This window comes from Anguilla rostrata, chromosome 14 (genome assembly GCF_018555375.3).
Source record: "Anguilla rostrata isolate EN2019 chromosome 14, ASM1855537v3, whole genome shotgun sequence".
NCBI classification, from domain to species: domain Eukaryota; kingdom Metazoa; phylum Chordata; class Actinopteri; order Anguilliformes; family Anguillidae; genus Anguilla; species Anguilla rostrata.
In genome coordinates, this window is record NC_057946.1 from 22,789,451 (window position 1) to 22,860,383 (window position 70,933).

General features: G+C 48.3%; 3 protein-coding genes across 9 annotated transcripts; 1 reads left to right on the top strand and 2 right to left on the bottom strand.

Annotated features, from left to right (window-relative positions):
- The first annotated feature begins 290 nt into the window (after positions 1-290).
- On the top strand, positions 291-16,150 carry LOC135238949 (ras-related protein Rab-14-like). Of its 5 annotated transcripts, none has more exons than XM_064307152.1 (8): positions 291-450; positions 6,930-6,988; positions 8,461-8,514; positions 9,728-9,905; positions 11,363-11,429; positions 13,572-13,659; positions 14,197-14,227; positions 14,366-16,150. In XM_064307152.1, exons 2-8 carry the CDS (start codon positions 6,937-6,939, stop codon positions 14,541-14,543), a joined length of 648 nt encoding a protein of 215 aa, XP_064163222.1. In that variant the 5' UTR covers positions 291-450; positions 6,930-6,936; the 3' UTR covers positions 14,544-16,150. The 5 variants fall into 5 exon arrangements, with proteins under 5 accessions (XP_064163222.1, XP_064163221.1, XP_064163223.1 ...); XM_064307151.1 differs by lacking the exon at positions 291-450 and adding an exon at positions 505-545; XM_064307153.1 differs by lacking the exon at positions 291-450 and adding an exon at positions 701-873.
- A 5,404-nt stretch (positions 16,151-21,554) lies between these two features.
- Positions 21,555-57,409, bottom strand: abl1 (c-abl oncogene 1, non-receptor tyrosine kinase). Of its 3 annotated transcripts, XM_064307241.1 has the most exons (12): positions 40,431-40,859; positions 39,366-39,485; positions 32,114-32,278; positions 29,782-30,077; positions 28,262-28,534; positions 27,747-27,831; positions 26,824-27,001; positions 25,811-25,995; positions 25,265-25,417; positions 24,668-24,757; positions 24,231-24,359; positions 21,555-23,696 (listed from the first exon to the last, which is right to left on the bottom strand). In XM_064307241.1, exons 1-12 carry the CDS (start codon positions 40,510-40,512, stop codon positions 22,048-22,050), a joined length of 3,405 nt encoding a protein of 1,134 aa, XP_064163311.1. In that variant the 5' UTR covers positions 40,513-40,859; the 3' UTR covers positions 21,555-22,047. The 3 variants fall into 3 exon arrangements, with proteins under 3 accessions (XP_064163311.1, XP_064163312.1, XP_064163313.1); XM_064307242.1 differs by lacking the exons at positions 39,366-39,485; positions 40,431-40,859 and adding an exon at positions 54,975-57,409; XM_064307243.1 differs by lacking the exon at positions 39,366-39,485.
- Positions 57,410-62,612: 5,203 nt separating this feature from the next.
- LOC135240014 (PR domain zinc finger protein 12-like) lies at positions 62,613-68,861 on the bottom strand. Its single transcript, XM_064309108.1, has 5 exons — positions 68,192-68,861; positions 66,047-66,237; positions 65,654-65,809; positions 64,914-65,028; positions 62,613-64,318 (listed from the first exon to the last, which is right to left on the bottom strand). Exons 1-5 carry the CDS (start codon positions 68,406-68,408, stop codon positions 63,834-63,836), a joined length of 1,164 nt encoding a protein of 387 aa, XP_064165178.1. The 5' UTR covers positions 68,409-68,861; the 3' UTR covers positions 62,613-63,833.
- Positions 68,862-70,933: the final 2,072 nt, after the last annotated feature.

Sequence of the window (70,933 nt, forward strand, 5' to 3'; positions counted from 1 at the left end):
TAGCAGTAGGCTAGTAGTATTAGTAATATTATTCTTGCCTGTTATTATGCAAACCAAACAAGTGTAGGCTACAAAACGGATTTACTGCTATTTCACAGCAGGTAGCCCAACGTGTATTTATTGTAAATTGAAATAAATCTCTGCTTTTCATAAGCAGATCAAATGTAGGCTATGTTTTGTAAGAGCGCAGTTTGATCACAGATTAATACATCGATGTGTCCCGGCTCTGCCCATCCTGTGCCCGCATTGTGCCCGAATAGGGCTGAATTTGCGGCATATTCTGCGTGTATTTGCCCTTTGTCCCATAAGCCCATTGCATACGACAGAGGAAACCCTGTGTATTGCCGGCCACCATCTTGGATAGGCAGTCCCTTCAACCCAGGATAACCTGCAGATCTCATCAGAGTCGGGATAGCACGTATAAAATCTACAAATACTCTGAAAACAACGGTAAGCAATGAGAAAATACATATAACCGTGCTGAGCTGTTTACGGTCGAGGATAACTTCCCGCGCAGAGATGGCCAACGGGGCAGTTGACTCTCAGTTATGTGGCTAGTTAGCTCGCTAGCTAGCCAGCTAAAGCTAACTTATTAGCTAACAATATGTGGCTATCGCTACCTTAGACTGCTGTTTCTGAAAATGCGCTAGCTAACGTTAGCTTTCTATCCATTGTCATTGTCAAGAAATTTAGAAATGAGAGGATGACACCACCCAAATCATTGATTGTCTTCATAATCTCAATTGACTGATTGGGTAAAATGTCTAGCAAATTATATGTGGGTGCAACTACTGGGATCAAACGGGAGATTATTCGCTTGCTTGCTAGTTGGTCGTTGGTTGCTTAGACAGCAGAATATCAAGGGGTTCTTCGGTAAGTTAACGTTCACTGCCGGGATGGACGGATAGCCAAACACCCGGAAGAGCTAGCCATTTAGCTAGCTACTTGTGATTTTTTGTTTGTAACACGAGCTAGTGAACGACAGGGCAAGATAACGTTACCTGTGAGTGGTAGTACTACTAGCTAGTTAACGGCTGTTCAACTAGTTGTTTATATCGTTGGCTGTTATTCTTGTGTATACTAGTACGTCGCTAATTAGCATTAGCACGTTGTATCTCCAGTGTCGGCTTGGCAAGTGCCTCTTCGTCGGCATTTGCAGGCGTTCACGCCGGATAGCTAGCCGAGTGTTACTAGCTTGCACTATATTTGTCGGTGTAAAGGCGTTACCTAACTAGCCTGTTTTAGGGCGATGCTGGGGAGCCCTAGGCACCAGGCCATACTGGTAGGTGCTTAAAAGATTATAGCACTAGCCTATGCCGTTTTTCCTGGTGGGTATCGGGGTCGCAGTCCACTGCCTAGCTAATCTGTCACACCTAGGCATAGCTAACTGAACGCCCCTGCTAGGGTGAGTTTTGCTCCGACACACGACCCGCTGAATACACTGCTAGCTGGCCGTTGTGCAATCAGTGTCACTTTGGTCCGCTTGTTAGCAAGCTGAACGTATGTTGTATAAGTAGTGGGTAGTTATTATTCATCGGGCTTAAGCGTTGGCTCTTTATATGTACCTTATTGACCCGATCATTTTGACTTCTCTTTAAATATAGCGAGCATGCTAGTCCTGTTCACTCGCCAAATTAAGTGGGATATGTCTACATCATTGGAAACGGCTAGCCTCGCAAACCGTTGCTGGCTAGCTTGTTGTTTACGTCTCTTTTCATTAGCTTGATGGACCCCCTCCCTTCCAGCCGCTTTCGTACCGGGACGGCCTATCTAGACAGCCAGCTAATACGGTAACGCCGGGTAGCCTTGTTTTAGTTGATCATTATGGCACATGACACAGCAGCCAGACCTCGGCAAGCCCATCTTGGTTTTTTTTTATCAAGAAAGCGGAGCTGTTTATTGGTTTGCTACGTTCTGTAATGTTAGCTAACAAACCTTCAAACCTTGATTACCTCGCTGTGTTACTTGTGTTTTTTGAAGGTTGCACCTAAAAAATAAAATTAAAAAACTAAATTATATCCCGTCCAGCGATAAGCCAAACAAATGTTCAATCAGCTCCGTGACTGCTATATGTATGAGTAGTTTGACATTCATTGAGCTTTTCATATGCACATCGGTTGAGGTTTAAGTTGAACTGATTAAGTGGGTTAAACCACCCAGCCCGAGGCGCAAGTTTATTATTATTTACTGATATCTATGTACACTCGTCTTTGTAAAGAAAATGTCAATGACCGAAATAATCTGTCTATCTGTCTATCTATCTATCTATCTATCTATCAAAAAGTAAATCTGTGCAGAATTGATTTTTGCAAGCAACCCCTTACAGCCCCGTGGTTAACCAAAATAGTATATTCCCTCAAAACATGGTTATCGTTCTTTACAGCTGACTTCGTTGAATTTAGGGTTTGTTCCCAAAGAAAATATCACTTCAGTACAACGGAACTGAGGAACATTGGAGGTTCTCGCTATCAGTATCCCTTACAAAATAGATTTAGGCTGGCTAATGTGTTCTGTGTATAAAGTATGTTATGCAGGACATTGGTTATGGGCGCGGTAAAATTGTAATAGGTATTGTAAAATGCATTATATTTTGAATATGGGAAAATAATGATGCATGGGAAACGGATTGCTCTCTGTGTGCTCTGTTTGTTTCATGAATCAAGCAGCGTAATTTAACGGAAATTGAATTTCAGCTTGGCTAAAAATGGATCTGGATTGCATCTTTTCTTGGACCTGAACCATCAAATGCTAGAGCTGTATGTAGGTACCTTTCCGCTGTGTTTGTTCTGCAGCAGGTATAGTGTTGTGAATCTGAGAGAGAGAGAGGAAGAAGAAGAATCGCGGAAACAGCTGGAAGGTCACATGCTGGCTTTAGCAAGTGTGTAGCCCGGCCCCCCACAAGAAGATGACTCAACCCCCCCCCCCCCCCCTTTTTTTTTTTTTTTTTTTTTTTTGGGGTGTCACAATTAAGATTTTCAGAGGTTGCTTGGCAGGATGGATCGCTCACACTGTACAACTGTATTGCCCATAGTGGACATCGACATGGAGGCAATCGAACAGCCGATGGACTTGTGAAGCAGGTTCCCTCAGGGTCGAGTTTACACAATTTGGTCCTTTAGCAGATGTTCTCAGGCAAAGCAACTCACATTTCGCATTCAGACGCTGAAAGAGCTAGCGGTTGGTTATAAGTGCCGCCGTCAAGGTTAAGACACCGTTGTTCAAGAGTGAAATGGGGTTCAGACAGACTGGCGCGTCACCCCATTTGGTGCTGTAACGTAAATAGCCCGCTCCGTTTATTTTGCGCGGTTTCTTTACTCTTCGCTAGGCGCAGATAAGTGGACGCGTCTCAAGCCGATTTTAGGAACTCAGTGCAAAAATGTGGAAGGGGCCCTCTAACGAACAGATCACGGCTGGCTTCCTGTTCGTGGTGTGACTTCAGAGAGTCCTTGTTTTGAGGAAAGCTGAGGTTGACTGAATGTTTTGCTTGCATGTACGAAAGCTGTCAAGTTTGTTCATTAAAAAAAGACTTTACTGACTGATTTACTACCTAAACGTCTGAAGAGATGTTGGTTGGTGTTGGTGCACAATAGACACCGTTAATTACTGCAGGGACTGAGAGAGGGAGAAGTGGTTATTGGAAGAGATTCAGGAAGCGTTTGACTACAGGACATGTTACAGGAAGTGTTTCATTACAGGGAGAGACCGCAGGGGGTGTTTGGCTACAGGCCATGTTTCAGGAGGTGTTTGATGGCTTTCAAGTGTTTGAAGAACAAAGATGGTTGAGATATAAAGGAAGAATAGTATTTTGTTAAGGGATGCTGTTGTTAGCAGACATCTTGGTTGCATTATTCTGCATTTTTGCATGGAAAGGTTAGCGGTCTGTTGATGGAGCACTAGTTCTTCCGCCCTTGCTCTGAATTATTCCTAGTTGTAAATATTTCAGTTCAGCTCTTGATGTTTATTTAGACTGTGTGTGCATCAGATGGTGCGATAGCCACTGCTTGTTTGACCAGCTCTTCAGTGCACATCTTACTGGCTCTTTCCAGGTGTAGTTGTGGTAATCATCTGCCTGCCAGACCGGTTATACTACACTGTGCCGCTTATGCACAGATACAGCTTTCATGATGCTGCCGTCTTCTGTAATTGTGTGAGTGTGTGCGCGTGTGCGTCTGTGTGTATGAGTGTCTGTGTCTGTGTGTGTGTGCGTGTGTGTTGGGTGTGTGTGCGTGCTTGCGTGTGTGAGTGTGTGCGCGTGCGTCTGTGTGCGTGAGTGTGTGTGCATGCGCGTGTGTGTGTGCGTGAATGAGTGTGTGTGTGGGTGAGAGAGTGTGTGTGTGTGTGTGTGAGAGCGAGTGTGTGTGTGCGTATGTGTTGGATGTGTACTGGTGAAAGGCTTCACTCGAAGTTACAGAGTAGCTTCGCAACTGTCACCAGCACATGTAACTGCCTGAAGTATCGGAGTCAGTTTATCGCCTCCGAATATTCCCTGAAACCGTGTGCATTCTAGTGAATAAAATGTAGCCTGATGCACAAGTAGGAACCCACTAGTGATCCAAAAGTACCGCAATGCCTGTTTTCTTTGGTTGGGCCAAAAATAAAGCCTGCTTTGTTTTTGTGTGGGTGTGCAGTAGGGCTGGGTATGGTCAGATGACTCACGCTGAAATATAACGATATGGGGGTCACAATGCAATACATAAAAAACATTTTGTAAAATGAAATCAGATATTATTGAGGGAAAATGTCACTGAGTGCAACAGTTTGTTGTGAATGGCTAAAGCAACTTAAAGAATCCATATAATGGCAAAAACAATTAAAAATGCACAGAGATTCAGTGAGTGCCCACACAGTAGGGCTACTTTGTAAACAAAGGGAAGGGTTACGCATACTTAGCTTAGTTTTAGCTTTCATACTGAAGTGATTTTACTTGAAACAGCTCCTCGTCTGTAAATCAAATGCGTGGAAGTAAAACCATTGAGCGAAAAGATTTATGACCGATGCAGAATGCTGTCCCATTCGTGCCCAAAATAAACTTGCCAACTGAAGAATCTGAAATGGTCCAGAATATTCTCTGAAAGACTTTCTCAACGTAAAAATAGTTAACGCATCAAAACGCGTGCTTTTGACTGATCATGGATCGAACATGGCCAAAGTCATTTTAGTTTGTTTATTGGTTTATCTCCTTTTTTACCCCCACACATCACTGGCGTGATTCCTTTTGTGTAGATTAATAAATAATATTAATAATATAAAAATAAGCGCAAGCTCACTGTATTGTTCTTTGCATAATATCTTTGTTTTATGTTTGTTCATAAGCACAGCTGTGGTTGTGTTGTTGTCCGTTTGGAGATTTTGTAATCATTCATATTTTCTTTTTCCTGTCTGGAAGTGTGGGTGAATGCAGATTTATCATTTACAGCCATCCATTTGCAAAGAAAAACAAAGAGGATTCACAAAGTGTGTTAGTGGACTGTGCTTCCCTAGCAACCAGCTTTGTCTATAACTCACGCACTGCTGTAGCTGATTTAATTGATAGACTGCGTGCATTAGATTATGTGATCAGGTTTCCACTGAGTTAATTTTCCCCCTGGGCGGTTGTGAGGACACCGGTTGAAATCCTCTCTGTGGCTGTGTGATTGACACCCGAGGCACTGTTCAGCAGAGGGTTCTGGGAGTTGTAGTGTTATGGCCTCGATGGCGGAGCGGTGAGCGGTAATTAGCTGTTTGCTGTCAGGGCTTTCGTATGTCTGTCCTCATCCGATCTCTCTGGCTTCGTGGCTCCTCTCTGCTTCCGTATGGGGGTCTCCATCAGTCTTCATAGAGGCTCCGTCTGTGAAGCTGGGTGTGGTAGTTACATACCCTGTGTTTGGAGTGAAGCTGGGTGTGGCAGTTACATACCCTGTGTTTGGAGTGAAGCTGGGTGTGGCAGTTACATACCCCGTGTTTGGAGTGAAGCTGGGTGTGGTAGTTACGTACCCCGTGTTTGGAGTGAAGCTGGGTGTGGCAGTTACATACCCCGTGTTTGGAGTGAAGCTGGGTGTGGCAGTTACATACCCGTGTTTGGAGTGAAGCTGGTGTGGTAGTACGTACCGTGTTTGGAGTGAAGCTGGGTGTGGCAGTTACATACCCTGTGTTTGGAGTGAAGCTGGGTGTGGCAGTTACATACCCTGTGTTTGGAGTGAAGCTGGGTGTGGTAGTTACATACCCCGTGTTTGGAGTGAAGCTGGGTGTGGCAGTTACATACCATGTGTTTGGAGTGAAGCTGGGTGTGGCAGTTACATACCCGTGTTTGGAGGAAGCTGGTGTGGTATTACGTACCCCGTGTTTGGAGTGAAGCTGGGTGTGGCAGTTACATACCCCGTGTTTGGAGTGAAGCTGGGTGTGGCAGTTACATACCCCGTGTTTGGAGTGAAGCTGGGTGTGGTAGTTACGTACCCGGTTTGGAGTGAAGCTGGTGTGGCAGTTACATACCCTGTGTTTGGAGTGAAGCTGGGTGTGGCAGTTACATACCCTGTGTTTGGAGTGAAGCTGGGTGTGGCAGTTACATACCCTGTGTTTGGAGTGAAGCTGGGTGTGGTAGTTACATACCCCGGGTTTGGAGTGAAGCTGGGTGTGGCAGTTATGTACCCCGTGTTTGGAGTGAAGCTGGGTGTGGCAGTTTCATGCCCCGTGTTCGGAGAGAAATCGAGTAACAGCGGGGTCTGAGTTTGACTAACGATACTGTGAGAGAGATGCTGAGGGAGTCATTTCCAGGGGACCAGTTCGATACGAGCCCCTGACCTAAATTCTCTCTTCCTGCAGGTTTGGCCTGTTTAACTCGTCCAGTGCAAAGCCTGCCTCCAAAATATGGACCCCCTGAAACAAGCAGTCAAGGCTTCAGTTTCACTGCAGATACATTGCATCTAATGACTCTCTTTCTCTCTGTGTTTCAGAGCCACAATGGCCACCGCTCCGTACAACTACTCCTACATCTTCAAATACATCATCATTGGTAAGTGTGATGGAGAGGAGAGTCAGACTGTCAGCCCGCGGCTGTGTCCGTGGTTTTGAGTCCCGTTGAAGCATGTGCAGATGACACTGACATGTTGAAGCACCGTGTCATCCAGCAATGACTGGGCAGAAGGGCCCATCCTGCCTGTGCTTCACTGCTGCAGAGCATTCAGAGCTCCTGTAGATTCTACATTATGCCCTGATGGGCAGTTGGCCGCACTGTATGAATGGGCTCCTCTCTGTCCGGCGCTGGCTCTCTCCTGTAGTTCTGTGTGGCCTGCAGAATGTCAAATTACCACAGGCATACGGGCCAGTATATCTAGAGAGTGCACACGCTAGAATTGGAGTGCGTGTGCTCTGAGGGGAGAGTGCACGCTCTCAGGAAAAGGTGTGAGGGTGCTGGTGACGTTGGCTGAGAAGGTGGGGGTGGGGGTGGGGAGGAGGACAGAACTGCTGATAAAGAAAGAGAGAAACACTCACATGAGTGTCAACTGTAGAGCTTCTCACCAGGAAAACAGTCAGTCTCTTCCCCTGAGGATATCTGAATCATTCTCACAAATGACACTGTGTACACAAGCTCACGAACGCATTAAAAACAGCCTACACGTTGCAACCTACGCCTCAGTTTGCGCACCGTGTAGGTTTTTAATGCATTAAAGTGCCAGTCTAAATAAAGGTTTTTTTTTAAAAATAATAAAACGTGCAAGTTCCTGGGTGAGGATTTTTATAGAAGTTTTTTGAGGATGTGAATTCTCTTCTTTGGGTGTATTATGACTACCCTACTCCCAAAAGCAGTAGTGATTGTTTTGGAGTACCTGAAGTGCTTCCCATGCATGCCTTTCTCATAAATGAATTGTTTAAGGTAAGTGCATTGTGAAGCGTAATTGGAGCAGTGTAGTCAATTCTGATGACATCACAGTTGTAGCTCTTGATGAAGTGTAGATTAGGGCTGTGTTCTAGAACAGAATGCCCTCGTGGCAGTGTTCTGGAGTGACTGTGATGTCACAGCTCTGGCTCACTCTTACCCAGGTGAAGTTCTTTATGCACCCGCTGCAGGAGTGGCACTGTTGCCAGGGTTTGCAGGGTGAATCCAAAGATGCTGAGAATTCCTCCAGAATTGGGGGATGTGTTGGATTCGCGGTGTGAACTCCAGAAAGGCCTACTCCTCCAGGTTTCCGGTTCCGCCTGTGTTTTCTGTGGCGGTGGACAGACCCCTGTGTGCACTGAACACCGAATGTGTCTACATTTCATTTTATTCCCCCTGACAGAAATTCAGAAGCGTCACGTTTACAAAGCTCCTAATGGAGGAGCGTGCTTCCAGAGAACTCCGCCAGAATTAGGGGTTCATTCCAGTTCCTCCTCTCCGGATGAATCCTTTGCATTACCTAATTAAAAAACAATAAGCAAAAAGTCTTGTCTGTTAATTAATTGTTGTTTACTGTGCTAATAAAGGCCATTTTCTTTACTGTGCAGGGGATATGGGTGTAGGAAAATCATGTTTGCTCCATCAGTTCACAGAAAAGAAGTGTAAGTACCTGTTTATTTCCCTAATGACTGAATTCAAGCAACACTGTTATTAATTTGGGGGGAAAAAAAAGTAATGTAAAATACATTTTTTTTAAATGCTTTTCAAATAACTTGGACTCACTCATAGAAGTAAGCTGGTCACTGATTGTATTTCCTGTTTGCTCACAGAAGTAAGGTGGTCTCTGATTGTATTTCCTGTTTGCTCACAGTAGTAAGGTGGTCTCTGATTGTATTTCCTGTTTGTGCACAGAAGTAAGGTGGTCTCTGATTGTATTTCCTGTTTGCTCACAGTGAGGTAGTAAAAGGGAATTTGCTTCACTTGTATGTCCGCTCAGCAGGTTAAGCAAAAAAAATAATACACATTCACAGCTACACCGCAAGCTATGAATAAATGAAAGATAAGCATGGTCCAGAGGTGAATCATGAAATACATTCTAAAAACAAGCTTGTCCAGTATGTGATATATAAACTGTATTAAGGGAAGCTCAAAGAAAGCTTAAAAGATTTATTTGACTGGTTAATGAGCTGAATGAGCCTTGTTTGAGGCATTTGGTTTCAGGTGCTTGGAGACAGGGTTACAGACTCAGTGTGTGGAGAGGGATCAACAGTACTGTGTGAGGGAGACCCTTGATCTAATGTGCGCACAGTCACTGGGGTAGATGAGTCTTTGGTTACTGTGGGCTGCTCAAGCACAGATCCAGGCCCTGAATGTGTGTGTGAGTGCAGTAGTGTAGATGGATGTGTGTGTGTGTGTGTGAGTGCAGTAGTGTAGATGGATGGATGTGTGTGTGTGTGTTTGAGTGCAGTAGTGTAGATGGATGTGTGTGAGTGCAGTAGTGTAGATGGATGTGTGTGTGTGTGTGTGAGTGCAGTAGTGTAGATGGATGTGTGTGTGTGTGCGTGTGCGGTAGTGTAGATGGATGTTTCTGTCTCTCTCAATTCAGTTCAATTCAGTTTGCTTTATTGGCATGGAATACATACAGTAAATGTTGCCAAAGCATTAGATAAAAAACACACACAAATCTCTGTCTTTCTGCTCCATGCTCTTTCCCCAGAGCACACTGCCGAAACCCTGAAACAGACACACGGGGCGCTTTGTGGCTCTGAATTTAAGGTTGAGAGTGTTGTTCCGTTCCGTGTTGCGTTCGCGTTCCCGCACGAGCGGATAAACGGCGGCTGGCCTGTCTCACCTCACCTCCCCCCCCCCCCCCAGTCATGGCGGACTGCCCCCACACGATCGGCGTGGAGTTCGGCACGCGGATCATCGAGGTGAGCGGCCAGAAGATCAAGCTGCAGATCTGGGACACGGCGGGGCAGGAGCGCTTCCGCGCCGTCACGCGCAGCTACTACCGCGGCGCCGCCGGCGCCCTCATGGTCTACGACATCACCAGGTAGGCCCCGCCCCTCGCCTCCCTTCCGCCGGAGCCCATTGGCTGCCCACCGCAGCGTGGAAGTGTGGCCTGAAGGTCTTTAACAAAGGTCCATCAACAACAAAGGTGTTTCAAAGGTCCATCCTGGTGAAGCCATGTTTTTAACTGAAAACATACTTTACAATGCGTATGTGTGTGTGTGGGCACGTGTGTGTGTGTGCGTGTGTGTTTGTGTGTGTATGTGAGTGTGTGTGTGCGTGTGTTCATTTTGGAAGGTCAGCAGAGTACAGGTATGAACTCCAGTGTGAATACGTGCAACCTGGGATTGTCCAGCCAGGCTCTTTTGGGATCTGCATGGGCTGGTTAAAGTCACTGCATCTGACAGAGACCCAATACAAGTGTCACTCATCCATATTCTTCTTTTACAGTCACGTTATAGACTCAGGCTCAGTGCTCATCCTTAGCAGGTTGGCCAGGGCTGACGATGGTTTGTTTGGGGTGGTTGATTAGTTACACAGTGGATTGTCCTCAATATGAATATTAGTAATATATTTGAGAGGAAGTGCTTAAGCTAAAACAGCGGATCTTGTGTGCAGTTTAACAGGGAGTAGTTTCAACCCCTTTCTCTCTCACTCTCTCTCTCTCTCTGTCTGCATGTGGAAAGGGAAGTTACTGTTTGTGAAATGGGTTTCCTGCTGTCTGATTGGTTCTAGCTACAATATTCCCTAAGTGACTGTCTCACTACCGGGGTCTGTATTTAACTGCTGCCTTCCCTCACAGTTCTTCTGCTGAAAGGTGTGATGTGTAAGATGGCTGTATTTTTCCCCTAAGAGAGCAGGCATTCTCTCCTCCGTTTTTACTTTATCCTGAGAGAGGGTTACAGGTGGAGGTGGGAAGTGTCACAGCCGGGAATCGAACCCGCAGCCGCGCTGAGGGGAGCTCGTTCGCAGGGCTGGGAGTCGGCTGCATTACCAACTGCGCCGCGGTCTCGCGTGACGTTTCGACGTTTGTGGCGCAGTTGTGTAACGCTTCTGTTCCAGCGACCGGCGCCGTGGTAGAGAACGGAGACGGATATGACCCCCCCTGTCCCGGCTGATTCCTGGGCCGACTGAGGCTGGCAGGTTTTTGGGGATACCCTTAGTCTCCTGGGTCGCCCCTGTCCCCATCGCTGGAGGTGTCTCACACCGAACAGAAGACGTAGGCCTGGTTGAAGGACCTGCATTTGTCCTGCTGGTCACATAGTCTGCAGTATTGTTCATGAATGAATAAAATTGCACTGTGACTTAAAGGGATCCATTTTGGATGTCTTACAAGCACTTGATTTGCTTTTGTTGGAAATTGGTCAGTGGTGCAGTAGCACTGTTCTCGCTTCTCTATAACACCCGAACCACCTTCAGTGTCGTCCACCATGACCTCAGCGCCGTTTGCCCCACCCCGTTGTCGTGGTAACGAGCGTCCCGCCTCTGTGTGATCCACAGGAGAAGCACATACAACCACCTGAGCAGCTGGCTGACCGACGCCCGGAACCTGACCAACCCCAACACGGTGAGTGCCCCACACACACCTGCACCGCACACCAACCTGCACCGCCCACAGGCCTTTCATTCATTTATTACACCCACCCCAACACTGAGTGCCCCACACCAACCTGCGCCACACACCTCCCACTGTTTGACTTTTCATTTCATATTTTTGTTGTGTGGAATGCCTGAGCACAACCTTCTATGTAGGACATACCCCAGCTGTATTAAACGTATCGTTTTATTATGTTTTTTTTTTTTTTTTGGAAAGCACTTGACCAGTAGCTCAAGATGTACTGTGGAAATAAAGCTTATTATCACGAGAGAGTGCGTGCGTGAGTGAGTGAGAGTGTATGTGTGCATGTGCCTGTTTGCATGTGCACTGGGTTAGCAGCAGTACACTTGTTTTTTTAGTGGCAGTGTGCTGGGTTATTGTTTAAGCAGCAGTGTGCTGGGTTGTTTAGGCAGCTGTGTGCTGGGTTGTTTTGGCAGCTGTGTGCTGGGTTCTTTTGGCAGCAGTGCATTGGGTTGTGTTTTGGCAGCTGTGTGCTGGGTTGTTTTGGCAGCAATGTGCTGGGTTTTTGTTTGAGTAGCAGTGCGCTGGGTTGTTGCTTTAGCAACAGTGTGCTGGGTTGTTTTAGCAACAATATGCTGAGTTGTTGTTTTAGCAAGTGTGCTGGGTTGTCGTTTGAGCAGCAGTGAGCTGGGTTGTTTTAGCAACATTATGCTGGGTTGTTGTTTTAGCAAGTGTGCTGGGTTGTCGTTTGAGCAGCAGTGAGCTGGGTTGTTTTGGCAGCAGTGCACTGGGTTGTTTTGACAGCAGTACGTTGGGTTTTGGCAGCAGCATGCTGTGTTGTTTGTTTTGGCAGCAGTGTGCTGGGTTGGTTTGGCAGCTGTTTGCTTGGTTGTTTTAACAACACTGGGTTGTTTTGGCAGCAGTGTGCTGGGTTGTTTTGGCAGGAGTTTGCTGGGTTGTTTTTGCAGCAGTTTGCTGGGTTGTTTTGGCAGCAGTGCGCTGGGTTGTTTTAGCAGTTTGCTGGGTTGTTTTGGCAGCAGTGCACTGGGTTGTTTTAGCAGTTTGCTGGGTTGTTTTTGCAGCTGTTTGCTGGGTTGTTTTGGCAGCAGTGCACTGGGTTGTTTTAGCAGTTTGCTGGGTTGTTTTGGCAGTTTGCTGGGTTGTTTTGGCAGCAGTGCACTGGGTTGTTTTAGCAGTTTGCTGGGTTGTTTTTGCAGCTGTTTGCTGGGTTGTTTTGACAGCAGTGCACTGGGTTGTTTTTGCAGTTTGCTGGGTTGTTTTTGCAGCAGTTTGCTGGGTTGTTTTGGCAGCAGTGCACTGGGTTGTTTTAGCAGTTTGCTGGGTTGTTTTTGCAGCTGTTTGCTGGGTTGTTTTGGCAGCAGTGCACTGGGTTGTTTTTGCAGTTTGCTGGGTTGTTTTTGCAGCAGTTTGCTGGGTTGTTGTTTTAGCAGCAGTGCACTGGGTTGTTTTAGCAGTTTGCTGGGTTGTTTTTGCAGCTGTTTGCTGGGTTGTTTTGGCAGCAGTGCACTGGGTTGTTTTTGCAGCGGTTTGCTGGGTTGTTGTTTTTGCGGCGGTTTGCTGGGTTGTTGTTTTAGCAGCAGTGCACTGGGTTGTTTTAGCAGTTTGCTGGGTTGTTTTGGCAGCAGTGCACTGGGTTGTTTTTGCAGCGGTTTGCTGGGTTGTTGTTTTTGCAGCGGTTTGCTGGGTTGTTGTTTTAGCAGCAGTGCACTGGGTTGTTTTAGCAGTTTGCTGGGTTGTTTTGGCAGCAGTGCACTGGGTTGTTTTTGCAGCGGTTTGCTGGGTTGTTGTTTTTGCAGCGGTTTGCTGGGTTGTTTTGGCAGTTTGCTGAGTTGTTTTGGCAGCAGTGCACTGGGTTGTTTTAGCAGTTTGCTGGGTTGTTTTGGCAGTTTGCTGAGTTGTTTTGGCAGCAGTGCACTGGGTTGTTTTAGCAGTTTGCTGGGTTGTTGTTTTTGCAGCGGTTTGCTGGGTTGTTGTTTTTGCAGCAGTTTGCTGGGTTGTTGTTTTAGCAGCAGTGCGCTGGGTTGTTGTTTTTGCCGCAGTTTGCTGGGTTGTTGTTTTAGCAGCAGTGCGCTGGGCAGTTGCTTTAGCCCCAGTCCGCTGTACCCTGACGCCGGCTGGCCCTCTCTGCAGGTGATCATCCTCATAGGGAACAAGGCCGACCTGGAGGCCCAGCGAGACGTCACGTACGAGGAGGCCAAGCAGTTCGCCGAAGAGAACGGTGAGAAAGTCCCCCGCCCATTGGGTGAAGCCAGATCTCCCCCACCCGTGGGTGACGCCCAGTCTCCCCCCCCACCGTGGGTGACGCTAGCTTACCTGCTGATCCATCTCCCCAGGCAGAGGCGCTCTCTCCCCTGGTTCTCTATGCTGGCTCATCCCATGTTCTGAATGTGATCACTGCCTTTCATGTGTCAACAGGGAAGTTAAATATTTGTCCGGCTAGCTGAGCATGCTAGCAGCCTGTTTTTCCAGTTATTTCCTCTTAAGATGGTTAATCCTGATCCTTGTGTGCGGTTGTAGCTCCTGTTTGAACGCACTTGGATTCTTTGTGTAAGCATGTCTGTATTAGGTGCTGAGCTAAATGAATGTGTAACGATGATGATGATGATGATGATGGTCAGTGCCCACCAAAAGCTGTTCAGAGGGGGCCCCAGTGACACCCCCCAGAGCACATGTCCACTTGAGTAGAGGTGACGGGGGGGGGGCACTTTACAAACCGCCTGACCGCCATCTTGCGCTTCTTCCTTTTGTTTTCCAGGCCTGTTGTTCCTTGAAGCCAGCGCGAAAACGTAAGTCCTTCTAGAAGGTTCTCTGAACCTCCCGCCCGTCCTGTCCCGTCCTAAGCCTGGTGTCTGAAACGTAGTGGTTTCGTGGCGGTCGCTGACCCCGCCCTGCGCCTCTCTGCTCTGTCCCGTCCTGTCCCGCAGGGGCGAGAACGTGGAGGACGCCTTCCTGGAGGCGGCCAAGAAGATCTACCAGAACATCCAGGACGGGAGCCTGGACCTGAATGCAGCCGAGTCGGGCGTGCAGCACAAGCCCTCCGCCCCGCAGGGGGGCCGGCTAACCAGCGAACCACAGCCCCAGAGGGAAGGCTGCAGCTGCTAATGTCCGCCCGCCCCCCCCTCGCCTCTGACCTTTGACCCCCGCCCCCTCCCCCACCCCCCCCGGCATCCACTACCATCCACTACCATCATCTCCCTCAGCCCAGGAGCTCCGGCCCTGCCGGGCGGAGTTAGGGTGGGGCACGGGGGGTGGGGTGGGGGGGGGCTTGGCATGCTCAACCTCTCTCTCCCCCCCCCCTTCGTCTCTGTTCCTCCATCCTCCCCATCCGTGTGTCGTCCTCTCCTCCTGTCCTACTTCCTCCCCATCCTGCTCGACCCCCCCCCCCCTATCACCCCCTCCCCTGCACTAGTCATCTCTGTAGGGTCTGGGTTCCAAACAAGCGTAACCAAGCAACTGAATAACAGATGACGGTGGCATTTGAGGAAAAAAAAAAATAAACAAAAGGCTTTTTTTTTTTTATTTTTCTTTTATAGCTGTTATATAAACATATATATCTATGTCCATTTCATCCACCGATTTTGAAAAGCAACCCGATGAAGTAGGTTAACGACACTCGGTTCAGTTCCGAACTCTTCTGTATCTTTCTGTCACACTTGCATGGTGTAATTTAGGGTTATTTTAACTTAAATTAAAAATGAAATGTAAATGATTCTACTTTGCTATACTGTATGATCTAGAGGGAATTCGGAGAGAGCAGGAAATAATGTCCTTTAAAATGCCGCCACGCCCCCTCTCCCTGTGTCAGGTGTGTATGTGTGTGTGTATGATTGTGTGTGCGTGTGTGTGTGTACGTGTGTGTGTGCACGTGCATGCTGTCCAGCATTGTGTCGTCCACCTTACATCTGAGACTGATGAACCAAACGCACCTGCTCTGCCCATAATTCAGAGGAACCTTTTTCAATTAAATATCTTTCTGCACTGCAGGATTTGGCCACAGTGTGGCGCCACAGGTGTAGCAGGGGGAGATCAGTAAACCCCCCTTCCCCATGCCCTCCCTGAAAAATCACAGTAGTTTATTTTGACCTCCTACAGATTGGGGGGGGGGGAGCGGGGGTAGGATGTCCTATAATGCATTCACCCATTTCCCTTTGAACGTGTGTGGTCCTGGGGTGGGTGGGGTTGTAGGAGACCCTTGACCCTTGACCTTTGAAGGTTATAAGAAGCTGCATGTCCTCCACAGGCCATCTATAATGCACTGTCCTCCCCCTGCCCACCTAGAAACCAGCCCCCGACCATATCAACATTATTGTCCTTTGCAGCTATTTTTTGGTTGTTTGTTGCCTTACTGTTGTTATTAATATTATTTCTATAATTATTTAATCTTTCTTCACAGCTTGCTCTACTTACTGATGTTGGACAGGTTTCTGTTAAATAAACTTTGTTTTACATTCTTCCTGTACATTTTCTTTGACGGACCTGGCTTGGCTTCCATGTTGAAAAGGGTAGAAAAAAGCGTGTGTGTGTGTGTGTGTGTGGGTAATGTTTAAAAGAGAGTTTGTAAGGCATTTGAAGCTGTAAATCGCCAGTCTGTACTCTTGCAAGCTTGTATATTAATGCCATAAAATGCATCCCACCGAACAATCCACCAATGTGAGGTTTGTTACGGTGATAACTGTACATGTTCCATTAAAAAAATAATAGAGACCTCACTGGCTTGTCAACATGTATGTAGTGACGATGGGTATTTTACACAGTGCTGGACCTTTAGAAGTCTGTGCAGGTGTTGATGTGTTGGGAAATGTATGTGAGCTGGGTTTCAATCAACATTTGCCCTCAAGATTCACTAAATCTAAAGAGTTGTATTTTCCTTCACAAACTCAGTTTTGGCAAGTTACTTTTAACGATTTGCTGAATCAAAGCTGCTTTAAAAAAAAAAAATTATATTAATAAAATTCCTACTTTTTGTTTGTCAGTAAATGCTTAACATTGAAGTTAAGGACTAACTGAATTCCGGCCCTAGTGTCTGAACACGTCCCATCTCTTACCTCTCAGTGGCGACACCCGGTGGCCATTCAGTTGTTTAACAATTCTGGCTTTTAATTGTTTACTTGTAAATCAAAGTTAAGGACAAATGTTGACTGAGTCCCTGCTGTAGCCAATGAACGAATGGGACAGGTCTTGTATCTTTCCCCCCTCAGTCCTGACACCTCGTGGCCATATGGTGTATTGCCCCCCCTTTAATTTTAAGGATGGGGGGGGGGAAGTAGGTAGGTAGGGCTCCACTTTCCCTTTTTACTTGTGAAGACCCCGTGCTCTTATTTTGCAAGGTTTCCCACCAAACTCCTTTGAACGGAGGATAGTGCTTTTGGTTATTATCACTGTATCCATTGGAGGAGGGGGGAGGGGCATGTTTTCCTGTCCTGTCTTAATTTGAGAGGGGTGGGATCAGGGTGCGAGGGGATTGGGGGGGGATGTCAGATGGGGTCTCCACAAAAGCCGTGCTCTTACTTTCTTGCTCCCTGGGTGACCTCTTCTGGCTCCGCGCGTTAAAAGAAAAAGTAAATATGTATAAATTTTGAAGGAACTGTGCTAACATTAATGCGTTCTGCGTGTATATGATTTTAAAATGTCGACATTTGATTTTAATAATGATGATAATAAAATGCTCTAGAAAGAAAAACAGTGGCGTATAAATGTCTTGTGGTGTGGCTTCTTAATGGCATCATGTTTCCCTCTTAAAAGAGTCGATTCCTTGTATGAGGGGGGTGGGAGCCCCGCCTCCACCCCCACGCCATTTGATTTGAGTTTGTAAAAGTTGCTCCGTAGGTCCCTCCCTCCCTCATGGGGAACACATTTTCCTGAAGGACCCATAACTTCCACCATATTGCATTTTCTGCCGATTTAACTTTTCTGAAAAACACTTGTTCTCCTACAAAAAAAAACAGCTTGTTTGCATGAAGTGTGATTTGGTGCATTTGTCTGTGGTTTTGTCAAAGGAGTTGAGCTCCACTGCAAAGCCAGTGACCGTGCATGTGGTTGTGTGCTCATCAGAAAAATCCCTTAAATGTAATCCTGAGCAAGCCTTCCACACTACACATATCCCCTTTGTTTGCCCAAATAAGGTCTGGACAGGAACAGGCCTGTAACACTCCCCCCACCACCAAGAGACCCCCCAACTCCCCCAGGAAGAGAGAAACTGCTTCGTATACTGCCCCATAATCTAGCGATAGTAATAAGACAGCATGTGATCTTGTGATTATACCAACAATTTCTCTGGATCCTGTTCTATGGAGGTTCCTCTGTGATCCAGACACTTACGTAGGCAAGCATATCTATATATAAATATCAGTTACGTTCTCCTCCATACGTAACCTCCTTTTATGGTCATAACCTTTTATCATCTCATAACACCTCAGTGTGCCTGTCTATGCATCACCTATCTCCTGCATTTCAGATATTATTCACAGTCCAGCACATTTATCATACCATCCCCAGTTATTTACATGCACACACGTATAATGCTTTCTCCCGGCCCATAAAGTGGGTGTAGGGTCAGCCGGGTTCCTGTGTGGCTCAGGGGTGCAGTGGGCGTCCTGGTCGTCTGTCGATTCTTGTACCTGCCGGCCGCGAGTGTTGGTGGGTCAAAAAGGTCACAGGACTGCCCCACAGTTGGCAGGAGATTGCTGTGGCTCGGTTATATTGTCTTTCCAGCTGCCGGTTACAACCTGTGATATTTACAACTCAACCGTTGTCTGGGCAACGGAATTATTAAAGTACAGAGTGAAGAGGAGAAAGGTACAATTTGGTTAGAGCAGTCAAAAGTGCACCTTACAGGCGTACGATGTGGATGGTTGTATTGATAAGGACACCATACCTCTGGTGAAATGTGGTGGATGTTGGATCTTACGAGCGTTTCTGGCATCTGTGGATTCTGGAGCTTTTGTTAAGCTCAATGGAATGGAACAAATTCCGGCAAGGGCCAACACATTCCGGCCAAAAACCTCGTGTCCACCCACAGGAAGCTAAAACCTGGCTGGAAATGTAAAATATACGTTCCCTTAAAATACAGCAGAGACCCTTGAGCTTTGACTTGGCTTAGCAGAGTTTAAACAGGATTCAAACCAGGAAAGCAAGCTGGGGTATTTAATGTAGATAGATATGAAACACATCCTATTAGTTATCCGTTTCAGTTCCTCAGAAAACTGAAATCTCTGACAAAAGGTCTCTAACCCCAGAAAAGAAAATGTGTGTGAATACACATGGGGTGAAGTTTCAGGGACGTGCTGCAACGCACAGCGTAGCTAAACGGTTAGTGAGAAGTCAATGTCACGATGAGGCTGCAGGTTCTTTTCCCCGGTAGTACACTGCCGTCATACTGCTGAGCTAGATACAGAACTCCTTGTGACCCCAACGGCCATTTTCAGATGTTGGTGCCTTAACAAATAACATCAGTCTTAAATTACTGCTTTTATCTGTCACTGATTCAAGTTGCAGCGCTATAACCCCACATACTGTTGTAAAGCTTAGACTCTTTGCACTTTCGATTCAAAAAACCTTGATTGGTAAAACCACAAGAGAAAACAAATGAAATAAGGCAGGCGCCTCCCCCAAACGAGGAGTGAAACTGCCAGCCTAGGTTGACAATTATGATATTTTATGATCCAATAACTGTCCACAAGACAAACAGCTGCTAATAATAATTGTAAGGGCTTTGACGTGACCAAATTCCCCTCTTAGCCATAAGGTATTAATCCACTCTTTGGACATAATGCTTTGACTTTTCAGAGCCTATTTCCATTGAGCTGCAAGTGTTTTCAGGAGCTCTTGAAATTGAGCATTTCTGTGTACGTAAATAGAATTTCAAATATGAAGTGTCCCACTTTTCAGCAAGGTAAAACCAGGTGGTTTGATTGCTTCTAAGTGAATTTGGTGTGAGATAAGTAACACTTATGTACACATTTTGTACACAGAAGCTATGCAAAAGGATACCTTTTGACTGAAAAACAAGGCTTAGCCAAGAAGAGAGAATGGGTAAATAAAGAATATTTATTTTGTAGGGGCTCCTGAGGGCACCACCACGAATAGAATTAGCTTTTGGAAGAGGAATATAGCTGGAAAACAAAAATAATAAATACGCACAATGAGGTTTGGTGCCATTCGGTTTTGGGGACACTCGGGCCCACCTTAGGAAAAACGCATCAAATTTTACTGCTTTTTTTCGATCAATTTGTTTCTTGTGTTGTAGACACCCCAAAGTACATGTGACCATGACTGCACTGTATATAGTTTTGGAGATAATTGGGTTTATTTAAGACAGGGGGGATTCTTAGAAAAAGCCCTGAGTTTTAATGTGTTTTAACCTGAACAACTTCAGCCAATGTTCTGTCATATGAATGTGGTAAATCTATAAAAACGCGTGTGGTGTAAATCAGTCTGGATAAGAGAGCTGCTAAATGCTTACAATGTAAAATGTCTATTGCTGTTTTTGTTTACACCTGAAAATCAGCTATTCACACTTAGGACACCCATGAGAGTGGAACTGTTCAACTGATCAATTTAGTGCTGTGAGAGAACTATGTGGCTGTTTGGGACCCCTGCCATTCACCGGTCTAGCCAATAAACACAACTCTGGTGAATCCGGTGGACCGCCACGTCCCTGGTATGGAAGCACTATACCAGCACCAGAACCTGCACCAGCACCAGGATTGGTACCAGGACCAGCACCAGGACCGGCACCGACCAGGATCTCACGGACAGCACCAGACGGCACGGAACCAGACCAGACGACCAGACTGGCACCGGAACCGGTACCAGCATCATAAAAGCAATAAGGCACGAGGCACCGCTTTTTTTCAAGTAACACGTTTGCTTGTATTTTACCAAACAAAAAAAAACAAAAAAAAAAAGAATTGCACCAGAGGAACATGTGAAATGAAGAAAAATAATATTTACAAAGAGAAAAGAACAAATTAACTGCTCATTAGTGTACAAAATGGGGAGGCTGCTCAGATACAAGGAAAATAGTGGCATAATTTTACAGTTAAAAAAAAAACATAAAAAGAGGGAAAAGAATGTTAACAGTACCGTGTTCGGATACAAAGGCAGCGTGTGGTCAGAAGGTCCTCGATAATCGCAGTCAGACAGGGCAAATTTAGCAGGAAAAAAAAACAGCACAACTAATACTGAAAACATCAAAATACACTGTTTACGCAGAGTAAAACAGGAAAAGGAACGTCGAAACATCTTAATATGATAAACTCTGACTCCGTCGGTCTGTTAGGTATGTACACAATTGTCCCCGCCTTTCGGCCTCACTCACAGCGACGGTTAGGATTCACGGTGCGAACGCAGGAGCGAGTGTGTGTTTCAGGCACAGATTGCTTTAGAGGCTGTACAACGGCTACGCTGCCCAAACTTTTGGCAAAATTACTTAAGGTCAAAGGTCAAAGCAGCCACATTAGAGTTTCTGTCAGTATTGTGAATCAATCTGAGGACGTTAAAAAAATAAAATAAAAACTTTCCAATACAATAGTTTGAGTTTATTCCTGGTCGTTCCCCAGACCTCCTGGAGACAGTAGTGTGTTGTGTTGCGTGATAAGGCGTCAGTCAGGCTTCCACACTGTCGGTGAACGTGAGAGACGTACTGAATTCTTAAACGCATAACCATTGGTTGAACGGACACGTCCCAGTTGTCTCAGGCACAGCCATGGGGCTATTCTGGACTCGGCTTGCAGACTTAAAACGTATTGATCAAGCCAAGAGCGCGTCCTTCACCCAAGTCTCTCTGGCGTAATATTGAGCGTTGCTATGAATGACAGACGTCCCAACGCTTTAAGCAGCTACGGCCCAGGAAGGAACGAAAGGTCACGACCTTTGGGGAACGTTCTCAAAGGCAGTTTCAGTCTCACACAGACTCCGGTGCTGCGTACCCCGTGAGTGACACGGCTAAAACACCTCTCTTTCCTTCGCCCTCGCCCTGTCCCAGAAGGCAACTGTCCAAAGGCATAAACGTCCACTGTGCTCTGGAAATGAAGAAACCTCCCCCACACGCATCAGGCAAGAACTCGACAAATGAGACTCAAACGAGGAATGTAGGCCATCCTCCTCACAGCAGACCGTTAAAAAAGCATGATGGCTTTATTCGCAGTAATATTCATTTGAAATATTCATAAGGAAAATATGGACCGGTAAACCAATTAAAAACAATTCAAGTGAATGCAGACTCAAGCACAAGCCTTTTAGCCAAGGCTTTAAAACGCAGTGTTGCATTTGTTTCTGTAAGATATTTTGTTTTTGTGTTTCAAAAAACCCAGACAAAACGGAAAAGGTTGAAAGGTTCTGTTGATTCTGTGCACAGAACCCTGCCCTGTTTTTTGCTTTCATTTTTTTTTTTTCCTTGTTTTTCTTTTTTTTTTCTTAAAATACCATCTATCAGCCAACGAGGGAAGGAATGTCAGTGAGCTTCACGCTACGAGCTGGCCTTCCCGGCCCGCACCCACCCCGCTCACGCTCTGGACCGACACAGTCCGGGCCGCCGGACCGCCGTAGACAGTTTGGAGGCACACCCCCCCCGCCAGCCCCACCCTCCAGCGCCTCCCCCACAGCGCTACCTCTGCACGATGTCGCTGATCTCCTTGACGGAGGACATCAGCTTGGCGAAGTCCTGCTGCTGCGCGCTGCCCCCGGTGGTGGCGGGGCAGATCTGCAGGTCCCGCAGGCTCTGCTCCAGCTTGTTGATGGCCTCGCGGAAGGCGAACTTGTTCCTCATCTGCTGGATGGACTCCACGTAGCTGACGCAGTACTTGGACAGGTTCTTGCCCGCCTCCAGGACGGCGCCGTGGCTGCCCGTCTGCTCCGAGTTGCGCTCGATGGCGGCCCGCAGCCGCTCGGTGCCCTCCAGCACCATCTCCCGGGTGACGGCGGGGCTGGGCTGCTTCTCGGCGGGCTGGCGGGTCTTGCGCAGCGAGCGGCGGGTGGTGATGAGGGGGATGAAGGACGTGGGGTTCGCCTGCTCCCCGCCGAGGGGCGGCGGCTGGGCGGGGGCGGAGGTGGGGGACCCGGTTTTGGGAGGCGGGAGTTTGGGGGCGGAGGTCAGGCTGGGTTTTTTGCTGGCCTCCGGCGGCGGTGGTGGGGCTCGCCCCTGTTCAGCCGGGCTGGAGCCACCGGGGTACGGGTCGAGGTGCGGGGCGGCTTTGCTTTTGGCGTCTGTCGGGGGGAGTTCGTGGGTGGGGCTCCAGGAGGCCTTCCCGGACTTGGAAGAGGACGGCGGGGGTGGCGGGGCCGGTTTGGGCTTCTGGAACTTTCCGCGGTCCCTGTGCTGGGACTGGTCGGGGCCGTGCTTGTTACGGCGGGCGCGGCACTCCTGCCCGGCGGCGCCCATGGCGGGGAACACGTTGGGCTTGAGCAGCTCGGCCTGCAGGGCGCTGGTGCGGGACGCCTCGCCCGGGTCGCTCGCCCCCTGGGGCCGGCGGCCCAGCTTGGGGGTCAGGCTGGGCGGGCTGGACCCCGGGCTGGACTCGCCGTCCCGGAACACGTCGTCCGCCGGCTCCTCCGCCTTCTTGGGCAGCCGCGGGGGCGGGGTGAGCGCTCCTGAGCGGGGCGGGGCGCCGTCGGCCCTCTGCTCGCCCACCCGCTTGCGGGGCAGGGCCGGCTTGTCGCGGCGCCTGTCGAAGGTCCCCGAGTCGAAGTGGTGGCGGGACTGCGGGTCGCGGGGCAGCGTCACGGACTTCCACTCGGTGCGGTCCGGCCCGGGGGGCATGCTGGAGGTCGAGGACGAGCGGAGGAACCGTTTGGAGTTGGACACGGGGTCCTCCTCCCCCGGCGGGGCAGCCGCCCCCTTACCCGCCCCGACACCGGACGGCGCGGGGCCGCCCTTCCTGCGAGCCTGCGGCGGGAAGGGCCCCGGGTACAGGGGGGCCCCGTTGGTGATGCCGCCGCCGCCGTTGTTGTTGGTGCTCAGGAACTTGCTGGGGTCGACGGGATGGGCGTCCCCGACCAGGGAGCCGTTGTTGAAGTCGTCCCGGCCGTCGATCGCCACCATCCCGGCGCGGCGGTCCAGGTGGCCGTCCACATCGCGGAAGGAGCTGCTGCGTTTGGGCGGCGTGGGCGCCGCCGTCTTCTTCTTCTTCCTGATGAGGCTGAAGATGCTGGTCTTGGACTTGTCCTTGTCCTTGTCCTCGTTCAGGTTGCTGTCCAGGAACACCCTCTCCTTCCGGGGTAGCATGGGCGAGACCGCCACCTCGGGCTCTGCTACATCTGCCGCGACAAAACCAGAGCAAAAAGCTCAGCTAATGTTGCAGCTAAAGCTCGGCTAACGTTCAGCTAATGTTCAGCTAAAGCTCGGCTAACGTTCAGCTAATGTTGCAGCTAAAGCTCGGCTAACGTTCAGCTAATGTTCAGCTAAAGCCCGACTAAAGCTCAGCTAACGTTCAGCTAATGTTCAGCTAAAGCCCGACTAAAGCTCAGCTAACGTTCAGCTGACGTTCAGCTACCGCTCAGCGAAAGCTTGGCTAACGTTTAGCTAACATTCAGCTAAAGCTCAGCCAATGTTCAGGTAATGTTTAGCTAACGTTCAGGTACCACTCAGCCAAAGCTCAGCTAACATTCAGCTATAGTAAAGCTGAAGCTCAGGTAACACTCAGCTAACGTTCAGCTAATTCTCAGTTCATGATACACAACTAGCCCTGCAGGGCTTGACAGCCTACTTTCATGACAGCCTACTTTATATTTTATTTATGTATTCATTTATTTATTGATTGATTGCCTGATTGAAAAGTGGAGCATACAGACCTAGCCCGTCTCCATCCTTGTTGTCCACGTTCCTCCGCAGGGTTCTGGTCTTGGTGGGCAGCTCAGGGGCCTGTTGGGCGGGGCCCAGAGTCACCTTCCGCCCCTTCTTCCCCAGCTCCTTCTCCACCTCTGACCCCCAACAAGCAAACCCAGGGTAAGTGTTCAGTAGGACCAACCGCAGTCACGTCATTATTAATGCAGCAATTCTTTAATATCAGCACATGCAAGGAATGACAGATGAGAAACTATGTGTGTGTGTGTGTGTGTGAGTGAGTGTGAGTATGTGTGTGTGTGTGTGTGTGTGTGGGGAAGAGAGTACTACAGAAAGAGAGAGTGAGACACAACACGATTGAGAGTGAGAGAGAAAGAGAGCAAGTGAGACAGAGTGCGAGAGAGAGAGAGAGAGAGATGAGAGTGAGAGAGCAACAAGAGCATACCGTCTGAGATGCTGGACTCCTGGAACATGGTCTCGAAGGCCTGGTGCGTTTCGGCGAAGGACGGCCTCTCGGCCGGGTTCCACTTCCAGCCTGGATCGAAGCAGAGAAACACCCCGCCTCAGCGAGAGCTCGTTTCCACCAGGAATCAGGGGAGTAACTGCAGACATCTATGCTCCATTATCCCCAATCTGGAATACCCAGCCGTGTACATCAGTACTCATTCACAGTACCTCCGCTATCGATGCGCGACAGCAGGCCCGTATAACTAAGGATTAAAATAAGGCTGTTTACAGAAAACTCATGGAGCACCATGGGGTTCTATACCTGCTAAAACAGCTGCTTATCTCCCCTCATTTAAACAAAACTACCACCCACTTAACAGTGTCAAAGAACAACACATCCTTCAGACATCGCTTAGAAGCCCCGTTGAGTTAAACTGACTGTTGAGATTCTGTTGAGACGGCAGGTAGTCTAGCCATTTTGAGTAAGGGTAAGGACTCCACGTTAGTGGAGGATGAAAGGAAGGGTCAGAGCAGAGAGAGAGAGGGAAAGGGGGATGGCTGCGGAGGGAAAGCGGGACCGGACGGGGGAACTCACAGGCTTTCATGAGCTGGTAGACCTTCTCGGGGCAGCCCTCGGGCCGGTCCATGCGGTAGTCCTTCTCCAGGAGCTCGTACACCTGGGACAGGTCGATGCCGGGGTACGGGGACATCCCGTAGGTGGCGATCTCCCACAGCAGGACCCCGAACGCTGCGGGAATGAGGCGGAGCATCACCCAGGTTTCAGTCTCAAGGCTACCGCCATCGGCTCAACACAGACACCTCACAACCCCAACACAGACACCTCATAACAACCCTTGGAGATGTTTTCGCCTGCACCTTTCAGATTCTGAACAACAAGTTTACTCTATCCTACATTTGCCAACTTTCGACATTTTTTTTGATGTCTGATTACTTCCAAACCCCTCAGCTGCCTTAAAAACACCTGAGAAGATACTCATGAGAACACAAAGATACCCTGTCAAACAGTACCATGTACAGCTTGAGTGACACGTCCTCAGCAATCCTGTCAATCAGTCAAACTCATTCCATTTAAACTCCATTGTAATCCCCGCCCCCCTCATGTGACCCCACCCATACTGACCCCACACGTCGGACTTGATGGAGAACTTGTTGTAGGCCAGGCTCTCCGGAGCGGTCCATTTGATGGGGAACTTGGCACCCGCGTGCGCCGTGTAGGTGTCCCCGGTCATGAGCCGGCTCAGCCCAAAGTCCGCCACCTTCACCAGGTGGTTCTCCCCGACCAGACAGTTCCGCGCGGCCAGGTCCCTGGAGGAGAGAGGGGAAGGGGGGTCACTCATGAGCCGGAACCAGACTGGCTCATTATAGCCCTTTCCCACTGTAGAGCTGAACCAGACTGGCTCATTATAGCCCTTTCCCACTGTAGAGCTGAACCAGGCTGGCTCATTATAGCCCTTTCCCACTGTAGAGCTGGACCAGGCTGGCTCATTATAGCCCTTTCCCACTGTAGAGCTGAACCAGGCTGGCTCATTATAGCCCTTTCCCACTGTAGAGCTGAACCAGGCTGGCTCATTATAGCCCTTTCCCACTGTAGAGCTGAACCAGGCTGGCTCATTATAACCCTTTCCCCACTGTAGAGCTGAACCAGGCTGGCTCATTATAGCCCTTTCCCACTGTAGAGCTGAACCAGGCTGGCTCATTATACCCTTTACCACTGTAGAGCTGAACCAGGCTGGCTCATTATAGCCCTTTCCCACTGTAGAGCTGAACCAGGCTGGCTCATTATACCCCTTTACCACTGTAGAGCTGAACCAGGCTGGCTCATTATAGCCCTTTCCCACTGTAGAGCTGAACCAGGCTGGCTCATTATACCCCTTTCCCACTGTAGAGCTGAACCAGGCTGGCTCATTATACCCCTTTCCCACTGTAGAGCTGAACCAGGCTGGCTCATTATACCCCTTTCCCACTGTAGAGCTGAACCAGGCTGGCTCATTATACCCCTTTCCCATTTTAGAGCTGAACCAGGCTGGCTCATTATACCCCTTTCCCATTGTAGAGCTGAACCAGGCTGGCTGTTGCACACCAGTGGCTGCAGACTGCTCGGGTGCGAGAGGTGCAGTGCACAGGTGAGCTCACCTGTGGATGAAGTTCTTCCTCTCCAGGTACTCCATGGCGGAGGAGATCTGCGTGGCCATGTAGAGCAGCACCACGGCGTTCACCTCCTCGCGGTTGCACTCGCGCAGGTAGTCCAGCAGGTTGCCGTGGGTCATGAACTCCGTGATGATGTAGAAGGGCGGCTCCCGCGTGCACACGCCTGCCGGAACACGAGGGGGTGGAGTCAGAACCACACAGCATGACCTCTGCTACTGGCTTTAGGGGTCCCTCAGGGGTCCCCCTGGGGTTCCTCTGCATTCTGGCTAAATCCCCAGACTGCCTCTACAAAGCTGGCCATCTAATCAGGCCCCTCTTACACCTGACTTAATCGTTCCTTACCCCTTATGAAGCAGGGTTCACACAGACATCATGAAATTAATTTCAAGGACTTTCAAGAACTTAATTCAAGCACTGTTTCCTCTTTCTTCTATTTTCTATGGCCTAGCGCAAAACAAGCAACTGAAATGTGTGCTGGTTCTCTGAAAGCATAACATTACATCATATAACATACAACAGTACAAATATTAAAATTGTTCTAATAGTATACTAATATTTAATAGTATATTTGTAGTATTCTTTTTTCTATTGAAACAATAATATAAAATTTTAATTAACAAATTGTTGGGAAATCATCTCACACAACATTCTTTGAAAAATGTCATTTTAGTTTTAAGGACCTTTTCAAGCACTAGATGGAAAAAGAAACTCTTTTTCAGGGTATTCCAAGACTTAAAATTTCTGGCCATCAATTTCAAGCACTTTAAGCACTGGAAGAACCCTGATGAAAGATGCATGCTGTGTGCTGACTGAGTGGATGAACCAGCCACTGCTTCTGATTGGTCGGCCCTTTGCGCATCACGGTTACGGTCACGGTCACAGTCACGGTCGCGGTCACGGTCACTCACCGAGCAGCTGGACCAGGTTGGGATGTTTGATCTCCTTCATCACCGCCGCCTCCTTCAGAAACTCCTCCACCTCCATGGTGTCCTCCTGCAGGACCAGAGAGAGGAGGAGCGTCAGGGTATGGGGCTCGGTAGATTTGTACCGAGGGCCACACAAACTGGTCTGCAATTTCACTTACTGGCCACTAGGTGGGAATATAGTGATCTGTCTACAGTGCAGCACCTCAAACTATGATTGAACTCATGCTTTCCTTCAAGTGACAGCACCGCTCGCCTTCGTTCCCAATTTGAACTCTCTGGAGACCAGAGCTAACTTATTTAAACAACTGTAATTACTCCACATGCTTAGGAGAAGCCCTTCTGGCTGGCAGAGTTTACTGTTTTTCATATTACCCACTGATAGGACTGGATATTTACAGAACCGACTGGGTTAATCATGCTGGCTTGAGAATACAACAAACAGTGCCCCACAGTGGACTTGACCCTGCAACCCCCTGAGACAAGGCCTGCTCTCAGACCTTCAGCGTCTTGACAGCCACGGTGAGGTTGTACTTCTTCCAGACGCCCTCGTAGACCTCGCCGTACTGGCCGCCGCCCAGCTTGTGCTTCATGGTGATGTCGGTGCGCTCCATCTCCCACTTGTCGTAGTTGGGCGAGACGCCGTAGATGGTGGGCTTGTTGCGCTTGGGCGCCGGGTAGTGCAGCGTGGTGATGAGGCCGTCCGCCACCGTGGAGTGGTGGTGCACCAGCTCGGCCAGCGTGTTGAAGCGGCTCTCCGAGGACACGTAGAGCTGCGGGGGGGGGAGGGCGTTAAACATGCAGGTGGAACACGTTCCGTTTACAGCCAGACTGAGAGGGAATACATGTGAGGACTACCACTGCACATCTCTTCAGACTGGACCATGACTATCTCTGCATTACTCTTCAGACTGGACCATGTCTATCTCTGCACTACTCTTCAGACTGGACCATGACTATCTCTGCACTACTCTTCAGACTGGACCATGACTATCTCTGCACTACTCTTCAGACTGGACCATGACTATCTCTGCACTACTCTTCAGACTGGACCATGACTATCTCTGCACTACTCTTCAGACTGGAACATGACTATCTCTGCATTACTCTTCAGACTGGAACATGACATCTATGCACTACTCTTCAAACTGGACCATGACTATCTCTGCACTACTCTTCAGACTGGACCATGACTATCTCTGCACTACTCTTCAGACTGGACCATGACTATCTCTGCACTACTCTTCAGACTGGACCATGACTATCTCTGCACTACTCTTCAAACTGGACCATGACTATCTCTGCACTACTCTTCAGACTGGAACATGACATCTATGCACTACTCTTCAAACTGGACCATGACTATCTCTGCACTACTCTTCAGACTGGACCATGACTATCTCTGCACTACTCTTCCGCAGGGTTACCCCCCAATCCAGTATCACTCATCTAACACTAGTATCTTGATCATATAGCGCTTCCATGTTGCACTCTTATCTTCATCTGGTACTTTCGTGTTGGACTTCATGTATGTCATCTTTATGTGTAGTCATGCCTCACTTCTAGTTTGACTTGCCGTAACTTCACTGACTTTACTGTGTGAACTAGACCTGATATTTATGGCTATGGATACATGATACTTTATGAGAACTGTACCTTATCTGGCTCGTGTTTTGTAGTTGTTCCAATAACCTTCGGTATGCACTTACTGTACATCGCTTTGGATAAAAGCGTTTGCCAAATAAAATGTAATGTAGCTATATTTCAACGGCAGGTAGAAAAATGTTCTTTGGTAAGGGAGGGGGACATCAGAACAATTCTGTGGTTGGATGCATTAATCGGTTTCTGCAGGGAGAGTTTAAACTCTCTAGTTCTCCCACAGAACTGAAAAGCTTGACAACATGTGACAACTGATCCATTTTGTCTCTACGCACCGCGGGGACAAAGCAAACGAACATCCTGAATGGCTGCAGCGAGCCAATCACACGCGAGCCAGCCATGAGGTAGACGCAGTACTGACCTTGGCGTCGGACGCGGTGTTGATGCGGTAGTGGTAGACGCGGCCCTCGTAGCGCAGGGAGATGGACCTCTGGCCCGGGCTGCTCTCGCTCTCGCGCACCAGGAAGCTGCCGTTGATGCCGCTGCTCAGCAGGTACTCAGCCGCATTGCGGGACACCGGCCCGTGGTACCAGCTGTGCTTCTCCAGGCTGTTGACGGGGGTGATGTAGTTGCTAGGCACCCAGCCCTGGCCGTTCTTGGTCTGGGCCTCGCACCACTCGCCATTGTGGTTGTAGCCCAGGACCCGCAGCTTTTCCCCTGGGCAGGAAGTGACATCACAATGAACATTACACACATCACAGCAAGGAACCCCTTCTGTTATCTGGTGTATGATGCTTAAAGCTCAAACCTAGTCATCCAGTTTTAAAATATTAATGTTATCAAATGAAAGTCATCCAGATTTAACATACTAATGTTATTTTTGCTTTTGCCTGTTGACACAACATGGACTTTTAGAAAAAATATTTTACAGCACTGCAAATTTTACAGCACATTTTAAATTAGAAATGCATTTCAAATTCTGGTGACTGTCATTTAAGTTGCTCCGTCCGCCTATGTTACTACCTTGGCGATCTGACCCTAGGGGCTAATGGGATTGAGGCTGCATCCTGGTGTAATCAGGTGTGTCAGTTTCCCTTATTCTGTGGCTGAATGGCTAAGTGGTAGCAAACCAGCGCTCTACTGGCAATTACATACAAGGGAAAGCCACAAAAAAAGTTAAAAGTTAAAGCTGCCTGCCACAAACTGAAAGACTGGACCCCAATCTTCTGTGCAAACTAATATTTGGGAACCTGATTATGTGCATTCAGAGTTAAGAGCTTGGCTTCACTGAAACCCAACCTAATAATAATAATCATAATAATAATAAAAATTGCTTCATAAGGCACTGTTCATACAAAATGAAGGTTTACACCAATCAAGATGAAACAAAGTGTAAACAGTGCTATACAGAAACGCTGACCAACTGACCGAAATAAATAAAAACATTACTTATTTCAAAAACGTTCAGAGACAAAGTAACAGTAATATGCAAGATCACATAGCTGAGCTGGAGATTTATTTTGAGGTTGTGGATTCAATTTTCGATAAGAATTTCGGAATCCAGTCCTCAGATAGAGACCTACGTCATTTCTGACAAAATATCATTAACGACTGTCCTGTGGCAGCGTTTCAGAGAACATATCCAGCCATAGGACCACCCTCAGTGGCTTATGTTTTCTAGGAAAACGAACACTCAATCTCTGGTGAGATATTCCTGTTTAAGATTAACAGTAAAGGCGTGTGTTTGGCATTCAGTTCTCCTTTAACAGAAGGACACGGTGCTCTCCACCCCCCCCTCAGCTGGGACACAGTGCTCTCCACCCCCCCTCAGCTGGGACACAGTGCTCTCCACCCCCCCTCAGCTGGGACACAGTGCTCTCCACCCCCCTCAGCTGTGTTACTGTATTACTCCAGAGCTCTGAGAGGAAGGGCAGGAGCACGCTGTGCAGGGCCAGTTCTCCTTCGCTCCGTCCCCGCTTATCTTTGTTCTGTACTTTCTGTTCTCCGTCCCTGTTTCCCACTCTTGAGTCCACATTTCCCTCTGTTACACCCACCATTTTCCCACATATCTGTCTATTAAATCCCCATTTCCCTCAGTTCCATCCCCATTTCCCTCTGCTCCATCCCCATTTCCCTCTGTTCTATCCCATTTCCTGCCCATCCATTTCCTGCTCATCCCCATTTCCTCTGCTCCATCCCATTTCCTCTCTCCATCCCATTCCTCTGCCATCCCCATTTCCCTCAGTTCCATCCCCATTTCCCTCTGCTCCATCCCCATTTCCCTCTGTTCCATCCCCATTTCCCTCTGCTCCATCCCCATTTCCCTCTGCTCCATCCCCATTTCCCTCTGCTCCATCCCCATTTCCCTCTGCTCCATCCCCATTTCCCTCTTCCATCCCCATTTCCCTCAGTTCCATCCCATTTCCCTCGCTCCATCCCCATTTCCCTCAGTTCCATCCCCATTTCCTCTGTTCCATCCCCATTTCCCTCTGTCATCCATTCCTCAGTCCATCCATTTCCCCTGCTCCATCCCCATTTCCCTCTGTTCCATCCCCATTTCCTTCTGCTCCATCCCCATTTCCTCTGCTCCATCCCCATTTCCCTCTGCTCCATCCCCATTTCCCTCTATTCCATCCCCATTTCCCTCAGTTCCATCCCAATTTCCCTCCGCTCCATCCCCATTTCCCTCAGTTCCATCCCCATTTCCCCCTGTTCCATCCCCATTTCCCTCTGCTCCATCCCCATTTCCCTACCTTTAGTGATGCTGAGCGTGTTGTCCCCACTCGCCACAAAGTCGTACAGGGCCACAAACAGATTGGGGTCATTCTCGCTGGGTCCCGACAGCAGGTTCTCTTTGGAGTTCCAGCGGGCCGCCTCCGTCAGACCCTGGGGCTCGAAATCCGGGCGCTGGAGCGCTTCTGCACGAAAACACACAGGGAAAACACACGAGCGTGCACGTCAGAGTAAACCTGCACAAGCACACACAGGGAAAACACGAGCGTGCACATCAGAGTAAACCTGCACAAGCACACACAGGGAAAACACACGAGCGTGCACGTCAGAGTAAACCTGCACAAGCACACACAGGGAAAACACACGAGCGTGCACGTCAGAGTAAACCTGCACAAGCACACACAGGGAAAACACACGAGCGTGCACGTCAGAGTAAACCTGCACAAGCACACACAGGGAAAACACACAGCGTGACGAGGTAACCTGCACAGCCACACGGAACCACACGTGCACGTCAGTAAACCTGCACAAGCACACACAGGGAAAACACACGAGCGTGCACGTCAGAGTAAACCTGCACAAGCACACACAGGGAAAACACACGAGCGTGCACATCAGAGTAAACCTGAACAATCACACACAGGGAAAACACACGAGCGTGCACATCAGAGTAAACCTGAACAATCACACACAGGGAAAACACACGAGCGTGCACATCAGAGTAAACCTGCACAAGCACACACAGGGAAAACACACGAGCGTGCACATCAGAGTAAACCTGAACAATCACACACAGGGAAAACACACGAGCGTGCACGTCAGAGTAAACCTGCACAAGCACACACAGGGAAAACACACGAGCGTGCACGTCAGAGTAAACCTGCACAAGCACACACAGGGAAAACACACGAGCGTGCACGTCAGAGTAAACCTGCACAAGCACACACAGGGAAAACACACGAGCGTGCACATCAGAGTAAACCTGAACAATCACACACAGGGAAAACACACGAGCGTGCACATCAGAGTAAACCTGCACAAGCACACACAGGGAAAACACACGAGCGTGCACATCAGTGTAAACCTGCACAAGCACACAGAGAAAACACACGAGCGTGCACATCAGTGTAAACCTGCATGAGCACACACAGGGAAGACACACGAGCGTGCACGTCAGTGTAAACCTGCACAAGCACACACAGGGAAAACACACGAGCGTGCACATCAGTGTACCCTTCCGCACCCTCCTGCTGTTTCTTTACACGCGCCAGACGCACCTACACACACACACATCACACACCACAGTGGACAGAGACACAGGGGGTCCCGTGACCTTTGACCCGAGCCATGCCCTTCCGATGTCACTGTCCAGGCTGCTAACAGGCGAGTGCAAACGGGGAAGCTAAGACGCGGCGCACACCGAATCCATTTCCCCAATTTCAACTTTCGCCCAGTCTACTCCGCAGCCCGGCTCGGACGGCTGTAATTTCACAGCCCGAGGGCAACGCTAGCTCAGCTAGCTCGGCTGAGTCACTGTCCCCCTTAGGCGTAGGAGCCCGGGACAAAAGGCACACGGCCACTAAGTTCAGCGCTAATATGGCGCTAACGCCGGCACCTGGTGTCAAATTAACAGATGTTTACCGTCCTTTATTCGCGAAAGACAAAAAAAAGCGTCTGACGCGGCGGGTGACGTACAGCAGCCGAAGATGCACGGAACCCTGGTTGTCCCCGGTGACGGAACGCTACGCTCCGAGAGTTCCGCGAAGCAGCGGAGGATTCCGGGAAACTCCACTCCACGCTCCGCCGAGCGCAGATCATCCGGAGCAGCACGAGCGCTTTACTGTGCTGCTGCTCTCACAGCGCGGCAGTCGTCGCCCAGCACACGCACACATACCGTCTCCGAGCACTGACCCGGAGTCACACACCACCTGGCACACTGAGTGGTGGGGAATTCCAATTAGCCTTTCTCAAACTGATCCAGGATCAGCATGCTGGGGAAGCGTATATCACCCTGGAGTGCAGGGGAATGAGGAAACAACACTCAATCACACACACACACACACACACACCCGCACACTCACACACGTGTGCACAGACACACACATTCACGCACACATCCACACAAATCAGTGATATTAGTGAAAGAGGTCCATGCCTTAAGCATGAACGTCAAAGCTGGCTGACTGACTGTTTTAGTGACTGCAGGAGGGGTCTATCAGACAGGTGGGGAGGACCACACCACCCAAACGCACCACCCAAACGCCCTCCCGGGAGCCAAAAGAGCTACATCAGGACAAACATAAAGCCCCCAGAATTGGCGGTAAGCCCCCGGCGTTGGCGGTAAGCTTTAAGCGTCCAGAGACCTGAGGTCTACAGCGGTCACACAGCGGTCAAAGGGAGAGACCGTCCCCTGGGACCCTGGAGTGGAAAAGCCCATTTTGAGACAGGCAAACTCAGAGGACCCCCATACTGAAAGCCCCATAGAGAGAGCCCCGCGGCCTGTACGGGACTCCTCCAGCAGGGGACGGGGCCTCCTGCTACAGCAACAAATCATCAGCCAACAATCTGAACAAGACCCACAGCCTAACTGCTCAGAGGGGGGAGAGGATGGGGGAGGGAGAGGAGAGGAGGGGAGGGGAGAGGAGGGAGAGGAGAGGAGAGGAGAGGAGGGGAGGAGAAGAAGAGAGTATGGGAGGAGAGAAGAAGAGAGGAGAGGAAAGGAGAGGAGAGATGGGGAGAGAAGAGGAGGGGAGGGGAGGGGAGAAGAGAGGAGAAGAGGAGAGGGGAGGAGGAGCAGAGAGGAGAAAGGAGAGGAGAGCAGAGCAGAGCAGAGGAGAGGAGAGGAAGAAAGAAAGGAAAACAGGAAAGAGTGGGAGTGTGACAGACGGGTCACCACGAGTGAGCAGCAGATCCACCCACATCATACCCTCCCTCACAGACCTCCTTAAATGCCTCGGCTGACTCCAGCCCACATCATCACTCAGGGGAAGAGCGGAAAAACAAGAGCGAATCGAGGAAAACAGAGGGGGGGGGGGGCAGCGAGAGAGAGAAACAGAGAGAAAGAGAGGGGGAGAGGCGAGGGGTCTTTGATGTAATGGGGCTGCTATGTATCTACTGGGGCTCTTGTTGAGGTAAATTGAATCGTGAACTGAATTATGAAGACATTTTGCCCAAAAGTTTGCCATCCCTCTGCCGGGAAGCTCAAACTTCCTACACACGGACCTTTCAACAAGACAGTGATGGCAAACTTGCCACTGCAAAATCAACCAAGAAACTGGCCAAAAAATTACCAGCTCAGCCTTTAGACCAGAACCCTGTAGGTATAAAAGTAAACCCTATGGGAAATTGTGTATAAGTTCACACATGCCAACTAAGGATCCTACGTGAAAAAAAATAGTACACATAAAGCATACCTGATATTACCTTTAATTATACTTCAAGTATTCTTGGGTCCAAAATAGTATACTTCAGGTATATTTCAGGATACTGTTTGTCCACATGGGGTCTTAAAACAATCCGCATGTAGGAATGGCCAAAGATGCTTCCCAGTATGCTCAGCAAAATCACCATAGAAGTTTTCTTTCACTCTCCAGATTGTTATCCAAGAGAGGTGCACTAAGTATTGAAAAACAGGGCTATGAATAATCATGACTAATCTTTTCCTTAAACAAAATCTTTTTCGGTGAGCAACTGTATTAGTATAAACATAAACGTTTCCTTTTCTGAGCACGCAAGATAGCACATTACCTGCATTGCTAATTTTATAAAGCCTTCTGTGGTCATCTTCATCACGGGGAGCGAATAATTTTGAAGGCACTGTTTATAGCAGCTGTGCCCATTACTGACCACATTTATGCCACAAACACTACAACATTCCAATGTCATATCGTGTCATATGGACCAAGCCAATCTAGCATAAACTAAATTACAGAGAAAAGATCTTACAAGTTCAGGACAGCACCAGTGTGAGGGCTTAAGACTGATCCAGGGCTGTAAACCAGGTCATTGCAGAAAGTGTTCGTTTGGTTTCACAGTATATCAGTGGTCCCAGTGAATAGTACAAATAAAACACAGAAACACACGGTTTAAATGAGGTTTACTCTGCACTGCTGCACTAAAATGCGACGTTTAGGTTCGTCAGAGTAAATGAGAAAAGCACCACGCTATGCACAAGGCCTTCGGCCAGTCAGTGCAATTCAGGTGTAGTCATGTCTCTCCAGGGCTATTAAAGCCACACGCTACCTAATCTGACCGTATTCAGAGTCAAAACGTACAGTCAGCTACTGCACAGGCGAATGAAGCTCGCGGATCCTGAGAGCTAGCCAGCGCTAAACCACGCTAGCTGGACCGGGCACACGATGGAGAGCTGTGTATGTTTGTGTATGTAAGCTTGTGTGCAAAACAGTCGGCGGGAGTTACAAGCTACTGTTCAACATAACCAGTTGTGTTAAATGTATTGTGTTTAGAGAAAAGTATTTCAATTGTGAACTTATCCATTACATTACATGTATTTGGCAGATGCTATTATCCAAAGCGACGTACAATAAGTGCATACCGAAGGTCATTGGAACGATGACAAAACACAGGTTCGATCAGGTACAATAGTCATTTTGTACAGTTCTTCACAGGCATGAACACGTTAAGTCCAGTTCATACAGTAAACATCACTCTTTAGTGTTCTTTAGTAATGTAACCTTTCCAGGTGTACACATCACAAGCAGTCAAGCTTCACTTTTGAGGAGGAAGCCACAAACAGGGAATAAAGGTTAGATACTATCTAGTGTGTAGGTAATCAGAGCACTAGGTATAATTTAGTTAGGAAAATGGCGGGCATTGTTGGGCTGAATGGTCTGTTCTCATCATTATGTTATGTTATGGTATACGTTTCACACGCACACTAACGACTTCACAGGAGGCCGCTCAGTGGGAGATAAACAGGATATGACATCACATACGATAATGTGAGGATGTGACATCACGTCACATCCTCCAAAAAGGAAGTATATGACCCAGAAGTACTTTTAAGCACTTGCAAAGCCAAAATGATTATTTTTCCATAACAGGAAGGAAAATGATAAAAAGCATTAAAATGGCACATATGAGGCTGTAATTAAATCAAGGACACAAAGAGCCGGTCAGTGTTGTCGAGGAGAAACAGAAGGGAGTCAGAAACGTACCCTACACACGTGAGGCAAGGCAGCCCTTTCGAGAGGATGGTAAGTTGCTCGGGATAAAACCCTCAGCTAAATGTGAGTAATGAAGTGAAATGTAATATAACAGAAGGATGCTTTTAGTGCAGGGGCATGATTAAATAGAGAGACCTACCAGGGTGCCCTTTCTACCCAGTGCCATGGGCCATATCCCAACACGCAACAGCATTCTTTCACCTCACACAGTTTAATCCTTTAAGGTGTCTGGTCACAAATATGAGATTAGAACGTTCTCAACGGAACATTCTAACGCTGATGTAACAATCACTACTGGTAAAAAAAAGAGTTCTAGAACTGACTTAGGATTTTGAAAAGACATTCCAATAAACATACTCTTCAAAGGGTTAATAGTTTTTTTTTTTTTTTAAGTGTCTTAAAAAACAAACATCTGGGGAGATGTGTCCTCCATTGTGACCAAACCACAAAAACATGCAAGAAACGCACATAAAATAAGAAAGTTGGCCAAAACTATTTCCAAAGCACGTGAATACGATGCTCTGACGTTCTTACTCAGAGTACAAACAGACAAATTAGGACATGCACTCCGCGTCTATAAAACGCAGCCCAAATACCATCCGTAACCAGAAATGACTCTGGCCACACATCCCCAAACTCTCCACAGAAAAGCACTACAATAAAAAATAATAAATACCACAATCCATTTAGCCGCTGTCACTCACGACCCATGCTGGATGACAAACATGCTAAAATCGCCACAATTTCAATTCAATTTTGTTTGTATGGCGCTTCACACAGAGACGATGCCACAAAGGCCCTTTAAAGAGGAAACAATGGAAAAGCAGGCCTGAACCCCCACAAGGAGAGCAAGTGAACCCCAAAATACGTCTCCTTGCGGCCTACCCAGCACCGTGAGGCCCTGTCGCCAGCGCCGGACCGCCGGACCTCTCTGTCCGAACGCAACATCAGGACTCCCATGGTGCACCAGGAGAGCCGATGGCGGTACCCCACGGTGCAGGGTCAGGCGGAGACGCTGGAGGGGCAGACCGCCATCTTGAGTTTGGCTTGGCTTGCGATGAAACGCAGCCTGGGGAGTTCACACAGCAAAGGCTTAAGCTCGCTCAAAGTGTAGCTAACGGAAGGTGTCCCTGTGGTTCTTTCACAAAAATCTCCTTTATTTCGTTAAAATTCCTGCCTCGTGTTATCAACGTGAAACAACTTCCCCAACAAAACCTGTTTTGATCATGTGACATTCTCTTGACGTCCGCGTCGAGAAGAAGAATTGCCTTAAACACGCTGAACTACTAATTTAATTTTCTTCTCCTGGGTAAAACCTGCTGGATTCACTTGTGTGAATGAGTGCCCACATGATACGAGTTAAAAACATTCATAACTGCCCATAGAACAAGCCGAATATTGCTGTATTTGACACGTCAAACGGAGATGAGCGCTGTCATTAGGAAGCTGTCACACTTTATGGGCTGAGAGTTTAATCCTCCCGTGTTCTGTACGTGTTACAGAGTGTTCCCTGGGTCAGGTGCATCGCAAGTGTTTGGCACTTTCCCTGCTGATTAAGCACAGCTGCCTCCAATGAAAATGAATGACACACAGCCTGTCCTTTCCGACCGTCACGGCCTGACGACAGGGCCAAGATGCCAACGTTTTCATAAAGACGTGGTTTAAATAATACTAAAACACTCTGACCGCGAGCGAGGGCTGCGTCTGTTCATTTAAGATGGCTGCCGGCCACAGGTGCCATTCACCGGACAATCACAAACGGACCGACAGCCCGAGTACTGGAGACTCCAGGCAGACTCGCTCCGCTGGCCCGGCTGAACCACAGGGGCGGGGGGGGGGGGGTTAGGGTTGGGGGGGGGCTTTAGCAGTGGTTATCTGTCCCAGGCCATCAGTACACTGGGCCAAACACAGTGACAATCACAGGTGGAGAGCAGTGACAGGTGAGCAGTGATAGGTGAGCAGTCACAGGAGAGCAGTCACAGGAGAGCAGTCACAGCTGTAGGTGCAGCAGCTCCGGCTGCGAAGGTGCCATGGAAACAGTGGGCCTTGCAGCAGTAGGCGAGGCTGCACAAGCTGAAGTCCGCACCATATTTGGACGCATCAGACTGGCTGTCCTTCCTGATCCAGGCCAACGTGCACCAGGCTGGAGCTGCTGAACCTTTCGCCCGTTCCAGAGCAGGTCCCATCACAGCTAGCTTTCCACGGCCTGAGAGTTTAGTTAATAAGTAAACGTCCTCTCTCTCACAGCAAGGTCCTCCCTGAAATCGTTTCCCAGAAGCCCGCTCCGCTACGGTTCTGCCCCATATCTCCCTTACACAACTGCCCCCGCCCCCGCCCCCACCCCCACCCCCGCGCGCTGACTGAAGCCTCCCGTCACCAATCAATTACGTTCAATATGTGCCCAAGAGTTCTGGGAATCATCTGCCCCCTGCCCCCCTCTCCCCCTCTCCCCCCTCCCCCCCTCCCCCACTCTCCCCCTCTCCCCCCCCCACTCTCCCCCTCTCCCCCTCTCCCCCTAACCCCCACCCCACTAACTCAGTCAACGCTGGGCTTCAGTTTTATGGCTATTTCGTACAGGAGGGGGCAGGGGGCAGGGGGCGGGGGGCGGGGGGGGGGGGGGGGTAAAGAACCCTGAAGTCCAGAGCTGCCTGTCTTATTTTATTTCAATAATGTATACGCCCTCAGATTTTATATCAGATTCCTTCCAGATTCCAGTAGCCTATTCTGACAGCTAACCTCAAGGAATGGACCAAAAAAAAAAAACAGAAAAGATGATACAGACCTCGTAAAAGACAAAAGAAAAAAACTGTTATGACACTTCAGCGAAAACAGAGATGACATCACGAGTAGGAAAACCGTCATTTCCCCGACACGCTTCATCCCTCTCTTCCTCTCCCTCCTCCCCCTTTCCCTCTCTCTCTCTCTCTCTCTCCGCGCTTCTGAGGGAAGTCTGAAGAACCCAATGTTCTTCGTCCCACGCGCCCACCCGCTCGTCTATCCGTCTGTCCATCCAGACGTCCGTCCGCCCGGCTAAATCTGCCCCTGGGGCCCCCCCACAGTCAGGGCCATTTGCTCTCCCAAAAAACAAGTGTGTCTTCACCTCCTGGAGCTCCCACTCCCCTTGCTCTCCCTCCCCCCGCACAACTCTTACCTTCCAGGCAGCGGCTGGAGGAGGGAGGCTCTCTCTTGGACCGGCAGCCCACCAGCTTCAGGCAGATCTCCAGCATTTTCATTTGCTTCCTCCTCTCCCTCCCGCGGCCAAAAATCCACTCTCCTTTCTTTCGTTCTTCCCACTCCCACCTCCGTCCCGTCCTACCCCGGTCTCTCAAAAACCCCGTTTCACAGTCGCCGCGACAACGAACGCGTACGGCCGTCCCAATCCCGCAGCGCGTCAGATAGAAAGTTTCGAGTCGAAGGAGCCGTTTTCTAAGCCCGGAAAGTTCCACCGTGGTCCCTCCTCCCGTGTGCGGTACCGTGCTCGGCCGAGAAGGAGACCCCGAGACCCTCGTTCCTGCCCGAAAAAGCGCTCTACAGACTCCTGAGCGAGAGGGGTCCCATTCTCCCCTCGTCTGTTCCTAATTTAGAGTCCTCTGGTCCTCTGGTTCAGATCCAGCGCTAGTTCAGCGGGGCGTAGAGCTCCCTGGGTCCGGCCATGGCAGGTCCTCACAGCCCCTTCAGTGTGCGTGTGCTGCTGGAGAGGCACTCAGAGCTACTGCAACAAAGAGCTCTTTCACCAACCCGCTCGCTGCCTGCCTCTGACATCAGCTGGGCCGGCCCCGCCCACAGCTACACACGCGCGCAGACACACGCAAACACACACACACGCGCGCAGACACACGCAAACACACACACACGGGCGCAGACACACGCAAACACACACACACACGGGCGCAGACACACACACATACGTACACACACACATACGCGCGCGCACACATCCATACACACACGCACATGAACACGTACGCAAACACACACACACACACACACACGGCTCTTCACAGAACGTGTATAAACATTTGTTTTAAAGCTAAGACAGAACCGTTGAAGAATCGCAGGCCATTTTTTTTCTTTTCTTCCCAAAAACTCCTCCCCCAGCACCCCCCCTCCTCTCCCACACCAAAGCCCTGCCCCCATCCCTGCACTTTTCCTACCATTCACTGACCCACCCAACTCATTCACGCACGCTCACTCGCTCACTCACTCGCTCACTCGCTCACTCGCTCGCAACATCCAGGGATGGGACCCTTTCAGTACAAATGAAACAAGACCAGGTTAAAACCTAGTCTATGGCTGGACCTAACACACGTGATCCGGCCGACCAATGGTGTAACTTCATCACTCGCCCGCAGTCACTCACTCAGTCAGTCACAGACATTCGGGGTTTGTAGGGCCGGCCCTGCTGCTGCGGTCCAGCCAAAAAAACAGCCGGCCATGCACCCGGAGGAGGCGAAACAATAACAGGAAGAATCCATGGCAACGATCGGACGCTGGTGGCGTGAGTCTGACTAACGCCGCTGCTGTCCAAGCCCGGCTGCACGCACAGCTTCGCACAGCGTTCTGTCCGTGCGGCCATTTCATAACCATCGCCGGGTTTCTCCATTAAAAAAAAGAGATGCCAACAACAGGAAATAACACATCTCTAACACGGAGAGTGCAGGGTGGAACTGTACATAATCCAAGAGTGTGTGTGTGTGTGTGTGCGTGCGTGCGTGTGTCTTTGTCTGTGTGTGTGTGTGAGAGTCTGTGTGCATGTGCGTGGGTGTGTACCCAATTCCCAATCTCTCAAAAAACTTTTTTTGGGGTGGGGAGATTAGAGAGAAAAGGACATTTTAAGAAACACGGGCGCGAGACTGTTCCCACTTCGCAGCGTCGCCCCTGGAAACAGAGGGCAGAGGGCAGGATTTGCGAGGGGCCCCACAGGTGCGGGCTGCCCCAGCCAGGACAGGTGTGAGGGGACGGCAGGGAGAGCCCCGCCCCCCTCTTGTTTTAACCAATCAGCTCCGTTAGAAATGAAAAAAAAAACAGGGCTAACTCCCAGCAGCTGCTGGCTCCAGTCACAGCCGAAAGGCTCCAGAGCAGATAAACTGAGGGGGGGGGTGCCTGGGGTTCAGCCATAGCCCTCAGGCTCCGAGCAGATAACTGAGGGGGACGGGGTTCAGCCACAGGAGGGGCATCTGAACACCCATGGGGCACGTATACCAGCTTACCTGATAATGTTCACAAGGGTGCAGAACACACTTCACCTTTCTCATGCACGTGTCCTTCTGTGACTGACAGCAGTTTGCATCTTCCTGGCCCCGCCCACAGTCCCACCCCCAGCCCCTCCCCCGCTTGCCGTTGAGCACCGCTGCCGTGCCGATCGCAGAACAGCAGGCCCGAGACACATGAAACCATTCAGCGCCAAACAGGCAACTGAAATCACCAATCAAAGACAAACTAAACGCCATTTACTGCAATCATCGGTAACCACAAACACCACAGTCAGAAACAAAACAAAAAACTGGAGGAGTGGGTGGGTTTTGGGGAGCGGGGGGGGGACGGGGTGGAAGGTCACAGATGGCGAAACACGAAGCACGTAATTTTGCAGTGAGCTCATCAGAGAAATACTCGGCTCTGATTTATATAATCCCACTCCAGGGACGTTAGCAGTTAGCTGACGTACACACAAGATACGTTCTGTAACCTCCCCCCCGACACGCACACACACACACACCCACCAGACCTGGGTCAAATACGTATTTGTTTTGGATTCAAATACTTTTCTGTGCTCTATTGATCTTGCCTGGTATAATTGAGCCTGCCAATAGGACCAGAAGGCAGGGTTTGCACTAGTTGACAGTATTTCATTGGTTCCAACACACCAGACAAGATCAGTAAAGCGTAGAAAAGTATTTGAATCCAAAACAAACACGTATTTGGACCCAGGTCTGATACCCACACACACACGCATGCACGCACATACACACACACACACGCATGCACGCACATACACACGCACACACGCATGCACGCACATACACACGCACATACACAGACACACACAGACACACAAAACAATCAAAAATTTCACAGAAAAGAGAAGAGAAAAAACAGCCATTTTTGATTACCATTTCGGTTTTACGAGTACGCAGTTCTTTAAATGTGTTATCTTAGATGGATGCTACTGCATCTAATCAACTTTAACTCCAATGTACAATGCAAGACCGTTTGACATCAGGCAGCTAAAAAACCTCTGCCGGTCCTCAGTGTGGTGGTCTGAGCAATGGAGAAAGGGGGTCCTCAGGTCAGATACAGGTTATCCAATCAGACCCAGGTCAGATACAGGTTACCCAACCAGACCCAGGTCAGATATAGGTTATCCAATCAGACCCAGGACAGATATAGGTTATCCAATCAGACCCCGGTCAGATACAGGTTATCCAATCAGACCCCGGTCAGATACAGGTTACCCAACCAGACCCCGGGCAGATACAGGTTACCCAATCAGACCCAGGTCAGATACAGGTTACTCAACCAGACCCAGGTCAGATATAGGTTATCCAATCAGACCCCGGTCAGATACAGGTTACCCAACCAAACCCAGGTCAGATACAGGTTATCCAATCAGACCCCGGTCAGATACAGGTTATCCAATCAGACCCCGGTCAGATACAGGTTACCCAATCAAACCCAGGTCAGATTTCCTGCCATACTCCTGCTCTGTGCTAAAAGTTGCAATGGTGCAGCGATAAAGCAGTCTGCTCCACTGCCACCCAGAACAGCGGCTGCATGCCAAAGAAGCCCAGTAGAGCCGTTTGGACCAAACGCTCCCTTGGCTGTAATGTGGGCGGGGCAGATGAGGTTGCTGATGACATCACCTGCTATGATGTCACCACAGAGGAGCCACTCGGCTCGCCTTAGCTCTGTCACTGTCAGTACTGCCTTTCAGACACCGTAACACTGTCAGTGCTGCCTTTCAGACACCGTAACACCGTCAGTACTGCCTTTCAGACACCGTAACACCGTCAGTACTGCCTTTCAGACACCGTAACACCGTCAGTACTGCCTTTCATAGACCGTAACACTGTCAGTACTGCCTTTCAGACACTAACACTGTCAGTACTGCCTTTCAGACACTAACACTGTCAGTACTGCCTTTCAGACACCGTAACACTGTCAGTACTGCCTTTCAGACACCGTAACACCGTCAGTACTGCCTTTCAGACACCGTAACACCGTCAGTACTGCCTTTCAGACACCGTAACACCGTCAGTACTGCCTTTCATACACCGTAACACTGTCAGTACTGCCTTTCAGACACTGTAATACTGTCAGTACTGCCTTTCAGACACCGTAACACCGTCAGTACTGCCTTTCATACATCGTAACACTGTCAGTACTGCCTTTCAGACACTGTAATACTGTCAGTACTGCCTTTCAGACACTGTAATACTGTCAGTACTGCCTTTCATACACTGTAACACCGTCAGTACTGCCTTTCATACACTGTAACACCGTCAGTACTGCGTTTCAGACACTGGCACACTGCCAGTACTGCGTTTCAGACACTGTAACGCTGTCAGTGCTGCCTTTCAGACACCGTAACACCGTCAGTACTGCCTTTCAGACACCGTAACACCGTCAGTACTGCCTTTCAGACACCGTAACACCGTCAGTACTGCCTTTCAGAGACCGTAACACCGTCAGTACTGCCTTTCAGACACCCTAACACTGTCAGTACTGCCTTTCAGACACCGTAACACTGTCAGTACTGCCTTTCATACACTGTAACACCGTCAGTACTGCCTTTCAGACACCGTAACACTGTCAGTACTGCCTTTCAGACACTGTAATACTGTCAGTACTGCCTTTCAGACACCGTAACACTGTCAGTACTGCCTTTCATACACTGTAACACTGTCAGTACTGCCTTTCAGACACCGTAACACTGTCAGTACTGCCTTTCAGACACTGTAATACTGTCAGTACTGCCTTTCAGACACTGTAACACTGTCAGTACTGCCTTTCATACACTGTAACACTGTCAGTACTGCCTTTCAGACACTGTAACACTGTCAGTACTGCTTTTCAGACACTGTAACCCTTTTCTATTTCTCTTTCTCTCCCTCTCCCTCTCCCTCACTCTCTCTTTCTGTTTAAGTGAAACCAGATGCAGTGAGCTGCCCTGCTTATATCACGCTTGAGTGGGGACAGGGGTGTGTGTGTGTGCGCGTGTGCGCGTGCGTCTGTGTGTGTGTGTGTGTGTGCTTGTGTGTGCGCGAAAGCGAGAGGGACAGATCGAGATCCTGTAAACCCGAGACCCCCTATATAACATCAGCACCATTTCCAACCCCCTTTGTACCCCTGCCCACCCCCCCAGCCTGTAGGTGCCAGCTGACCCCCCCCCCCTCTGTAAAATGTCTCAAACACCGCGCATACCAGAGCCTCTCTCACACACAGCTGTGTGCTGCTTTAAACACGAAACCTGCTGCTCTGTGCGCAAACCCCCCCCTCCCCCAATCAGCTGTGTCATCACTCGCTGCAGCGCCTCCAAACCCCCCCCCCCCCCCCGTACCCCCACACTCCGTAACCCGCAGCCAAAACTTTCACCGAAGCTCTTGCCGCTTTCGCAAAAGTAGAGAGAGTTACGAGATTAAACATTTCGACGGTTTTTTTTGTTATGCGTGCAGTACGGATTCTTTGCGACCGGAACATTCCCAGAAGGCCGTCACTGGATGAACAATACAGGTTTACACAAAAAGAAAAACTACAGCTGATCTGGAAATATGGCGGAGTGCAGTCAGAGAGGGGCAGTGTGGAAGCAGGACTGGCACATTCCTTCCCCCAATCCTTATCAGGAGCACGAGGGGGGAGGGGAGGTGTAGGGAGGGGGAGGGGAGGTGTAGGGAGGTGGCCAAGGAGAGGAGGAGGAGGAGGAGGAGGGAGGGAGGGGGAGGGGAAGGAGGCAGGGGAGGTGAGGGAGGGGGGAGGGGGGAGAGGTGTGGGGAGGAACGAAAGCAGAGCCAGCTAAACGGATCCCTCCAGCGTTAAAGCTTCTCTTCCCCCTGACGCCAGCTGGGAGGTTTCCTTCTCTTTTTTTTCCCTGTCAGGAATTCTGTTGTTTTTGCAGGCCTCCGGAGAGCCCTGGCATCCTCGCTCAGTGTTCCTCTGCGCGTTAAACTTTCTTACCCCCGGCGCGGTGACGCAACGCCAGCGCCCCAGCAGCGCGCCCCACGCCAGAGGCGCAAACTCAGTGACCCCGGGGGGCCGGGGGGCTGAGGAGGCCGGGGGGGCGGTCAGAGTGCGACCGTCCGGCCGTAACCCGGGAAACTCTGGGCTTCCCGCCCTCTGGGGGGGAGGGCCACGTCCGGTAAGTCCTTCCCCCGGAATGCCCACCCCGCCCCCATGCCCAGCACAAACCCCGCCCCTCCCTCGGTGGGACAGGCTGGTGTCCCACGTGCCTGTGCGTGGCGGTTGAACGAGGCTCCCAGACGTCACGCAGCTGAGCGTGTCAAGCCTGTGGGGAGGGACTGCGGTGTAGTGATAACCCTGAGAGTCAAACTCTCACAAGGGCCGGGTGGCACAGTCTGGGGGCTCCAACAGCTTTTACAGGCCCCGGGTGGTGTACAGACAGAGAGAGAGAGAGAGAGAGCGAGAGGGGGAGAGAGAGAAGAGAGAGAGAGAGAGAGAGAGAGAGAGAGAGAGAATGAGAGAGAGAGAGAAACCTAGACCTGCTAGAACAATACTGCCAGACCTGGGCCCTGGCAGTAAACCTTAACAAAACTAAAATTATGACATTCCAAAAAAGAGAGAGAGAGGGAAAGAGAAGGAGACAGAGAGAGAGGGAGAGGTAGAGAGAGAGGGAGAGGGGGAGAGAGAGGGAGAGAGAGAGAAGGAGTTATGCCAGCTATGTGAGTGTGGAATGCACTAGAGGTCACATTCCTGACTCCGCTGCTGCGGCTTGCCCTGCGTTAAACTCCCCCTTCTGAGCGTGCAACGGTAATACCCTTCCCCTCCCTGCACCGGAGAGTGCGCAGCGGTAATAACCTTCCCCTCCCTGCACCGGAGAGTGCGCAGCGTTAATAACCTTCCCCTCCCTGCGCCTGAGAGCGCGCAGCGGTAATAACCTTCCCCTCCCTGCACCTGAGAGTGTGCAGCGGTAATAACCTTCCCCTCCCTGCACCTGAGAGTGCGCAGCAGAAATAACTTTCCCCTCCGTGCACCTGAGAGCGCGCAGCAGTAATAACCTTCCCCTCCCTGCACCTGAGAGTGCGCAGCGTTAATAACCTTCTCCTCCCTGCGCCTGAGAGCGCGCAGCGGTAATAACCTTCCCCTCCCTGCACCTGAGAGCGTGCAGCGGTAATAACCTTCCCCTCCCTGCGCCTGAGAGCGTGCAGCGGTAATAACCTTCCCCTCCCTGCGCCTGAGAGCGTGCAGCGTAATAACCTTCCCCTCGCTGAGCGTGCAGCGGTAATAACCTTCCCCTCCCTCAGCCTGAGAGCGTGCAGCGGTAATAACCTTCCCCTCCCTCAGCCTGAGAGCGTGCAGCGGTAATAACCTTCCCCTCCCTGCGCCTGAGAGCGTGCAGCGGTAATAACCTTCCCCTCCCTCAGCCTGAGAGCGTGCAGCGGTAATAACCTTCCCCTCCCTGCGCCTGAGAGTGTGCAGCGGTAATAACCTTCCCCTCCCTGAGCCTGAGAGCGTGCAGCGGTAATAACCTTCCCCTCTCTGAGCCTGAGAGTGCGCAGCGGTAATAACCTTCCCCTCGCTGAGCGTGCAGCGGTAATAACCTTCCCCTCCCTGTGCCTGAGAGTGTGCAGCGGTAATAACCTTCCCCTCGCTGAGCGTGCAGCGGTAATAACCTTCCCTGCGCCTGAGTGTGCAGCGGTAATAACCTTCCCCTCCCTGAGCCCGAGTAGTACGTGCAGTTGTCAGCACTCCGTCTGTTTCATTCGTTTATGCAATTAAGCGGATTCTACAGTCGTTAATTCAGCCTGCCTAGGGTTGCAGGGAAACTTGCAAGCAGACAAAACGTGAGAAACTTCAAATTCAATAACATTGATAACATATCATTCACGTAACAAATTGTACCAATAAAAGCACAGACCATTTTCTAAGGGCTGTTGTATACTTCTGCGAAGTGTGCATAGTTTGTGTGATTTGCATTGTGTGCATAGTTTGTGTGATTTGCGTTGTGGGCGAGTATTTATACTTCTGCGTAGTGTGCATAGTTTGTGTGACCGGCGAGCATTTATACTTGTGCGGCATGTAGTGCAGGTGGGCTGTTTAAAATTCCTGAACTATACGAGTGACCACATGTGACCCTGTGGAGTGACGTCTGGCGGTAACCAACCAATCATTAAAACATGTGGCATGAGGTCACTGGTTGCTAACTACAGGCTTTTAAATTCTTGGGTAGCTACGCTAAATCAAGGCGAGCGAGGACTGCAACCTTCGGCACACGCCCCACGCCCCACACAAGGCGACCCTAGACACACTTCTACGTGCACTCCGCAGCCTTAATTATTTTTCAGGTGTTTTTGTGCAATTTCTCCTAGAGGAAGCTTTGGAGGCTTACAAGGCCCATCTACGACAATTCAATGCAGGAAAAACGAATTAGTTATCCTGCAGTTGCCGCTGGAAAGGCGTTAGCCTGCTACATGTTATCGTTAGTTCTTGATGCCCGATCACCAAGAAGAGGTATTCCAGTGGATTGCCATATCTCATCACATAACAGCTGCAGAAAAACCTTCTGGCAATGTCGATGTTCTATTTTCCCATAAATTGGGTGGCAATATGCAAAATATATCCTACTAATAAAAGCTTACTAACAGCAACATAAGGAGTTGGATCGATTTTGAGGTTTACAACGGTTTTATTATGTTTGCTACCTCATTCATACCCCAAAGACAAGTACACAAAAGACACGTTGTGTGTGATACTCCAAACAACGCGCTGCCATGGAGACATGCAGACACACTGCTCACAGAGACGTCCTGACAGAAACGCAGTGAGCAGCCGACAGGACGAGCAGTCAAAATCTGAGCGGGGGCGCCTGCCCGTGTCCTCACATGCACACACACACATACACACACACACTCACCACACACACTCACACACACAACACACACCACACACACACCACACACACAACTCACACACCATACACACACACACACTCACACACCATACACACTACACACACTCACACACGCATACACACTCACACACACACCATCACACACACCAACACACACACTCACACACACCACACACACACACACACACACACACACACACACCACACACCACACCACACACACAACACACACACACTACACACACACACCACACACACACACCACACACACACACACATCACACATCGCACACACACACACACACACCACAACACCATACACACACACACCACACTCACAACATACACACACACACACCCACACAACACACACACACACACACACTCACACACCACACACACTCACACCACACACACTCAACACGCATACACACCACACACACACATCACACCACACACACACACACACGCAAACACACACACACACACACACACTCACACACGCATACACACACACACACTCACACTCACACTCACACACGCATACACACTCACACACACACACTCACACTCACACATACACACACACATCACCCACCCACACACACCTCACCACACCACCACAACCCCACGCATCCACACACACCAATACTACCCCCCCCTCACACACACACACACAAAGACACACGCACAGACAAACACACACACACACACACACACAAACAGGCCCCCGTCTTCAAGACCCACAGGGATCAGCAGAGCTTTGGTGTCTAGACTGCACAGATTCCCCAAGTTCCAGCCAAAAAAGGAATAAAACCCCATGCATGCCCCACGCAGCCCCACACAGGGTTAAGGGGACCCCCAGCTCGGGGTTTCACATACCCCACAGAGAACAGCGTGACTGCAGCTACCTGGGCCCACCTGTGACACAGGATTCTACATGACATCCCGATCGGCTTTATTTAACCCAGCGCTATATATACCAATCAGCTTTTTTAACCCAGCTAAAAAATTAACCTCTCAGATGCTGAACCTCACATTCACCACTCATTAAAATGACCAAGAACAAGAACGTTCGCTGAATGAATGAATTCTAACCACGCCAAGCAAGGCTTTGGGTTCTGTGCTGGGACTGCTTTTCCTGTTTAAATAAATAACATGCTTTAAAAATGTATATTTACAAGAGGAAGAAAAAAAAGAGAAAGAAACAGCGTGGATAACGGGAATCTTATCACTGCAGGTAAACGCTCTAACCACTAGGGGGCAGACTGCCCGGGAACTGCAGGCTCATTTCTCAAGAAAGCCATGGCACTGTCAGAGAGAATTCTGCTGCCAAGAGAGACCTTCAACAACTCATACAAGCCGCCACCCACAAACCTACTCCACTCGTCCGTTTCTATGCAACCAGGATGAAGGGGCAGGTCCAAGCCGCTGGTCAGGGTCAAGAATTTCAGATGTCCTGTCCCTTCCAAATATGTGCCGTACTCAACAGTTAGTCACAGTAATTTGCCAAAACAGTGCAGAATGCTAGGACGCAGTGAGGCTAAGCTAGCATGTACTCCACCAGAGGCCCCGGTGAAAACAGCACTTGAATTACAGGAGAGCGAGAGCCGGCGGCGGATAACACCCTTATGTAAATACGCAACTCGCTCACTTGCCAAGTCTATGTGAGCACTTGCAGAGGGCCACGCAATAACACAACAAGCAGAGAAATGTACAGCTAGAGAGCTTTTACTCTTCTGCTACATCAGAGAGCTTTAGTTCTACCCCAGCTTCACAGAACTTCGGCCTCCTCCAGTTTCAAAGTTTTTACAGTAACATGTCTCTGCATTTCCTTAGAGATCTTTTGCAGGTTTTCCCAAAGACAACAAAGAAGAGAAGGACATCCTTCCAGTAATGTTCCAGAATCACAAGCTCACACTTAAGGCCAGGATTGTCATAACAGAAGTGAATTACCCCAGACCAGGGCCCTTATAGTCTCATTAACAGCCTCATTAACACCTCAGTCATAATCAGTCTCAGACACAGTCAGTCTCAGACACAATCAGTCTCAGACACAGACAGACTCAGTCTCAGTCAGATTCACTAAGTCTCAGACACAGTCAGTCTCAGTCAGTCTCAGACAAAATCAGTCTCAGACACAGACAGACTCAGTCTCAGTCAGATTCACTCAGTCAGTCTCAGACACAGTCAGTCTCAGACACAATCAGTCTCAGACAGTCAGTCTCAGACATAGTCAGTCAAAGACACAGTCAGTCTCAGACACAATCAGTCTCAGACACAATCAGTCTCAGACACAGTCAGTCTCAGACACAATCAGTCTCAGACACAGAGGCAGGACGCTGGGGCGGGGGTAGGACGCTGGTGCAGGGGCTGGGTGTCGAGGCGGGGGCGGCGCGCTGGGGGGGCTGGCGGGGCGGGGCGGGTGTGGGCGGGGGCGCGGGCGCTGGGGCTGGGTGGGTCGGGGCGGGGGCCGGACGCTGGGGCGGGGGCAGGGTGTCGGGGCGGGGGCAGGGTGTCGGGGCGGGGGCAGGGCGCTGGGGCGGGGGCCGGGCGCTGGGGCGGGGGCCGGGTGGGCGGGGCGGGGCGGGCGCTGGGGCGGGGCCGGGCGCTGGGGCGGGGGCCGGGTGGGGCGGGGGCCGGGCGCTGGGGCGGGGGCCGGGTGCCGGGGCGGGGGCCGGGCGCTGGGGCGGGGGCAGGGCGCTGGGGCGGGGGCCGGACGCTGGGGCGGGGGCAGGGTGTCGGGGCGGGGCCCGGGCGCTGAAGGCAGGCGGTCCTCAGGGCCCCGGCTGGCGTGGGGTGCAGCTGCACAGGAGCCGCGGTGCGCTGCATTCCTGCAGAGCGGCTGCGAGACGCTGCACGCAGCGCCCCGACACGTCTCTGCCTGCCCCCGCTCCGCCGCAAACGCAGCTCTGCCCCGGGGGGCGCGCGCGGGGGGGGAGGGGGCGCGCTGACACTTCCTCTCCTCGCCGAGTGACTCACATCCCCCCGTAACCCCTTCCAGCTCACCTCCCAAAACAAAAACAAGCCCGGGTCTCCGGCTAACCTGCTCGCTCAGGCCTCTCACTCACACACTCACTAACAAACTAACTAAATCACTCACTAACTCACTCACACACTCACTGACTCACTCACTAACAAACTAACTAAATCACTCACTAACTCACTCACACACTCACACACTCACTAACTCACTCACTCACACACTCACTGACTCACTCACACACTCACTAACAAACTAACTAAATCACTCACTAACTCACTCACACACTCACTAACTCACTCACTAACAAACTAACTAAACTCACTAACTCACTCACACACTCACTGACTCACTCACACACTCACTAACAAACTAACTAAATCACTCACTAACTCACTCACACACTCACTGACTCACTCACTAACAAACTAACTAAATCACTCACTAACTCACTCACTCACACACTCACTAACTCACTCACTAACAAACTAACTAAATCACTCACTAACTCACTCACACACTCACTAACTCACTCACTCACTCACTCACTCACTAACAAACTAACAAAATCACTCACTAACTCACTCACACACTCACTGACTCACTCACTAACAAACTAACTAAATCACTCACTAACTCACTCACACACTCACTAACTCACTCACTAACAAACTAACTAAGCTCACTAACTCATTCACACACTCACTAACTAACAAACTAACTAAATCACTCACTAACACACTCACTAACTCACTCACTAACAAACTAACTAAATCACTCACTAGCTCACTCACACACTCACTAACTCACTAACAAACTGACTAAATCATTAACTCACCCACTAACTCACTCACTCACATACTCACTCACTCACACACTCACACACTCACTAACTCACTCAGTCACACACTCATACACTCACTAACTCACACACTCACTAACTCATACACTCACACACTCACACACTCACTAACTCACACACTCACTCACACAACCACTTACTGACAAACTCACTCAATCACCCACACACACATACGCCCACATGCTCACACACTCTCACTCATACACATACGCTCTCTCACTCGCTCATACATGCACACACTCTCACTCGCACATACAGATACAGTGTCTCATTCGCTCGTACACACACACACTCTCAACATTGCCAATGAAAAAATTAAGAGTGGAATAAAATATTTTTAAAAATAATAATAGGGATGAATGTATAAATAAATAATAAAAGCCAAACCTACAGACAACCTACAAGGTGAACGACAAACAAAGGACAGCAATAAGAACAGAAACTACTAACAATGCAAATAACAGAGATGGTGTCTCTATGGTTGTCCCTCATTTTGTGACAGGGGGCCACATATCCTGCCACCAACGCCACACATTCTGATATCTCCCCCAGTACGTAGGGGAGTTTTTCTAGATTTGTGTCATTTGTGAACTTTGGTAAAATGGTTCCAATTTTTGAAAATACGTTTTTATATGTCCTGGTATTTTGTGCATTCTGTCAGGAAAATGCAGCCCTGTCTCCAAACCTACAGCAACAACGATGGCTAACATAAACTTTTTTGAAACACACACATTTCAACTAATCCCTGACTCACCACATACATAAACAACAGATCACCAATATTCCACATCAACCACTTTAACCAACACCAGTGGAGAAAAACACTCAAGTCCAACACAAACCAAGCTCAGCTTTGCTCTGTGACAAGACTTCCAGCCCACAGACAAAGCTCACAGCCTAACCTCAATCCCCCCTCTTAACTAACCATCATTCAAAAACCTAAGAGTCACTTTCTGGCAGAAAATCAGGAACTGTGTATGTGAGTGAGTGTGTGTGTGTACGTGTGCGTGCATGAGAGAGTGTGTGTGTGTGCATGCGTGTGTGTGTGCTGCGTGTGTGAGTGTGAGAGAGACAGAGAGTGTGTGTGTGTGTTTGAGAGAGAGAGAGAAAGTGTGTGAGAGACAGAGGGTGTGCATGTGTGTGTGTGTGTGTGTATGTGTGGTGTGCGTGTGTTTGGTGTGTGTGTGCGCGTGTGTGTGCGTGCGCGCGTGCGTGTGCAGAGGATGTTGTGCTACACAGAGCATGCAGCAGGGCCATTCAGTGTCACGAGGTCTCCAACCCCAGACAATCGTGCCATCTCCTCCTTCCTCCTCTTCAACTGAGTCCCCATTAACCACATTCCCATCAGACAGAGCATAGGAACAGCAGCATTCTACTGCAGCACGTGCACACACACGCACAGACACACAGGCACATGCACGCACGCAAGAGCAATGTCCCAGAGTCCTCACTGACGGTACTGGTACATATTCTCACCCGTAGCTAGTAAAAGCGCACAGGCTTAGGAAGCTCACAGGATGGCCCATTATAAGCTCACCCACACACGGCACCCGACATTCCTCACTGTCAACGAAGTAACCGTCAGGTTTGGGCGGCCACTGAACGATCTCGCAGCTGGACTTTCACACCAAAACAATAACAGCCTCATTCAGAACCGCGCCGACAGCACAGAGGAGCGAGCGGGACGTTGTGAGGAAGGACCCAGTGTAAGACAGACAGAGAGAGAGATAGACAGACAGACGGGGGGAGGGGGGCGGCCCGCTCTTACCGTGCACGGTGAAGACGTTGCAGTGCGGGGCCCCATGGCGGGATGACTCCCGCCGGCCTTTGATGAAGTGCAGCGCCGGCAGGCTCGGGCGCCTCTGGTCCCCTACGAACTTCCCCGGCTGCTGCCCCATGGAGGCGGAGCGCCGGGCCGCAGCCGGGAGCCGCGCAGGGGGTCTCTGGCGGTCCGGCGGTCAGGGCAGCCAGCGGCGGGGCGGGGACACGGGGAGGAGGAGGGAGGAGGGGAGGCGAGATCTGGCCGCGGAAAGGGCGGAAAAAGAGGCCCGAAATTCCCGATGTGTCCCGCCCGACGCTCCTCAACGTTCATGGACCGCTCGGGCGCGGGCCTCCCCCGCGCTCTGCTCCCCGGCCGCGGGGCGCTGCTGGCGCCGGACGGTTCCGACACACGCGGGCGATGCGGGGACTCCGGCTCAGAGTCATGCACGTGCTTCCCCGGGCCCACTGACACCGAGCGCCTTCAGCGTCTAACGCTACATTCAATCCGGCGGGACTGCGGTTCGGTATCTTGGCAACAGTCTAGCGTCTTGTTTTTAAACCCCCCTCAGAAACAGCTGCTTTTATGTCAGGGGCACAAGGCCAATGATATTCGGCTGAATGGCTTAAAAGCACAAGTCCATTTACCTGTGGTGTGAAAATAGATACTACACGCCTGGTTATGTCTGAGACTAACGCACAGAGGAGTCCGAAGTCATAATAAGAACACTGATATTCGGTTAACACCCAAAACCCACATGTGCTAACCCAAAGCCAAAGACACGCTGCTGCTCTGTCGCTTGTTGAGACTGAAATGTAGAAATGAGTGTCATTCCTAGTAATAGTAACAATTTAGCATTGAGCAACCCAGCAAGCACCACGGATATCCACAACTAAAATGACATTCTCATTTTATATACGGCTATCGAGTATAACCAACTACAGTCCAACCATTTAAACAGTCACTATGGCGGTAGGCCCGAAGACTCTGGATCAGGCACTTGCTTTAAGAAGGCACAACAGTCGTGATACATAAACGCACACCTTGCAGAAATCTTTCCTTACGTCGCAAGGCAACACGGTGCATTAGTTTACATTGTTTGAATATTTGAATGTGTGTGTTCTAACCTGAAATAAATCGGCATATTCGTTTCCAAACTGTTAAGCTTCAGCTAGCTGTCAGTCAAAAGAAAACGACCCATATCCGTCCCTATGACTGAAATGTATCTAATGGTACACACAATAGCACAAAATTAGTAGTCAACGGTAACAGGCCTTGACAATGGGATTCATGATTTAAAGTTTTAAAAACAACACGTACATCACAGTGTATGGAACTACCAAGAGACATTTCACTGAATGCGTCCCTTCCGTGTCACGTTTGATACTGGACTTGATTTAAAATCACAATTCCAGCACAAATACAGAAAGGCAACAACGACCTTTGGGTAGCCAATTACCTACCAAAAACCAGTCGAGTAAGTTACTGTTAAAACTCAGTATCACCTTGTCACAGAATAGCTAATCAAAGTTCCGGTTAATTTGACTAATCCTGGCCAATTAGCCTGCTGTAAACTAGTTTCACTCTATTGCAACGTTAAGTGGCTAGCCAGCGTTAGATATTAGTATTAGATCGCGGCCCACTGAATGTGCAACTGGTGGGTGAAGCTTATTCTTGGCAAATGTCAGTAGTCATAGCTTGCTAGCCACAACAGAGAAATAGTACTGTTAGCAACAACCTTTTCCCTGAACGCTTACCGTTAGGTAGCTGACATTAAATGCTGTGCATTCATGTTAAGAACTTTTGTGCTCTAGTGTGTTGCGTTTCTGATCAACTCAAAACTTCAGCTGACGCTATGTGCTATCACTGAGCAATGAAAGCAGTGCTATATTGCTAAGTGGGCTAGCGATAAACACTTTGTTTACTGTTGCAGGGCTAATTCCAGCTAGCCGAGTTATGCAGCGCTGGAAGTAAACTTGCTATCATAGCTAGTAGGATAACGTTAACACAGTCGCGACTGCAGTTAGCGAACATTAGCTAGGTAGTAGTGTCTCCACCTCAGAAACTCGACCGAATCGATCTTGACAAACCCACGCAGGACTGGAGACCGATACAACCCCACCCCCACTGCCTTTCTTTCTCCAACTTCCGTGTCCAGTGTTTCCGTCCTCTGGAGCTCTTCTCCCGGGCTCAAGCGTACCCGGACCCCGGGTACCCTTTCCTAAAGTTAGCTTAGGCACAGAGCGTCTTTCCCGTCTCTGTCAGTGTGCTTGTCAAGTCGTTTTCGCCACACCTATCCAACGCGGGCGATTAGCAAGCACTCGGTCAATGCCATTTTCTTTTCTCCATGTATTTTCTTAGCTCTTTCATTGGAAGCAAGAAAATTTAAACCTCCGTCAGGCTACCACCGCAGCCGCCATATTTCCGCACGCAAGGTGGTTTACTGAAATGTGGGGGTGGAAACGTGTAGCGTCAGAGCGTGCGTGATGCGCAACATGGCTAATAGAAGCAACTGCGCATGTTTTTTTTTCCTTCACATAAACCGCAAAGATTGATAGTAAATTGGCTGTGGACCGGATTTCTTTCTTTAAACTTGCTGTAATTAACTACATTATCCGATTATGACGAACGTTGGCTCCAAAGTTTTGACGAATGAAAAAAAACAACAAAACACAGATGGCTGGTATCAATTACACTTTGGTACTGCCACAATATCCAGTACCAGGCCGCTTGTGTTTTTTTGTTTTGTTTTTGCGCATTTATTGAATAACAAACCAATAAACTTTATAAACTTTTTTTTTCAATTTCTACCATAAAAAAAATATTTTTTTTTTACTTAAAAATAATCTTGGACACAGCTTTCCTTGAAATTGCCTCCTTTGGCTTTAATTACTATTAAACACATTATTGGAAGTTTATACAATCATTTTGCAAAGTTGAATGTGGAGGGAGGTGGTCTAAAAGGATGCGTATCTGCAAAAAGCCCTTGCTACGTTCTGTTAACGAGAAGAAAAGGCTCCATTTGGCCAAGCACCATCAACACAGGACCAAGAAAGATTGGGAAAAGGCAAATCATAGTTACCATTTCACTATAGTCAGGGAAGCTGGTTTCCCTCTAGTTGCATTGAGTTCCTCCTGTAGTTGCAGTTTTACAAAGGTTTTTTTTTTCTAGACACAAAATATTTTGTCTTCTGCCTCTGATGTTATCCTTCTTCCTGGTCTTCTCTGTTAACATTACTGCCCATCAGCTGGACCCTTCTGAGTGTGTACTGAACACTGCACCTGGGAATCTTTAGCTTCTTTGCAATTTCTTGAATGACCTTGCAACAGCTCCTTCCTAACAAAGCCTAACTCATTCTTCTTTGCCATATTTCTTGCAACCTCAGGGCCTACCTTACTTATACTCCAGACCAATGGTATTAGGCAACCTGTGGTTTTAAAAAACTTAAGGTACATAAGATTTCAGTAAACTTATCTACCCCTCCACCTCCCACTTTGAAAAATGATTGGATAGGCTTCCAATCATTTGTATCATTGTAATTAAAGCCAAAGGGGTCTATTTTGAGGAAAGTCATGTCTAAGATTTTTTTTTTGTTTTTAAGTAAAACTCATCCTTTTGTGATATTGCAGGTAGAAATTTTATAATACGTTTGTACTTTGGTTTGGTGTTCAATAAATACTCATAAATTAACCAAATTATTCTCTGCAAAAACTTAAGTAAAAAAAGAAAAATAGCACAGGTGGCCTCCAAAATACTTTTGGCCTGTACTGGATGTAGTTAAGGGCTGTACAGGCCTAGTCGTTCCCTCCAATAGATACATGGATATAATCAAAAACAGAACACCAGTTCAAATACAAATAGTGATCTGTTCCGAATGTGAGTAAATGGCATCATCTTAATGTGAATACATAGGCTATATGTTCTACATCGTGTGAATGAAAGTTACCATATGAGCGCTTTAATGCTGCAAACTTGGTTTGTATGCTTAGAGGGAATCCGCAAACCGAATTTAAAGAAAGCACCGCCTTCAGAAAACCTGGATCAAACTGATCCGTGGCCAACTCTACGCGGTACGGCGAAAGGTAAATAAGAGACCTTTAATTTCCATTAATCCGCAGCAGTGAAACATAAGAGCCTACTTTCTGGTAACTCATCCTGCAGTGTTTATGTCATACAGTAACAGTTAAATGAACAAAGCCATGGTACCGTGCCAATATTATTATTTACTTAACTTTCACAAAACCAGAGCACACTTTGGGCTTGGCTTGTGCTGTCTCATCTGCAGCATCGCTGGGGAAAATAATGATTTTGGAGGTGAGTGAGAGGTGTATGACGCAGAGAGACAGATCTTTGGGTAACTGTACTGTCTTTGGCAAGGAAAGGAAACACTGTTGAACTTCAGTGCCTTTGTGAGAAGTTAGGGGGAGCAGGAGTTGGGGGGGGGGGGTAGTCTTGGATGGGATGAGGAATATGGAATGGGGTCTGGGTACAGAAAAAGGTCCAGGGAAGGTTCCACTTAGTATATTCGTTTTTTAATTAATTAATTAATTTATAAATTGGCACAAATATTGGGCTGGGGCATGTCCCATTCGCTCCCTAATTTATGAAATGGCCCAATTGTCTGCAACTGCAGCTGCTTTCACAGGCAAACCCCACTGCATGGACAACTGCAGTTCCCCTCCGAAACACATGGTGTCGCCAGATGCCTCTTTTCACACTGCCGAGTACAGCTAAGCCTGCATAGAGTGGAGTTAGAGGAAGACCTTTCATATGCAGTCTATGGGCACCCAATCGACCAGCAGGGGGCACTAAATAGTGATGAAACATAGATCCCTAACTGACTGAACCTGCCCGTACCCCCTGGGGGGCGCAATCACTCATCCCCCCGCGGAGCTACCAGCCACGATCAAACCTGGCAGGGTCCAAATTCAATCATCTTTTTTAAAAGTTTTCTTTTTGTTAATGAATTTTCCACACCGGTTTTCAAATCCCAATGACTGTCCTTCACTGCAAGGACGTCCCACCAATTCCACACCAGTCTAGCACGCAGATCCTCTGAGGTGTGTGCTGCCAGCGAACCTCTTCGGTCACGATGCAGCATTCAGACTCCAGCTATCATGGCTGATTCAAGGTAAGACCTCGTCACAACCATCAAATCTGAGGGCTATTTCATAAAGCAGCATTGCTGAGTTAGCTGGATAACCGCACCGAGCAAAACCCGGAACAGCTCCTTTTACCTCAGTCCATGTTCCAGATTTGGGAGGGTTCCGGTTTTAGTTATCCAGCTACCTCCGTAATCCTGCCTCGAGAAACAGGGCCCTGACCTTCACTAGAAGGGATTTACCTGTGGATTGCCAGCTTCCTCCGGTGAGGTTAAGGGCATGCATACCTGCAGGACAGAATGAGAGTCGTGCCTCTACACTTCCACCACCTTCCGTCACAACAAGAGCCAAGGAGGCAGACTTCAGTTCCAAAAAAAAGAGGGTGGGGCAGCGATTAAACCTGAGTTTAATAAGGGTGCGTGTGCTTTAGGCGTGCTAACGCCATATATGCTCTGCTCAGAATGTATCCCATCATGCCAAAGTACATCTCCCATACCTCTATGTGTGTGGAGACCACCCAGCCTCAAACCACCTCTCCACATCACTGCCAAAACACACAAAAACGACTGCACAGAAAACCTCCTGTGGTGATTTACTACTGAAGCGGTATGGAAATAGTATCTTGCAGCACATGTCACTCTGAGACATACCTGGTCTCTCCAATCACAGGCTACTATGCCAGTACAAGGGAACCTGCAGTCTGTGCAGTAACCTTTCAGTCTATGTTCATCGTACCGTATGCGCTGAAAATTCACTTAAATGGGATTCATGCATAAATGATGCCAGCACAATTTTGTAACATGGTGTAATGCAAGAAAATGGTGCCAAAAAAATTGAAATCCAACTAACTTTGTTCATACAGGAGCTGCAGAAGCTGGTGCATGTTGAAATTCCTTGTTTGCAGTGTTCTCTCTATTTGCTTACTGCAGAAAAGGAGGACCTATGACTAGCACATACCCCTGCATATCCACCTGATGGGTCTCACACATAGGAGCTGGTTCACCCTCTCCACCTCACCAGCGTAGCTTCTTCTGTGTAGGTGGCACCACTGGGAGAAAACAGCCCTGCAATTGGCAGGGCATCAATCACATTCTCTGCTCAACAGGTTTAAACTAGCTGGTAAACCGAACTTTAGCAGCACAGAAAAAAATTTAATAAACAGAGAATTCTGCCCAAACCTGATTGGCCCATTTTTTAACCAATGACATCAACTTTCACCTTCCACTGTCTTTCAACCGTTGTTGATATGGTATTTTAGACGTCTCGAAGGCTCAAACTATGATGGCGTGAAACAGGAAGTTGTACGTGAGGGATGACAACTGCACTGTTCCTGTTGGTTGAGGCCATGAAAAATTTAAATATGTCTGTAAACAGAATAAATGTAAAAAAAAAATTAAAAAAATCTAAAGGGTCATGGTGGAAAAAATCATTGGAGTCTTCTATTTCACTAATCAAAAGTAATATTTTGTCAAAATAAAAAATCTTTATAGCATATTTCATATAGCAAGAGTAAAAGGGGTAAAGGAATTTGTTAGTCCATTAACATTAACAACATACATGAAAATATATGGAATTTAAGACAACAAGCTTGGGCATCCACGATTGTGTGTGTGCGAGTGAGTGCGTGTGTGTGATTTTTACACTCGACTCAAAAGCGACACCCCGTGGAAAAGTATAAAACAACTGTGACGGGGTGAGGCCACAGAAAATGTTGCTAGGCTGCTATCAAGCTTGTTCATTGGCGATATGATATCTATACGGAAAAAAGGCAACAAACAAAAAAGCGAGGCGTTTTGCAAGACTATATGATTAGTGGCAGGCAGTTCAACGAATGTAAGTATTTTCATTTTTAACAAATGAGATATGAACTAAGTCCACAGCTAACAAAAAATTTACCCGAAGTCTTCTTGGCCCCATCTAGTGGACACAACGGATACGGTTACAGAGAAGCTCAAATTAATTGTCTGCCGCCCGCTACAAATTCATATTGGAATATGGCCATTTATTCATTTTGCCTACCTGTTGTTATTTAACCATGTATAAAGAATGTGCATACCTGGATGTCTGCTTTATTGGTTTCCTTTTCACATATTTAAATTGTTAATCCCATAATGAAATACGTACTCTTTCCTCCACCCCCATTATATAGTCCATTAACAGTCAAAGTGACCCTCAAAACGAACCGCTGCAATAATGCGTATGAAATAGCCGTCAATATTATATATATTTTTTTGACTCTACGTTGGCTTTATTAAAGTGACCGTTTGATGGTTTGTAGTTTACATTTCATTCGCCGCACACATTTACAAACTGGTTTTGGTAGGGACACTGTGGTGATTCCAGGCAAAGTGTTGAACAAATCAGCTAAATGAAGGCTATAAATGACTACGCCTCCGAATGATGCAAAAACGTACAGGGTCCTTAGACTCTTAAAAGGAAAATTAATTGCTGGTTGGGCATTTCACGTTTGTAAAACGCACGTCTATAAACATACCTGGTTTAAAATAAAATGACTCGATACCAAAGTTATTTTGTGGACGTTTATTTGTTATACATTTTAAAGTACAACATTATTTACAAGTGTAAACATAATATACTGTTAATAATATATAATAACATCTTGGAAATAATTTTACACATATGTACATACTTACTTTTCATAATTCGTAGAAGAACACAACTGAAGATAGAAACATGACTGTTTATCGTTTTACGTTTTCTAAAATAACGTTGTTTCCTTCCTTTGAACTGACAGGCCTGTAGTAACACCGTGAAGACTCATGGGGAGCTCTCGTCAGACGAAACAAGAGGAATCCCATAAAATAGGTTAAAAAAAAAAAGTTTTGCCAAGGACTCACATTTGAACAATATCAAATAGACCTGGACCATAAACCGAATGTATCTCGGCGTTATATTTTCACGAACATTCCGGATAATTTTATGGAAAAGGCGTTTAAGTACCAGTACATACAGGAAGAAAGCCCACTTTTATGGTTTATGTCTCCCAGGGTCATACATGGGAGGGACCGTTTGTATTATATGGGTCTGAATTAATCTTCAAATCAAATATTTTTTATCATGCACTGTTCAAATATTAAATCAAAAAATGTTTACCTCAAAAATATAATTAACATGCACAACAAATGATTTTGTCTATACTCTTTGAGTTTAAAAACTAGGGCCGTGTGTGTATAAGGCAGTTCTGTTCTGTCTCCTTAAAAATAATGACAATACCGTGAAAATTTATATTTATACGCACCAGGTAGATCTTGAGAATAATTTTCCATTAAAACCACAATATCCTCTCTAATGTCCACCCTCTCAAACAGTGTTGAAATATAGAACAGATTCCATTTTTCTTAGAATGTGCTTCACATTCCAAATCCTTAGCTGAGTTCCAGGCAAAACCAGTGGCTGGCTAACAGAATTAGCCAGTGCTCTATGTCTGTGGCACAGTTAGGCAGCTCAGACACCATGAGAAGGTACCAGTGAAATGCAAGCATTGGTAAAGTGCAGTGAAGCTGTCTGTGCGTGTGTGTGCGCACGTATATATGTGTGTTTACAGTGCATGTGTGTGTGCTTACAGTGTGTGTGTGTGTGTGTGCGCGCACGTGCATATGTGTGTTTAGAGTGCATGTGTGTGTGTTTACAGTGTGTGCATGTGTGTGTTTACATTGTGTGTGTGTTCACAGTGTGTGTTTATAGTGTGTGTTCACAGTGTCTACGTGTGTGTGCGTGTTCACAGTATGTGCGTGTGTGCGTTTGTCAGAGCGCTCCGCCCGTCAGGTGTCGGGTCAGCGAGCCAGGGTGGGGCAGCAGGGCCACCTGCAGGGCGGGCGGGGGGGGGAGGGTGGTCGCCGTGGCAGCGGCAGCGGCGGCGGCGACCCCCGGCTGGTGGCGGGCGCTCTTCTGGTGCGCGCGCAGCCCGGCCAGCTGGGAGTAGGCGCTGTGGCAGGCGTGGCAGCGGTAGGGCCGCTCGCCCGTGTGCAGGCGCACGTGGTTGCGCAGCGTGGAGGACTGGCTGAAGCGGCGCTCGCAGTAGCGGCAGCAGAAGGGCTTGTCCAGCGTGTGGATGCGCATGTGCGAGCGCAGGTTGCTGCGCGAGTTGAAGCCGCGGCGGCAGATGACGCAGCGCATCCGCGCGGCGGGGGCCGACGAGGACGAGGAGGAGGAGGAGGAGGGCGAGGACGAGGACGAGGAGGAGGAGGAGGGCGAGGAAGATGGACAGCCGTCCCTCAAATGGGAGTCATCTGTGAGGTGGGGGGAGGGGTTTGTGAGTGATCTTAATCTCGTGAAGGATGTGAGCACAACAGGTGGACATCTACGACCCAAGCCTTTATGGGACAGTTCACAGTTCACATGCTGTTAATATTAATCCTGATATTCAGAAAGAAACGGGTCTATGCGGAAATGATTTCGGCGCAAAGTGATTGGTCGAATGCAGGACGCATTCATAATCAGCACACCTGGAGAGCGCTTGGAACTCCCTCCGGTGGAATAACTCCTTCTCAGAGCCCTAAACACCCTTTATTGTTTCAGATATTGATATTTTTCACCCCAGTATCTGTGAAAAGGGGAAAAGTCAGTTTTCCAGTCATAGTGAGCAGAGCTCAGAGAGCAGTACCGGCTGTGAAGGAGCACGCTCCATCACACATTAAAGAGCCAGAGTGAGTAGGAGCTTAGATCAGATTAGGATCTATCGGCAGCTAAGGCCATAAGTGAAGGCAAAGGCCCAAATGAAGCCCCTCAGTAACCCTTAATTGCAGTGATAGCCATCAGAATCCCCCCAGACTACCTCCCCAACCCCCCCCCACCCCCGGCCCGCAGCTGTTTAAGCCTCCTCACCGCTCCTGTTCTTCTTCTGCTGCTCCTCCTTGGTTGCAGGCACTCCCGGGATCCCCAGGAAAGTGTTGTAAGAGTTCCCATACCACACCAGGAGCTCCTGGTCTGGGGGGATAGTCTGCGGGGGTGGGGGGGGAGGAGGTTATTTTTATAGAAGAAGTGAACAAACTTCGGCTGACATCCATGCCTCACGCCACGAACAAGCCAGGATGGAACAGCAAAGTCACTGACGTCACACAATACAATCGCTGACATCATAATGGAACCTCTGACATAACAGTTAGAATCACTGACAACACAATGGAATCTCTGGCATCACAATGTCACCTTTTGTGGTGCTATTTCCACATCCCGCCCCCCCCCTCATCTCCTGTCTCGATCTTTCTTACATATGAATTCAATTCCATTTTTTTTCTTATAATAAATGTTCTTACAGATTGCTCTGTCTTTGTGTAAAGTCACAGGGGGGAATCCAGAAACCCCCTGTTCAAAGCAGGTGTTCAATGACACACATCATTTCTCTTATTTATTGTGGCATGAAGCTGTCTCCCTATGAAAAGCTTTTACAATATTGTAGCAGAAGAGCAGGTCATCCCTGGTGCTCATTAGCAAAGATGAGGAAATGAGAATTGATATTTTGCAATTTAACAATGAACGATAAGAGTAGCCTATAGTGAACTATATTCTCTTTTCACTCTGAGAAAAGCCCGTAAGAGCTTTTGAAGGCAAGCCGCCCTGTTCACCTCCACTGCTTTGTAGAAGATGCTACTGCCGATCTGCACCACTTCCAGGTTCTGCTCCTGCTCGGTGCGCGCGCATTTAATGTAGGTCATCCAGCTGCGGTGATCCGCCTGGCTCGCGTCGATGAAGTAGCGCACGGTTCCGTCCGAGTTGAACACCTAAGAGCGCGAGAAAAAAAACATCACAATTCTGTGAAGCCCTGCCTGAATCTGTGCGAAGATCGCGAGTTATTAAATAATATATACTATGTTGAATTTATAGATCGCCTTTCGTGATAAGGAGACGAAATCATATATGTTTCTCCTCTGTTGTTACAGGAATCATTTCAATGGTACCTATGGTTACGCACTCACGCGCGCACGCACAAACACACACACACACACACACACACACACCTCCCACATTAGGTTGTTGTTCCTGAAGAGGTCCACGTGCTGGGGGGATATGACTCTGCCCGTGAAAGGTCCCATCTCCGTGCCGGCCTTGATCCAGGTCTTGGAGAATATCCCGAGTCCCTCGCCGGGGATGGAGCTCTGCGCGATGATCACCTCGCTGGGCAGGACCAGGCTCGAGAGCTTCTGCACTTCTGCCAAATGGAAAGGGTGGCTGACTTGTATTTAAGAACTGGCGGTACAGGTGCGCGCGAGCAGGGACTGTGCCTGTGCGGCAAGTATCCGGTGACCCACTTCTGGTCACGCTCAGTGTCAGTTATTGTTCGGGCAAAAACAATATGACGCGCTGAACTGGCATTAAAGGTCTGTGAGAAGAAATTCATTATGAAATATAATTTTACAAAAATAATAATTCGACTAGAATACAAATTTAAACAAACAAACTCGTAGCTGGAATAATGGATCATATGATTCAATTTTTATTTATTTTACAAAATGCCAATAAAACAGTTCATATATCAAGGTACAAATAAAGTAACCTGAACCTGAACCTGAAAGGTTTAGTAGTAAACAATCATCTCCGGCAAAACAGGCAATTTACCTTTATTTTGAATAATTTGCTTGCACGTTTTAAAAATATCAAGGTTGCGCTGTAGAATGTCATCTAAAAATAATTAAATCGGGCTGTAACCATTTTAGCAGTGTATTCTAAGCAGGGAACATAATGCAGCGTCTCGTTTAGGTGCCGGAATATTTAAGCTTTGCCACCCATTAATTCCATTAAATGAATAAAGTTAAACTGATTGTTCAAGAAACGGAATATCCCAAACGCGTTTTCCTCTTTACACAAAGCTTTAAAAACGAAGGTTTCTTTAATGTCAATTTCAAAGGCATTTTGAGACGGGTAAAGAAGGCAGACCCAAAAGAGGTTAAACGGTCTTCTTTTACTCGGGGTCCAGCAATCTGTCATGCTTTAGATGTGATATTCATTAAACTCAAGTGGAGAGAAACGACTAATTCCAGATTCATTATCCCTTTAAGAACTTTGTAGCAATAAATTTGCGCTGAATGAACTGAGGACTTGTTTAAAAGGCCCGGGAATTTGGCTGACAAAAAAAATGGAAAGGCGATTAGATGGTTGACATGGTATGAATGGTAATAGAATTAGCTTTCATGGCGCATTAGCGGAGGAACAGCAACCTTTTTAGGTGAGTAAAAGAGAAAAGAGCTGGAGCCCCATAGCTGCCAGAGGAGAAAAAGAGGCCGCCCGAAGACGGATGAATGAGGGACGTCGCAAAGAAAGGGAGCCGTTCTCGCTCCTCGGTTTAAGTGGAAACTTTCTCAGGTCAAGCACAAAGTTAACCAAATGAATTTAATACCCCTATTTTTCATTGAGTCAGCAACAGTTACACGCCTAACAAGCTTCTAAATGCGAGGTCTCAATGCGGTAAACGGGTTAATGCGCTAAATTGGTGGAAATAAAGCGGAGAAAGCGGGAAACCCCGGAGAACAGTAATGCGAAAGTCACGGGGACCTTGGGAAGAAATCTCGAACAGTGCGCGAGTGTGGAGTTTTCACTTTTTTTCTGTTCATTCCAGTTGACAGCTGGGGCAGGGCTGCGACGGGACCCCACCGAAGTTTTAAGATCTTATTAAAAAGAGAGATTTTTAGGCCCTTAATTCCTTCACCGTAAAATTTTCGGCCAATGAGCTCGCATGTTTAGTTTTTTTTTTTTTTTTTCGCGCCAAAGAAACTAAAAAGGTCACTGGTGAACAGACTCACTACTCAGACTCACTGAAAAAAGCCGTCTTAAAGAAAAAAAAAAACATTCAAAACTACATCAAAATCTATCTGAAGTGAATTTAAAATTGTAGAAAATAAATAAATTACAAGCAAGTTGATAACAACAGGCTTCTTATCTGGATGTTTCGGTGTTCTTTTGGCTCGCCTTAAGTATACATATACAGCCTATATAGCCTCTCCATACACGTCTCTCCTATGCGACTGTACTGTCTCCAGATCCACAGATTCATGTTCATTTCTACACAAACGAATAAATAGCAAGACATTTAATGACAAATGAAAACACAGTAACTCACATTTGCATTGGCTACCACTGCATAAAAAAGGAGAAACAACTCAACTAACCTCCTGGGAAAGGCTGCGCGAGGACCTCCGCGGTGAAGGCGGTTTTGGGACTGGCGGCGTCGCGTTTTAACTCGAAGTGTTCCCCCAGCAGGTTCCTCCAGCGGCCGTACAGGAAGCTGTGCAGAATATCTGACGTAATGGTTTCGGAGAGTGAAATACCTGGCGCTTTAAATGCAGACATCAGTGCCAGAGATTCCGCGGGCAACACCGTACCCATGGCACCATCAATTTCAAAAATAACCGTAATATTATTATTATTAATAATAATAATAATAATAATAATAATAATAATAATAGCCGAATAATAATAATAATAATAATAATAATAATAATAATAAAATGTTGGCGTTGAATCAGCGTGAAGTCCGTTAAGGGTCAAAGGAAAGTTCAAATAAAATACTGCCGATCTGTAGGCTAGCCTATAATTTTGCCAAAACGATAGTCCTCCTTAGCATGCACGACGAGGTTTGAAATGTTCCGTCCTTTCCAATTCTCGGCTCTCCTTATAAGTGGTTGTTTGACCCCTCTCCAATTATTTATTGATGACCCTCCCCTTGCTTGGCCATGCAAAAGGAGCAGTCTTAAATGAGTAGACACGCCATTGGGCAGGGAAACTGCGGAGAAGGAGGGGAAACGAAGAGAGCGAAGTGGGCGTTCAAATGAACCAAGCACCCACTGGATCCCTCTCAAACACGCGCAACACAAACACGCGCCAAGTTAAACTCGCGATCCCGGTGGACGCGTCCCGCCGTCCCCACCCGTTAAAGCGCGAACGACGCACCTAACAGCGCCATACACTTCTCGCGCTGCACCTTTCGTGGCGAAGGAAAAACAAAACTTGCATTCCATCCAGTTTGAAAGAAAACACGGGAACCGGCGGGATAATTATAATATGCTCTGAATATACGCGTAGTTTCTTCAGATTGGTCAATATATGATAGTACTTGAAATCTCATTTTTCAATAATTCGTACGTTGCCAAATATAGACTTATCTTTCTGACAAAGATTCATTAGGAGGATACAGTGTGTCTGAAAGGTTGCCTAACTTGTATGTGGGAATAAAAGAGTACCAGAATTGATCAGTTTAAATATGCTAAATGGCTCGACCTGTGATAATTTTCTAGGATATTCCTGCGTAAATGCCTATAAGACTATATATATATATATATATATATATATATATATATATATATATATATATATATACATATATATACATATATATATATAACACGTTTACATAATTCCCAATGCACGTCATTTCTCCTGCATGAATACATGAATTTGAAGCTATGAATAGCCTACTTTAAACGTTCCTTCTGAGACCTTTAAGCATCCCTAATATTAATAAGGTCCTGGGTAATAATTGAATAAAACAATAGATGTGAGGTCTGTGTGTTTTAAAGCATTGTTCTAGAGCACAGAGAAATGTGAATCGTCTGAGTTGCGAGCCTACTATCTCTTGTAAGGGTGAGCGCTTTAATATTCATGGATGTAAGTATAAAGCCTTCAGTACATTGTGACAGTCTTTAGATGTGGTGTATACGGCCTTTCTCTCAATAGGCCGAGCTCTTTCTATTTACTCCGCTCTGGTTTTCAGATTTGATGGACTGGGAGTAAATGGGCAGTTTTTCCCCAGTTTTCCAGCAGAGAGAACATCTTTATTCTGTCCGGGGCTCGCGCGTTTCCCATTCAAGCCCCGACAAACTCATGTCACGAGAAAGAAAAGCGCTGCAAATCAATCTTTCACGGTATTTTTGAGGGCAGTTTGACATCCATGCACTCCTCCGTTGTTGAAAAAGCTAGCCGGCAAGAAGGGGATGGGTCCGAAACTGTGGACATGACTGGGGCGGGGGGGGGGGGGGTCCTACAAGAGGATAGGAAATTGAATGATCGACCGGAGAGATACCGAGAGAAACGGGTCAGACGCGGGAAAAAGAAGGCGAGTGACAGTTCGCGAAGAAAAAGAGATTTGGCCTACAGCTCAACAACTGCTTGAGAGCGGCCGTTGTCCCCCCGTGACGCGCCTCATCTTTTTTTCCCCATGATTTTCTCTCCCTATGTGAGAAGAATTTACAGAAACTGAAAAAGTTGAACGTTTATTTCAGGCTAACTTAAATTGCACATTTAGATTTTGCGGACGCTATATGTATATGTATACGTATTTTTTCTTGATTTGACTCTGTACTCCACAATTTTAGATTCATGATCAAACAATGTGGTTAAAGTGCACATTCTCAGCTTGTATTGAAAGGTATTTTAAACACCTTGGTGTCAATATGTAGAAATGACAACACTTTTCATACATAACCCCCCCACCATAATATTAATATGGGACATATTAATATTATGTGAATGAAATTAGCCATGTTTAGTACTTTGTCGCATATCTTTTGTCTACTTGATGTTTGTTATCCATAGACATCACCAGGTGCTGAGTGTCTTCTCTAGTGATGCTCTGCCAGGCCTGTACTGCAGCCATCTTCAGCTCCTGCTTGTTTTGGGGGCTAATTGCTGTAAGTTTTCTCTTCAGCATATGAAACGCATGTTCAATTTAATTCAATTTAGGTGAATGATTGGCCAGTCAATAATTTTCCAGTTTTTATTTCTGAAAAACTCAATTGTTGCAGTATGTTTTGGATCATTGTCTTCCTGTAGGAAGACGCGCGGTCCAATTAGTCTGGAGGCATTTGGCTGAACTTGAGCAGATAAGATGCTTTGTATACTTCAGAATTAATTCT

Coding starts and splice junctions, on each gene's coding strand:
- LOC135238949 (XM_064307149.1), top strand. CDS start 1,726: ATGGACCCCCTCCCTTCCAGCCGCTTTCGTACCGGGACGGCCTATCTA. Junction 9,906..11,362: donor ATGGTCTACGACATCACCAG/GTAGGCCCCGCC, acceptor TGTGATCCACAG/GAGAAGCACATACAACCACC. Junction 13,660..14,196: donor GCAGTTCGCCGAAGAGAACG/GTGAGAAAGTCC, acceptor TTTGTTTTCCAG/GCCTGTTGTTCCTTGAAGCC.
- abl1 (XM_064307241.1), bottom strand. CDS start 40,512: ATGAAAATGCTGGAGATCTGCCTGAAGCTGGTGGGCTGCCGGTCCAAG. Junction 32,279..39,365: donor GTCTGATGCGTCCAAATATG/GTGCGGACTTCA, acceptor GTTTTCGTGCAG/AAGCGCTCCAGCGCCCGGAT. Junction 24,360..24,667: donor GGAGTCCAGCATCTCAGACG/GTATGCTCTTGT, acceptor GTTGGGGGTCAG/AGGTGGAGAAGGAGCTGGGG.
- LOC135240014 (XM_064309108.1), bottom strand. CDS start 68,408: ATGGGTACGGTGTTGCCCGCGGAATCTCTGGCACTGATGTCTGCATTT. Junction 66,238..68,191: donor CGCGCAGCCTTTCCCAGGAG/GTTAGTTGAGTT, acceptor TCCATTTGGCAG/AAGTGCAGAAGCTCTCGAGC. Junction 64,319..64,913: donor GCAGAAGAAGAACAGGAGCG/GTGAGGAGGCTT, acceptor CCCACCTCACAG/ATGACTCCCATTTGAGGGAC.